Below are 67,384 nucleotides of genomic sequence, written 5' to 3' on the forward strand. Positions count from 1 at the left end.
ATTTTATGAGGTATTGATATCAAATTTGAAATTGGGTTTGGTAAGGCTTCAGACTGTGATCCCATTGTGTTTTCCAGCCAATAGCTACCAGCTATAGTTATCTGCAGGCATCTTACAAAAAAAAAGTAGGCAGAATATTTTTTTTTACATTTTTCAGTGAGTTCAAAATTATATTACTCAATACCAGTAAGACTTAGTGATTTTGACAGTTTAGGAACAAACCTCAGTGTCACCTTTTAAAAGAGACCAAATCCATGCATATCCTCCATATGGTTCTAGCACAGCATGCAATTCGTTTTAGGCAAAATTGACAGGAATGCTAAGGGGTTAAGTCAATATTTATTAATTCTTTATTTTGATACCCTTGGCAGGTCTCCACTTCTTCCGGTGGCTGACCTCACAGGGTGAAACATGTAGCTGTCACTGGCATCCCCTCCTTTGCACCCCTCATCCTGTGTAAGAGAAATGTATTACTCGGCTTTTGCCCTCACACATAAACTCACAAACATCTAGAGCCAAGCTTGCCAGGTTTATTCACCAGCTCACCGCAGTTGACAAAGCAAATATACTCCTTGCCAGAGCAGCCCATGAGAGGTAACAAATGGTTCCTGGCTTCCCCGTAGAGCCCCACTTCTCACTGTCCACATCGCCTCAGCATATTTTCTTTGTATTGTGACAACTCAGCACCCAATAAAACACGAATGTAATTCTGTTGCCTGCAGCTCAGGCGGCTCCTTATAGAGTTAATGGTGCACAGTAAGTGCAAAACTAAACTAAACAAACTAAAACAAATTGGACAAGTTTTGTATACTATGACCAATTCATTATACAAGGGGTTTTCAAACTTTTTGATGCCAAAATATGATGATCCCCTAGTAAGAGACTGAAAATATACTTTAACGAAGTAAACGTAATTCATTACTACCCACCTCTACATAAGTTTCTCTGACTTCAGGCCCTGAAGAACTCCCTGCTGAGACGTTGCTGAGACGCCGATGCCTTATCATCTCCATCTCAATCACAGCGTCCATTTCCGCATCTTCTTCAGGCCCTGAAGAACTCCCTGCTGAGACGTTGCTGAGACGCCGATCCCTTATCATCTCCATCTCAATCACAGCGTCCATTTCCGCATCTTCTTCAGGCCCTGAAGAACTCCCTGCTGAGACGTTGCTGAGACGCCGATCCCTTATCATCTCCATCTCAATCACAGCGTCCATTTCCGCATCTTCTTCAGGCCCTGAAGAACTCCCTGCTGAGACGTTGCTGAGACGCCGATCCCTTATCATCTCCATCTCAATCACAGCGTCCATTTCCGCATCTTCTTCAGGCCCTGAAGCACTCCTTGCTGAGACGTTGCTGAGACGCCGATCCCTTATCATCTCCATCTCAATCACAGCGTCCATTTCCGCATCTTCTTCAGGCCCTGAAGAACTCCCTGCTGAGACGTTGCTGAGACGCCGATCCCTTATCATCTCCATCTCAATCACAGCGTCCATTTCCGCATCTTCTTCAGGCCCTGAAGAACTCCCTGCTGAGACGTTGCTGAGACGCCGATCCCTTATCATCTCCATCTCAATCACAGCGTCCATTTCCGCATCTTCTTCAGGCCCTGAAGAACTCCCTGCTGAGACGTTGCTGAGACGCAGATCCCTTATCATCTCCATCTCAATCACAGCGTCCATTTCCGCATCTTCTTCAGGCCCTGAAGAACTCCCTGCTGAGACGTTGCTGAGACGCCGATCCCTTATCATCTCCATCTCAATCACAGCGTCCTTTTCCGCATCTTCTTCAGGCCCTGAAGCACTCCTTGCTGAGACGTTGCTGAGACGCCGATCCCTTATCATCTCCATCTCAATCACAGCGTCCTTTTCCGCATCTTCTTCAGGCCCTGAAGCACTCCTTGCTGAGACGTTGCTGAGATGCCGATCCCTTATCATCTCCATCTCAATCTCAGCGTCCATTTCCGCATCTTTAGCCTCCTTATTGCTCTTCTCCAGGTGTTTCATCAATACGGCCACCACCACATTAACCAACACAAACTGAGCCATCAGCACAAAGGTGACAAAGTAGATGGGGGAGATCACAGCGAAGCATTCCTCAGATGAAGGGCAATCTCGCAGAGTGTCCTGTACATATGCAACATGTTAATGACAAACCTGCACCTGAAGGTGAAACCCATTGAAAAACCTCTACTGCACTGTAGTACCTTCATTATGCCACTCCAGTTATCCCCCGTCGACACTCTGAATAATGTTAAAAAGGCCATCCCAAAGTTCTCAAATGTGGCGTGTCGACTAAGTCCTTCACATGGATAGCGGTCAGAGCATTCTAGATAAAAATATTGGTAGACATAGTATAACAAGAGTCAAACATTTTTAAACATCTCACAAAAAGCATCATCACTCAATGTGTTGCTAAAAATGAAGGTAACCTGACAGGGTCCTCTGTATTATCATTAAAGAAGCAAATGAGCTGCAGACACGCCCCCAGACACGTCTGACACAATAATTAGCATTGATTTTAATGTTGAAGGCTAATGAAAGTAATTAGAGTGCTTGCCCTTTAAAAGAAAGAATAATCCTGTCATTTGTGTTCCAGAGGCTTCTCGCAGGGATATAAGTAGCATAGGAATTTCTCTTTGAGCCTAGAGGCTATCTCACAAAAATGCTACCATTGCAGAAGCAAACTCTAAAGATCAGCGCTAATTTAGCTTCTTCCATTATGACAGTACAGTTTAAGGAGAGCTAATTTAGAGCCCTAAAACTGATAGAAACATTCCCATGGGGGCCAAATTGAAGTATTTCTGACCTAAAAATAAGAGTGGCAGAGCTCAGTTTGAACAGTGGGCAGGGTTGCAGCACTGACCTAGTTTTCCAAAAAGCTCCACGCCAAGTGCCGCATAAATAAAGTAGAAGAGAATAAACAGCAAGCCCAGATCTCCCACCTAAAGAGAGGAAGTGCATTATCACAGTATGTTATTAAACAATCAATCATGGGGAGTAGAATTGTGTTAGAGATACTTTATCTCCAACTTATCTCTGTCCTCCCTTATGTTTTACATCTACACACAAAGCCAAACAAATGCAATTGTGCAGTACCTATACATCTTTCTAAAACAAAATCACATACACACAACACGACAACAGCATACTTTATATAGTACAAATATTCTGTCTCTGATATAAACTATATATATATAATGATAAGACAATATAATGATAAACATATTTACATAAATAAATCAATAGAATATAAATGTATAATAAAATACATATTTTAAAATAAAAAAAATATTTTGATTAATTAATAGATTAATAAATGATGAATTAACAATGAATGAATATAAAACCCCCACAAAATTAGGTACCTGTGGTAAAGCTTGCTTTAATGTGTCCAACAGGGCTCTCATGCCTGTAGCCACCTTCAAAAGCTTCAATACTGTTGGGCAAAAGCGCAGAAAAACACATCCATTTATATAACAGACCATACAAATACATTTTGTATGGTTTGTGAAAAAAATACGAAGCTAAAAGACTTCCGTACCTCTAGCTATCCTTAGCACCCTTACGCCCGTTTCACACATACTCCGTCTGCAGTGCGTGTGCGTTGCGTATTTTTTTCCGTACCCATGTTAACGGATGACAGCGTTCACACTGCACGCGGATGCAGTCCGTCAGTCCGTTCCAGGAGCGTTGCGTCTGCAGCAGTACACGGATCGTTTTCGTACCGAGTCTATTTTTTGCTGCGCTGCGCTGCGTTGCGTTGCTGCATTAAAGTGATAGAACATTTTTCGCATTAAAATAAACATGTACTGACGCGAAAATCTAGTAATTTCAAAGCGGATGCATATCATTTAAAATATACTCTTGTTTCAAAGTCAACACATGGCTTTTTTTCTCAAGTAAAGCAACAAAACGACACCTTACCTGGCATTGAGGTAAAAAAATGTGCCATAATGGATAGCACTCGTACTTTCTTGGAGGTGAAAAGCAAAGTTCTTTTTGACCTGCAGGATTTCTTTTAAAAGGGTGTAAAAACGAAAGAAAAGACGAGAGTCGGCTGTTTTTGAATAGACTATTCTAAGTTTCTAATTTAAAATGTTTATGATTTTAGGCTATAACCTATGTTTAAATGTTTTGCCTTTTGTGTGAGCTAAATCTAAAGTATATTTATATATAAATATGAATTAATGAATTGAAAAAATGTTGTTTAAATGTAGTAGGCTATGTAACCTGACTTCTGTTAAAGAGTAAACAAAGAGGATTGGAATTCTGACGAGGCATGTTCAGTAAAAACTTTTGGATTTAAAAAAATAATGAATAAATGCTGTGTTTGTGGTGTGCAACAGCGGATCAGTTGCGGACTGCAAACGCAGCATATGTGAAAACACTACAGGGTGTGGGGCTCCTGCAACGCATACGCAACGCAACACGCACTGCACACGCACTGCAGACGGAGTATGTGTGAAACGGGCGTTATAATGCGGATGATGGTGGGGTTGATTGGCAGCGCTGAATTCATCTTGATCTCCTCCAGTGTGATGCCCATGATGGAGAGCAGGACTATGGCTAGATCCAGCTGGTTCCATCTGCCAACACATTAAAACATCATACAGTTAAAATACAACATCCAGCAACGAGTGTCATTTATCTAATCGGCGTCTGAACATTAAGCAAGCTGAGCAAACAAACCGTACAGATTCATAAGCATATTGCAAATACAACAACATACGGATGATTGCACCTGTACAAGTGCTAATGTGGGATTAATGACAAACAACAGGGATCATAACCCCTTTTAATTTAGCAACTGAATTGGAGTTGTATACAATGTATATATATATATATATATATATATATATATATATATATATATATATATATATATATATATATATATATATATATATATATATATATATTATTTATATGATTTATATAGCGCTTTTCAAGGCACTCAAAGCGCTTTACATTGACGGGGGGAATCTCCTCAACCACCACCAATGTGCAGCATCCACCTGGATGATGCGACGGCAGCCATATTGCGCCAGAACGCTTACCACACACCAGCTGATTGGTGAGAGGAGACAGAGTGATGAAGCCAATCAGGAGAGGGGGATGATTAGAAGGCCATGAAGGACAGAGGCCAATGGGCAAATTTGGCCAGGTTCAACTATACCCCCAACTATATGGGGGTATAGTTCCCCATATTCTTCAAAATATATTATTTTATGTTCAACAGAAGACAGAAATTCATACATGTTTGGAACACCTTTTTTTTTTTTAAATTTCCTTTTTTAGGTGAAATATCCCTTTAACTGTTTTGGGTTAAGCACTTGCAAATTACTGCATGACTAGTTATCTAAGTAAACAAGTTTATCCACTGCACAAAGAGAGTCTATGGTGAGGGGACACGATTCCTCATAGACCTCCTTAAATGTACTTTAGTATCAGGATTAGAATAAGATGGCTTAGTAAAAAAATAAAATGGTAATGAGAATATAATGTGCAGTATAGCCAGTATAATACTGTAATACCATAAAGTGCACCCTATAAGCACTCGTGAATACTGATTTTACATCTAGAAACTTATTCTTCTATCCATACATGCCTCCATTTTTAAAATTATTTACAGGGTATTTACATTAGAGCCATAAAGGCAACAATACCTGTCCTTGAAGAATCTCTGAAAACCGAATGCCACAAGTTTGAGCAAAGCCTCAATAACAAAGACAACGGTGAAGGCATTGTTGCAGTATTTCAATGCCTCTTCAAGGTACTGTGAGAGATAGGAGCAAAGATTTCATTAGTTTTAATGTAGTATAATAAAGTAGCATATTGACACTTAAAACACATTTAATAATGCACAAAAATATTTTTTTTATAAATTGCAGGTGTCATTTATTTTAAAGATGAGCACAAACACTTTCCAAGCAAAATATTTGACAAAAATACGTTTGCCACTTTAGGTCCCAAATGATTAAATGCAACTTTATGCAACGGTTAAGATATGCAACATTAGATAAAAAAATAATCAAGATGTGATCCCAGACTCACCAGGGGCTGATTGAAATGCTCAACAGACATAGTGACCATGTTGATGCCGATGATGCAGGTGATGAAGACATCCAGGTAGTGGTTGGTACACAGTTTGTGGATGTAGAGCCGGGCTGGAGAGTAATCTGTATAGTACGGTCTCTCCTGGGCCTCTGTTGATACAGTCACACAGACAGACAGCACAGAACAGTCATTGCAGGGTAAATACAGATAAACCAAATCACTGATGCAAAAGGCACTGGGTGTGAGGGGACGACTGCTGCAGAGAGGACCAGAACTTTATCTTGCCATCACTGTGCTCTCCGTTTACAGTCCTCTCATGCAGCACTTGTGCCTTCATGGATTTCAAGCATGCTGCTTTGGTGAACATGCCGTTGTAAATATGGCAGTGTGTGGGAGAACATATGAAAGGACTAGCACCAGTGACTGGGTCATATTGAGTGTTTACCAAGGAGAGCTCAGAGGTGACTGTTTATCGATTAGTAGTACTGTGTGTGATATATTGGACATGACAGCAACCGTAAAATTGATTTGAGTTTGAATCCATCTTTCTGAGTCTGCCATAAAAGCATGTTTAAAGGTAAATACCATATGCCAAGAGAGAAGCCTTTTGAGCTACTGAATATCTGAGTTAAACATGCAGGTAGAGCATAACATTAACATGAAACATCTCTCCCTAGCAGATACTACACTCATGGCCACCTTAAAAGTCTTTTATAGTTGCACACAGAAACAGCCTGTCTTTGAATATGATGGGATAATGGCAAGCCAAGATGGAATCTGTGAATGTCTTCCACATTTTCAGCTCTGAATTTGAGGAAAATCTGATGAATTCTGCAGAATATAAAATGAGTTAAGCTGAACATACTGTTCTTTTAATGATAGTTAAATGCTTTATTAGCAAATTATCCAAAATATTTCGTAAATGAGCGCAAAAGTGGTATATTTTCATTTTGAGGCAATCCACTGAGCTTTCTGTGGGAGCAGATTCCATGTGAGGCTGGATAATGGACAGATCTACAGATGTTATTTGGATATGTTGTATATAGGGATGTTTCTTCAACTTATTTGTGTCCCATACTGAGTACTGTAATTAACTGTAATTACTGTAATTAATAATACTGAGTATATAATTAACATTTAGGCATATCTCACATTTAGGTATATGAGCATAATATTTTTCAATTAAATTATTCATTTAATTGTATTTAGGATGCATTCAATGCTAGCCATTTAATTAGCCTAAACAAAGTTAAATGAATATGCCATTTTAATTAAAATGTTATTTACATTACAGTTTAAAACTGAATACATAACTTGAGATATGGTAAGGATTTTCAATACTTGATTAAAAAAGCATAATATGACAAATGTGTTCTCCAAGATGTGTTCTTTTGTTCCACATGGCCAAAGTTGAAGAAACACCATGTATTCAAATATTTGCCACCTTTTCTTTCCTACCCTGCCCACTCTGTGTTGTGAGGACTGTTTTATGAGATGTCCTTTAATCTATCCCAGATGAATGCATTGAGGGGCTCTTTGAATAGATCCAGGGAAATAAAACTCAACTGCTATGGACTCAGCTATGAGTACTATAAGTCAAACTCACATGCACGATTAATCCCCTGACTGCAGAAAAGGCTAGAGAAGCCAAGTGTGACAAAAATAGATAAAATGTCAGCTTTTATGCTAAAGATCATTTATCAGCAAGCTTTATCCTGGCGGGTATGGTGCTTAAACAAAGAAAGCACTTCTTCACATTTATCTGTTTAGTCACGTAAAATCATGGCCTGCATTCTCAGAGTCCTTAATGCTTGCAGAAGTGAACCAGACAGCCCTAATAGTCCCTTCAGTGTGCCAAACTGATTAAGACAGACAGCCAGACCATAGCCAACTAACCATTTCTGATCTCTCGACTGTTTACATATGTCTGAGTTCAGTGCACACATCCCCCCACCCCATGTCGATTTGTCAATCTGTCTGATATACACTACTGTTTAAAGGTTTGGGGTCAGTAGTAGAAGAAATACTTTTATTCATCAAGGATGCACTAAACTGAATAGAAGTGACAGTTCAAAGGAATTTGTAACATTATAAAAGTTTTACTTTCTATTCATCAAATAATCCTGAATTTTCTTTCATGGTTTCTACAAAAATATTTTTCAACATTGATAACAATCAGTAATGTTTCTTTATAATGATTTCTGAAGGATCATGTGACAATGAAGAAGGAATACATTATATTTTCCAACAGAAAGTGTAATAGTATTTCCCAGTATTACCATTTCTAATCAAATAAATGTAGCCTTGGTGAGCATAAAAGACTTCTTTTCAAAAACATCAAATCTTACCGACCCCAAACAGTTTTAAACAGTGACACGGGGCCATTCAAACAGGATGCACTCTTGGTCTAAGTTCACATAGAGACTGACATCTTTGGCCATTGTGTTACATATTGTGCTATGATTCCATTGTATTAAAAGCAATTTTTCAAGTTTCAAATGTGCAATCTTTGAAAACTGCTTTTGCATGCACAAATGTGCAAATGGCTTCTTGCTCACTTTGTGCTGCCTGTTCTCAGTAAGTTTGGTTTATTGAGGTGTGATGACTCTACACACTCAAGATTGATATTACAATTTTGAATTGTTCTGATGGTACACTGTAAACATTTTGTGTTGGTTTTTGTTGGTTTAACTTAAAGCTACACTGTGTGATATTTCCCCCCCATCTAGCGGTGTAAAGGTATATGAGCATCCAGTGAATATTAGTTTCTGTTCCTCTCAATTCCGATTTCGTTTTAACTCCTACGGTGGCCAATTTAGTCCAAGATTAACATGGCTTCCAGTTCGACCTCGTTCATGACTGCCATCGAGTGTTAAAATGTGGAAAAAGCGAAGCTTGAATTTACGGGTATGTCCCTCTTTGGCTAATGTACTTTCAAGATGGAGGAGCAACATGGTGACCAGCATTCGAACCCCTCACCCGTATGTATTTTCAATGGCATATTATAAACTTAAGAAAATACTTTATTATTTGAAAGAAGTAAATATACTTTAATGAGCACACATATTTTTGAAAGAACTAAGTGTTTTTAGCTAAGAATAAACTAAAAAAGTTACACAGTGTAGCTTTAAAAAAGTAAGTAACCTGGTTGCCTTTAAATGTTGAGTTTATTCAAATAAAAAAATTGAGTTGATAAAATGAAGGAAATGTGTTTAATAAATAGAAACTCAAAATATTAATGTATCTGAACCACATAAAAAATGTGATAAATCATGAAAATAGCACTATTTGGCATGTTTCACTGCGTCATCAGAAATGAAACACACAATTACCCAATATGCTTACAACATCTTTTAATAATATTTTAATAAAGGTTGTCGAATCTCAAAAAATGTTCACTGTATTAACTCAAAATTTTAATTTCAATGAACTCAAAATTTTAAGGCAACCAGGTAACTTTTTCTAAATAATTTGTTTACAGTGTAGGAAAATGAACACGTTAAATAAACAGTCCTAATTAGTTCTGGTTTGGTCTTCTATTTAAACTAAAATGGTCTTCTATTATCTGACCACACTATATTATCATAGCAGGATACGATCTTGACGCTGACCCCATATGCACTGTGCAAACTTCCTCTGTTGGCTTGTCATGCAGGAGCATGCTGCAGTCCATCACAATCCAAGGCTGACTTTAGATTGGTGCCAAAATGTGCACGTTTTTTTAATTTAATTTAATTTATTAACTCAGCCTTATGACTGCTTCTGCCTTTAAAAAAATTCTCTAGCTTTCTCTCTCAGGCTCTGGAAGCAGGCAGTGCTCAGAAAAATAGACTACCGACCAGACCCGCAATTCTCCTTACTCCTGCGCTTTTTCTCCAGCAGTTTCTGCCTCTTCTCCTCACGCAGACGTGCCTCCTCTTCCTTCTGGTCCTGACGACACTTGTGGAAGTTCTCCCCCAAAACTCCCACAAACATGTTCAGCACAAAAAAGCTGACGAGCAGCATGAAAGAGAGGAAGTAGAGGAGCATCCAGGGGTTGTGATTTCGTTGAGGCTGCAGGAGTGAAGGGCGGGAAGATGGAGGACACATCCATCATATGACAAATTAGAAAAGTCATGTGAATTTAAAAATACTGAAACAGCACCAGCTAAAATGAGCAAAGCAGATCCAAACCTGCTGGTCCACCCCGACAGCATCCAACCCATCATACATTATATCGACCCATCCATCCTTACAGGAGAGGATGAACAGTGACATGAGAGCCTGTGGAAGAGAGACAGTAACCAGAAAAATCTTTATTTGTTCATAGTGACAGTCTCAGGATAATTTCAAACAAATTACGTTTATATAATATTAAATAAACGTTTTCTGACTGGAGGTCCTATAAAAACAAAAAGGCAATATGACCTCACTTTTTCACTCAGCCAGTTGCTTTCCCTGTTGAAAAAACAGCATATGCTGGTTAGGTATGTTTTGAAGCATGACAGCTGAAACCAGCTCAAACATGCTGCCATACTTCAAAACATAAGAAGAGTTAATATGCAAAAAAATGATAAATAGTATGTATAAAAAAAAAAAAAACTGAACTGACTGCCATGTGTTATTCTCCACTTATTACACGGCTCTGTGAAATACTTGATTCTGATTGGTCAATCGCTCATTCCAGCGGTATGTTATTTCCAGATAACACCCGATCATACAGGTACTACGAGTTATCTTGACCGGTACTATTTCTATGCTTAACGCTGGCACCATCTTGTGGCTGTTAAATGCTTAAACAGCCATGGCTACAATGGAAGACTTCAAGGCGGGTTTCTTTTATAAAGTTTTAAATATGGATCTTTTTCTTACACAAACGCATCAATTTGAATCAGAAGGCTCTATTAACCCATCAGAGCCGTGTTGAGCACGTTATTTGACGGACAGCTGCATTTTTTTTTTTGCATTTTTCAGCTACAACTACTGCTTGGATTAACGTTAGCCTGGACTTTTTTAAATATAACTCCGATTGTATTTGTCTGAAAGAAGAATGTCATATACACCTACGATAACTTGAGGGTGAGTAAATCATAGGCTTGGTTACATTTTTGCATGAACTAACCCTTTCAGCATTCATTTTCAACATTTAGCAGCAATAGATAAAGGCTTAAAGCAGGTTGGAACTGTTTTTCTTCGCGGAAGCTTTGCGTAAGAGCTAATAAAATATTTAATCTCAAGAAAATATTTTTTATTTGAGACTAGTAGCCATGTAATAAGCGGGATAATGTACACCCAGCCGGTTGTTATCGCAGAATAAACCCCTTCAGAGTGATGCAAGATCCTGATCACTCTGTCTGGGTTTATTCTGCGATAACAACCGGCTGGGTGTACATTATCCCTTACATATATAGCACGTTCTGACCCCTAAATGCGTTTTGTAACAAAATCCAGTATTGTCCACAATCAAGGCATGACAAGTTCACGTTCTACAGCAGAATCCGACAAGCACCCTTGTTTTTTGTGAACACAACTCGTTAAGTCTGTCAATCAGTGAATCAGCGTGCAGTATTCCACTCAGTTACAGGCTGTGCTTGCTGAAAGAAGTTTCGTCTGAGTTTCTTCAAAGATGACTAAAAGTGATCGAGGATGGATAATTTTGACGAACTCAACGAAGATATCTTCTTTGGGGCGTAAAAGGAACATAAAAGCTGAAACTTTTTTCATGGAACCTTGCTAAAGCAGCTTGTTATATATATATATTTTGATATATATATATAGGTTAGTTGTTATTACTTAATCAAAACAACCCAATGGGAATTATTTAAGAAAATAGTTCTGTTTTTGCAAATGGTCTCTTCCCTAACCAGCATATCCATTTTTTCCCCCCAATAGGGTTATTATGCTTCAGTATGTCAAACCAATGAATAATTGTAGTGAATAACAATTACCTGTCCCAAGTCATCGAAGTTGTACTTTCTTCGAGTCCATTTGTATCCTGCATTTTTACAATCAACCTTATTGGTGATGTTGTTGGTGTCGGAACCGTCGCAATGGAAAAATTTTCCTTTGAAGAGCTGTGATAGATAATATCAATACTGTTATCAAAAAAACAAACAAACTCATATTTCTGTTGAAAAGCACGTAGTGTGTTGCAACTGAAGCAATTACCTGAACTCCAAGAATGCCAAAGATAATAAAGAAGGCGCAGCAGATCAGAATAATGTTCCCAATGGGCTTCAGGGATCTTATTTGTGTTTCCACCACCAGCTTCAGTCCAGGAGCACGATTAATCACACTATTTAAGTGAAAAGTAAAGATACAACCTATTTCAACCTGTTTGGATTGCAGTGACATTTTTGTAATGGTACAATAGACTGGGTGACCTTTAAGATCAATAAACCACCGCTTGGTCTTACCTCTAAAATAAATTGAAATAGACTTAAGGCCTTTGCACACTGAATCCGAAATTCGCATGCAAAATTTACGCACGTCAAAAAATAAATTTGACCTCACGTTATGTCAATCACGCTTGCACACTGCCTCCGAAAGTTTCGTCAAAAAAAATTCAGAACAGGTTCGATTTTACATCCGTAAAAACGCATTTTGAGAGACGTTTTGACAACTCAGAGCCACCACACATATTATTCTAGCAAAAATACCACAAATTTTATTATATCACAGCTATAATTATAGCACAGTCTCTATAAAGCTGTGTGTGTGTGTGTGTGTGTGTGTGTGTGTGTGTGTGTGTGTGTGTGTGTGTGTGTGTGTGTGTGTGTGTGTGTGTGTTCGGATCCATAGACGTACTGCCAGGTGTTCGGGATCAATTGATTCACGGAAATTAGTGGTCTTCTTTTTAATGTGACTCCAGTATCGCTAGCAAAGCATCAAACTGAGCCACTGACACTGAAACTTTGAATCGGTCGGTCTGGATAATCCCGCTGGATAGAAACTTCTCTACGTGATCGCAGGAGTGGATGAACCCAATCTCCTCAGGACAAACAAATCATCCTCACTAGACATCACTGTCTTGTTTTGAATTTTTTTTTCCATAACGCATTTATTAATCCCCATCGGACTCAGTGTGCAAGGTCTCTGTGCGTGACAAATTTTTCGTATCACGAATACAAAAAAACGCATGCAAAAACATCGGACTCGATATTCGGTGCAAAGACCTTTAATTTTGTCAAGCTTTAGTTGAATCAGTAAGTGAGAAGGGGCTTTTAGAGTATACACATAATGCAACCACATGACTAACCTTCAGTTTATTTCCTAACTGGAGCAATGACTGTGTATCGGATTTCATTGATTGATTGCGCCTTAGACAGGCACGTTGTGACCTTTCACTGACTCACCTCAGCGGCCGAAGAGATCTCAGCAGGCGAAGAACCCTCAGGATACCAAAGATTTGGTGTCCACCTTGAGCCAGAGAGACCAGAATATCAACGAGCGAGACTAAGACCAGGATCCCATCCAGAACATTCCAGTTGCTCTTCATATAACTCTCCTTCCCGGAGAAGAAGCCAAGGGCCACCACCTTTAACACAAGCCATATCACATCTGTACAATTGTTTTGTGGAATGAGCACTCTTTATATATAAGAAAATCAAAAATCATACCTTTACAGTCATTTCAGCAAGAAAGATCCCAGTGAAAATATAATTGGAGACACTGAGAAACAGTCGCTCCTGAAATGAAAAAAAAAAAACATCATTATATACTGTATCATACATCCAGTAGGCATAGATACAAATGGACTATTAAAGATAAGCAAACTTACAGATGGCTGGATAGTGGGTCTTTCCATAGCAATGGTTATGCAGTTTAAGAAGATAAATACCAAGACTATATGATCAAACATCTTGTAAGAAATTAACCTTTGGCACATCATCCGAGACCTAGGAAAGAATTATACAAGTTACAGGCATGAACGTGAACCTTTGTTCAGCAGATGCTAGGAGATGGCAAATACTTACTTGCTCTGAGGAGAGAACAGATAAAGGGACCAGTCCTCATGATTTTTACACCACTTAGGTTTATATGTTTCCAATCTCCTCTTGAGACGAAGGCAGAAACTCTGTAACACGAGAGAGAGGTGTCAGCAAATTGAACAAGAACTACAGCTAATTACAACAGCTCTAAACTGCCAGGAGTTTTAAGTGTTTAAAGTAGATAAGAACCTCCTTAAAAGCATTAGTAGATTGGGTAAACCCAGCCTGATCTACCGGCGATTTGATTTTGCCCAGCAACTCAGTCTGGAAACCTGTACATTAATTTCTACTGCTTCTGTTACACTTTTGCAGGAACCAATTACAGACTGGCTTATCCACCTGGCTACTGGCGGGTTTAACACGATGACGGATAGAGAATCGATGGGTCGTTGCCCATTGATCACGCCTCTTGTGGACTGATTGTTTAAAGAACTATCCAATCGCATACAGAGTCATTTGAATAATGCTAGTTTATCACGCCTTTTTTGGTCTAATTGGTTGAAGGACTAACCAATTGTGTACAGAGTCATTTGAATAATGCTCATTGATCGCTTCTTTTGTGCAGTAGAAAATACTAAGCAGACTCCCCAGACCAATGTTCAATCTTAAATTGAGCTTGGTCTGGTGATAGCCATACACATAAACCTGCACATCTAACACAGAAATACAGAACTGGTCAAAGTTTGGGCACAATTGTTTCTTATCATCTTAAACTTTTTTATCTAAAGTCAAGTGTATAAAAATAAATGGTTAAGCTAGACCAGATAGTAAATAAAAAAGGAAACAAGTGCCCAATGTTGGAGAACATTTTCTAAATGTATAGTAATGCAATATTTTACTTTTAAAAGTAAAATAGGGGTGTGATAATAGGGATAATATTTGTATTGTTATAATATTTTAATTATTATTACAATAAAAGGATCGATCACCCTAAAATTATAATTAATTTATCACTTACTCACCCTGGTGTTGTTCTAATTAAATTCTTCTTTCTTTTTCGAAACCAAAAATTGAGAATTATTTTTTTTAAATGTCCCACACGTGGTTGTCCATACAGTATAATGGCAGTGAATAGCGACCAGAATCAAGCTTTTTATAAAAGACGCAAAAGTGTCACATAATGGTTCCATGCAACACGTGCCATATATTCCAACCCTTCTGGGGGTATACAATAGGAGTTGGTGAAAAAACAAACCACTTTTTTTTTTTATCTTCTGTGATCGACCGCACATTCATTAGACTATTAAAGCTCCAATTCACTTTGACATGATACTTCCTGACAAACACAGCGGATTAGAAGTACATGGGTTATATTTCATGTCACATTCTTCTTAATGTTGATTTCACATACCTTGAGAGTCTCACAAATGAGTGAGAATCATTAAAAACATAACATTTCTAATTGTTTTCACCAAGCGCTATTGTATACCACCAGAACACTTGGAAAATATGGCATGTGTTGCATGGAATCATTCTGTAATTCTTGTGCATTTTTATAAAAAGGCTTGTTGCTGGTCACTATTCTCTGAAATTATATGGAAGAGCATTAGTGGTACTTAAAAAAAAAAAATCCTTCTCCTTTTGTGGTCTGCAAAAGCAAGTACACCTACGGCATTAGATAAACACCAGGGTGAGTAAATAATTACTTAATTTTTATTTTAGGGCGGACTATCCCTTTAAAATAACAGCTTTCTATTTGATTATATTTTATTGTAATTTATTTCTGTGATGGCAAATTAGATTAGATCATTACTACAGTCTTTAGTGTCGCATGGTTCATCAGAAATCATTCCAAAATGATGCTCAAGAAACATTCCTTATTATCAATGTTGAAAACAATGGTGCAGCTTAATATTTGTGTGGTAACATTATACATTTTTGTTCAGGATTCTTTGATGAATAAAAAGTTCATAAGAATATCTATTTCATTTTTTGTCTTAAAAAGGGGCATTAACTAATGTTAACAAATATAACATTTGATTTCCATAATGTATTAGTAAATGTTGAAATTAACATTAACTAAGATTAATAAATACTGTGTAAAAGTATTGTTCATTCTTAGTTCATGTTAACTACAGTAGTTAACTAATGTTAAAAAATGAAACCTTATTGTAAAGTGTTCAGAATGTTTAGGTGTGTCCAGACGTTCGACCAGTTGTGTATGTTGTTTGTATGTACGTGGGCCTTTATTGTAGCTCTATTGGTTCAGCTAATTTCACAGCACATGAAAAACTCAATTTTAAGACAAGACTCTTGAGAGAACAGATATCATCACACAGACACTAATAAAGGTCACTTTCCACAAACAAAGAAAAATAATTACTGTCTTCAAACTACCACGCTGAATCAATTACAGCATGCCAATTAATCTCCTCACAAGACACAAACTCCTGGGAAGACATCTTTGAAAAACAAGTCATAAGCACTGCCTGACTGTAATAAACAGCACAGGACAGGTGTGATTATCCAGCGTAAAGCCGTGACTTACATCATCCATGTGCTCTTCTGCCATGGAGTCGTCTTCGCTCAGGTTGCTGGACAGGTCAGTATGTAAGTACAGGCTTCTTCTATTCCAGTCGAGGTGTTTTTCCCAAAAGCTGCAGACGGGGAACTGGGGATCTAGAGAGCTGGGATCCTGCAGTAAGCCCCCACTGATATTGTCCCGTTTATCACCCTCCAAGTCCTCATCCTCAAAACTCCCCCTGCCCTTCCCGGACAGCAGAGATTCCCTGTCTCCAGCCGTGTCCTTCCTTCTCAAACTCGGCTCCTGTCCTGTCCAGCTGGATCTACGGCTGCCCGAGTTACTGCCTGAGTCACTGGAGTGGCACGGAGAACTTCTTGGGCTAGTCTGAGATAGTAAAAGAATATGTTATCCTTGTAAGATGTTACATTATAGTGCCTATGTTACACATACTGCTTGTTACAGCCCGTATTATCAGGGCCCTGATACTCTGTTCGAAATATTTTGGTTAGGGTTGTTTGTTTTAGCCTTTCGAGGTTTACACCTAATAATAACAAGTTCAAACAATTCACACAGTCCCCAGCATGACAGATGGGCCACTGCAGCACTGTATCAAGCAATGCAGTTTAACTCCCCAGACTATCTGGAGAAAGCATCTACTTATTTTGTGGAAAAATCTGCATCCTTAAGAATTCAAATTCTGGAGAAGGGTATAGCCGCAGCCTGAAGATATCCAAATCGGGGTAGGAGCTCCAAAATAAGGTGTGGCTTCCTCCCAGTTCAGTGCAAACTCCGCTTCACAGCAGATTCTAAAGATTGAATTGTTTGTTTGACTTTATTGTCTGTTCTGTTCCTTTAACACTAGTCATGTCAATCACAGTGCTGATTTCCTAAACGACAAAATTGCTGTGTCTCCTTTCGAGTGTCCTTAAAGTTTTAGTTCACCCAAAAATTAAATTGATGTTATTAATGACTCACCCTAATGTCGTTCCACACCTGTAAGACCTCCGTTCATCTTCAGAACACAGTTTAAGATATGTTATTTTTAGTCCCAAGCGTATCCAAGTGTATGCACACTATCCTGATTCATGATTCGGATCGCCAGTGTCACGTATTTTGAGTAGTTTGGCAGTTTGATATGCGATCAGAATCATGAATCAATCTGCTGATTCATAACCATTTGAATCTTTATTTTATGTTTGAAAACAAACAGGGAAGAGAAGACAATGCTGAATAAAGTCATAGTTTTTTTTATTTTTGGACCAAAATGTATTTTTGATGCTTTAAGAGATTCTAATGAACTAACTGATGTCACATATGGACTACTGTGATGATGTTTTTATTCCCTTTCTGGACATGGACAGTATAGTGTGCATACACTTAGATACGCTCTTGGATTAAATATAAAATATCTTAAACTGTGTTCCGAAGATGAACGGAGGTCTTACGGGTGTGGAGCGTACATTAGGGTGAGTCATTAATGACATTTCATTTTTGGGTGAACTAACCCTTTAATTTTTAGATGACTTTGTATTGATGTAGTAGTCATTTTACTGAAATAAAGCAGCCCCAGTGACATATTCGACTGACAAATGTGCCCTCTAATAAGATCATGAAATGAATTCCCATGCATTCAAAATAATGTTTAATGTAAATGTTTCTATTCTGAAACGCAAGTTGTACGTAGACAATTGGCTGAAGCCAGAGCCAATGCCGCAAGTCTCTGTGCCTGTGGCACTTTTGTATCCCCGAGTGGCCTTGGACAGCAACATGCCCAGTGCATTATGGGTGGTGAAGTTTTCCTACTTATTTGGCAAAAGGAAGGATCAAGGATGTCAGCCTTCTTTAGGTTTTCTCTAAAGAGTCTAATTTCTTTTGGATTCATCTTTCTACTGCATAGACAGCCATTTTGCTACTAAACCTTTTAATGCTTGTTAAGGTAAATCTGAAGTAATGCATATAAAGACTTTCGACTATAAATCAAAGCTTCATATAAGCGACGTATTTAGCAGTAGATTTAGACGTGGAGTTGATATATTGGTTTATAAGATGTACATTTAGATTTTTTTTGTAATGTAGAGCATAAAAAGGCTTATGTTGACTGCAGTATTGAAGTTTAACTCCCCAGAATATCTGCATTAAGAAATATAAACAAAACACTGTAACTGAGCAAGCTGTAATTATATATATACCTCAGCTTGAAACCCCTCCAATAAGATGGCCACAAGGATGTTAAAGAGAACGTAATTCCCAAACGTTATCAGAGCCACAAAGTAAAGAGCTGCCCATGGTGAGGTGGAAGCCATTCCATTATACAGGACCACATTCCAGTCTTCCTGGGTCAGAATCTGAAATACATACACAAACAGTTTGTCTGATAAACACCAAAGAACAGAGAATGGCGGATGAAAGAAAGTAATAATAATAATTTGTTATATTTATATAGTGCTTTTCTGGGTATTCGAAGCACTTTGCATATAGAAAGGAGGGGAAAAAAACGTTGATGTTTTAATTAAATGTGCAATAGAGCAATGTTTTTTCTGTATGTGTTTTCTTGTATCTGAATTACGGTGGGGAAAATAATACAAAATTTGATGCTATAGCTCCAATTTGAATAATGTTTTGTGATGATACAGTACAAACTATTCAGACTCAGAGTTCAGCTCCTTACTGAAGTGAAAGAAATTGGCTTTCCCAGTCTAGAAATTAAGTATTTTTTAACCACAAAATGGTGTTGCGATAATCTATTGAGAATAGCTGTAAATATGTGTGGTAGGAAGATACAATGCAGGTTCAGCAATTCAGAAAATTGTGCTGATGTAAACACTTTCCATTGTAGTGAACTGCATAGTAGCAACTATTTTAGCTCAATATATAGATATGGAGTTAAGAAATTGGTTTATGGGATATGCAAATATTTCTAAAATCATAAATAACCCTAACCTGACAAGAATAAGTAATTATTTACAACACACTTTACATTTTGATAAGTCAATATTTCACAGTATGAAAAAATGTCTACTCTATTCATTGTAAGGAAGACAGATCTATGTACAGCTAGCACCGTTTCTGTTCTGACCTGAAACACAGTGACAATGGCCCACAGCAGGGAATCAAAGTTTTTCCTGTCAGGAACGGTGTCTCCATTCTCCATCTTCAGGCTGAATTTGCATCCAAACAGATGCATTCCAAGAATGCTGCATTGACAGTCAAATAAAAATGAAAAATATAAATGTTTAAGAGAATTGCTGCAGAATTACATTCCATAAAAAAAATGCATTAATGTAGCACAGTGTTTTCTAAATAATTCTTTTAGGATTAGCTATAGTGTTGGGGACATTGTGCAACAAGCCTGGTTCTAACTGGTTGAATGAGGGTGTGGGTGTGGTCTGCACCTGAACGTGAAGATGAAAAGCATGAGCAGCATGCAGAATGTTGCCACATTTTCCATGGACTTCATCAGCACCATCAGCTGTCTGTGCAGTGAAGGGAGGAAGCCCACCAGTTTGAGAACACGGAGGAGACGAAATGTCCTCAGCACTGAAAGGCCACCATCCATCTGCCCTAGGATCTCCCACACACTGCCATCGAAACACATGGTTATATTTAGTAATTAGAGTTTATATATTTAATAGTTCAGATGAAAAAACCACAACCTCCACATTGCTTATGCATGTATGCTTACAAGAACAATATGCATTTTAACAAGAAGCCCTGCTAAAATGCCTACTATCTTTCACAACAGCATCTGGGTAGCTTTTTTAAATGAGTAAAATGATCATTATGTTTCATTTCATCATCACAAAATCTTTAATATTTATTGTATAATTTTATTAAAATATTTAATTATCTATTATCGTTCAAAAGTTTGGGGTCAATACAAATTTTTGCTGCTGTTGTTGTAAGAAATATACTAATATTAATACTTTTATTCAGGAAGGATGCAGCCAACTGATAAAAAATTACAGTAAAGACTTTTATAATGTTACAAAATTTCTATTTCAAATAAATCAATTTTTTTTGAACTTTCTATTCATCAAAGAATACTAAAAATATATATATATATATATATATATATATATATATATATATATATATATATATATATATATATATATAAAGCAGAACAACTGTTTTTGATATTGATAAGAATTAGAAAATTATTGATCAATATATGCAGTTTTGATGAGCATAAAATATTTCTTTCAAAAACATTGAAAAAAAGTAGTGAGTTATTGAATGTTACAATATAAAATATATATAATATATAATATAATTCCCTGCTGAAAAATCCAGCATTGTCGGTGACCAGCATAAGGTATATTTTGCATGCTGGGACTGGTTGTTGGTCACCAACATAGAAAGTGGAAGGACTAGCTACACCAGATCAGTTTTGCTTGAGAACAGACCTACACTATAGACCAACACTATACCAGCTCTGGCCAGCCTGGACCAGCATGGAATTCATGCTGGATTATTCAACAGGGGTATAGATATAGATATAGATCTTACCTTATGACTACAATAATTCCATCAAATACGTTGTAGGGGTTCATGATGTATTTGAAGACACCAAAGGCCAGCAGTTTGGAAAAAACCTCAAGGACAAACATGCAAGTGAAGATGATGTTGCTGATCTCCAGAATAGTTGTCAACACCTCGGGCTGTGAGAGGAAACAGAGCCACACCTCATTACCTTCTGCAAACCAAAGTCATGCCAAGATACTGCTGGGAATACAACATGTGAGTGACCTTAATCACTGACCCTCATAATGGAACCTTCACCTTCAACATCACATAAACAAACAGGAAACCGGGACTCATCGGCTGTACAAACTGACGGCGATCTCTATAGACTTTTAAGGTAATCAGCTGACCTAACTTTTATTGTTGTCATTTTATTCAAATTAAATACCTTAATGTTAGTGAGAAGAAGAAAACAATGGTCATTGGTTATGCTCACCTTTGCTTGCTTCTTTGAAGGTGTCTAGAGTAAAATATCTATATTAAATGAAGCACATACAAAACACCTAACCCGGAAGTAATCCAATCTGTTTTATAGAATGTGGAAGTTTGTTGCACACCACCCTCATTTTGACATTTTTTTTGTGTTAGAAAGCTAGTAATAAGCTAGTAAACTAAATCATATTTAAATAAACCAAAATTACAGCAACATTTAGTACAGCACACTTTGCAAGGCATAACAAATTGTATCTTAGCACTTGAGTCAACTAACCAAAACCTTGGCAGTAGGCCATTGTGCTATGCTATCTATATTGTTAATCCAACATTATTACTATTACAACAATGTCAGTAAATGTTTAATTCCACTGCATAACATTATTCTGTTTTATACACAAGAAGACTCAATTCTTCAGTATTGTCCTCAAAACCAGCTGCAGAAAATGTCAGTATTGCTTCCACATACATTGCTTTCTGTGAGACCTCTATCAGATTGGCTAAATGTCAAGCCACAGAATTTGGTGCGAAACCATGAGTAGTAACATCCCAATAACATGGTGAGGAGAGATAGAGGTGCTGTCAGAGGCATTGCAGCACAACACAGTTATGTAACCAGGAGATCTGTTTGCCCAATAAGACTACAAATCCTCATCATTGTTTATAGATGAAAAATAAATAGATAGCTAACCTCTGTGCATGTCACAAAGACATTTAGTTTAATTGCAAATGACTACTTTTTTTTCCTTTGATCGTCTTTAACAATCATTATATAAACCATTATATTTTTCCTTTACAACAATTGATATGAAGCACTACAGTTATGACATTTTATAGGCCAACCTAGAAAAGCTAAAATGATTTTTTCACAGTGGATTCTGAATTATTGTAGAAAATAACAATGTATTATATTATACTACACCACATACACGACTTCGTCACCACCAGTAAGCTTTTTAAAAACTCTGGATTTAAAAAAAACATTTCCCCTGAAACTTTGAGCAAAAGTGCAATAAAAACACAGCAAAGCTGTAAAAGCTGACTAGTGAGAAAAGGAGTTTGCCTGTTCCTAGCCCTCATTTAGCCATCTGTTAGCAGCTGCCTTTTTAAAGACTTTTTTAAAGTAAAAGCTTTAATCAAATTACAAGGGGGGTACATTAATACTGATGTATTTTACATCACAGAATAGAATGTGAAAATGTCTTGAGCTTGTGTTAGTCAAAGACTGTATTGCAAGCATTTAACGAAAAACCTATTAAAAACCAATTGTCTTCATGCCAATAAAAACGAAAGTGCTTAAAATTTTTATGTTTTTGGGTCTCGGCCAACAAAAATACATCATCCCCGCACACTCTATTAAAGCAATGGAAGCATTCAGAATATTCATGAAGGAACCCACACTTGCACTCACCTGATCATGGTGTTCAATCCCCATACTGAGTGTGTTGACAAGGATAGCAAACATGATCCCTTGATTAAAATATTTGCTATCCACTATTTGGGTCAGTTTGTCCCGGAAGTTCTCCCAGTACTGAGGCAGGCGGATCCCAAGGGTGTTTGCTCGGCTGGGCTCTGCTCCATTGGAGACCATCTCCCTTTCTGAATCAGTCAGCTCCAGATCGATGGTCTCTAGGGCCCTTGCACAAAATGGGCAACTCAGGAGCTCAAGGAGCATCTGAGTGGGCACCACACCTGCTATTTGCAACAGCACACGACTGTGGCCTACAGGGGGGGAAAGCACAGTCAGTCAACAGTTGCTACCTTTCAATACATTAAGGAAACATGAATGAACCATTACATTTGCTTTAGGAAGCAAACATGCATTTTATATATAAGGGTACAATTAAAATGTTAATGAAGTGTTTTACATTACTTCACATAAAAAGACCATATCATAATTAGTTATGTTTAATACTGCAGTTTGTAATGCAATACTGTAATCATGTTACTTTTAAAAGTAACATTCCCAGACACCAATAGCTGATTTGTCTGACTCATGATTTATCATTCACATGATTTATTCAACCTGGAATTTAACTCAAACTTTAATAGATCTTACAATTAACCTAATGTGTATTGTAAGGTCATGTACTTCAATGATTACACATAGTATCTAGACCTAATTTGTTCCGCTTTACCAGTTACTTTAACTAGTAAGTCTATTGGTTTATATTCTAGTCACAGTCAGGACAGTGCTCAATATATTCGGATACAGAAATCCACAAATAGTCATTCTGCAACAGACTGATGTAGAAATGAAAACTTAAAGATATGCCTTGGTTCTCTGGGGCTGAACAAATGATATAATGCAAAACCAAATGTACTAAATTCTACTTATTTATTCCAAACAGTAATGTAGTACTGGGACAAAATGTACTGCTCCTGCTGTAAATGTATCACTGAAACTCATTTACATGTTATAGATTTAAAGGAACAATCAACCAAAAAAAACAATAAAGTGTGCTAAATTTCCATGTCTTTCAAACCTGTATGATTTTAACTTATGTTGGAAACCAAACCTTTTTTTGTTATCTTTGACTTCTTAGGACAAAGAAATGTTAAAAAACACAGAAGAACCAGATACTGCATTTCCATCCAAATCTTTCACCATTTCCAAATCTTTCATATTTCTGAAAATTTGCCTAAAGGAGTGTAACAGCTTGTACAAAGAACTTCTGATATTATTTTTTGGTTAATACTGTAGTAAGAAAACGGTCTACTCGTCTTTCGTTCATGCTAAGTGTTTTGCCTCTTATTCTGTATCAGACAGACAAAACTCAACATTTAATGTCAATTTTGACTTACATTAAACAGAAAATTCAACTCAGCCTTTAGTGCATTTTGACTTTATGCATTTACTCCCAGTTTTATCAAGCTAGTGGCATTTCTGATCACTGATGTCTTACAGACATACATGAATATGTGAATTTGGATTAAATGAGAGCTGTGGTAAATATTAAGTTGAGTTTGGAAAGACATGAGATGATGAGAATTTTTTATTTATTTGGGTAAACTAAATCTTTAATGCTACTCAGCTAGAACCCCCAGCAGCCTGAACCCTTGAAAACTAACTGATCTTTTCCCTCCAATGACAAAAAAAGTCAGCTGCCTCTGTCTAACAAAAGGAATCAACGGTTAACATAGGATTTCAAAGGGCTTGATGGCCGCAATCGCTGGAGTGCTGGCTATTGCCTCACTCCTTAAAAGATGGTGTTAATGACTTTAACATTTGAAGTGTCGATTTTCTGTCGCATTCGTAAAGGGCTGCCTGACAATTATTTCTCAGAATGCCTTTCTTTAACCTGAAACAGGCTGCATAGGGCGAATACAAATGGACCTGACTGGAAGTGGAAATGAAGTCTATGAAAAACTTACTATGTTCTCCTATGAGCTGGTGTAGCTTCTCAAAAGGATCCATGGTTGGCAAGATGGTTGGGTAGTTAATAGTTCCCCCATAATAGTTCCCATTCGACACCATTTCCAGAGCCTCGCCGGGTCCAGTAGAGGCCACAGGACTGGGGTTGCCATTGCTGAGGTGCTGTTGGTGCTGTTCGAATAGGTTGTGAATGGACATGCTGTGACTGTTGACCCCGTCGCCACTGCCTCCTCCTCCTCCTCCTCCTCCTCCTCCTCCTCCTCCTCCTCCTCCTCCTCCTCCTCCTCCTCCTCCTCCTCCTCCTCCTCCTCCTCCTCCACTCAGCACGCTGATGGGCTGTACTTCATTTCTGTTCTTCCAGACTTTCCGGTACAGGTGGCTTATGTACTCGAGCATCTCCTTGTAGCAGCTCCGCAGCACAGAGTATCTGGCAAAGGAGTAGCTTGGTCGCTGCTTTTGCATCTGCTGGCTCTTAAACAGCTTAGTTTCAGCAAACTGGGTTGCTATTACCACCAGGCACAGGTTTATCATGAAGAAGGAACCGACCTGAGGGACACAAAGGTCACTTTAGTTTACCATTATGAACATGTGGAGTCTCTTTAATGCCTATTTAATGCTTGTTTTACACCTCACATGTAAGTAGTGCACACACTATAATTCAAATGTTTGTCTAATGCTCACAGAGGCTGCATTTAAAAAAATCTAATATCCAGTAAAACCGCAGTATTGTAAAATATTATTATTTTGCATTAAAGAATTAATTATTAATAATATTTTTAATATATTTTAAAATGTAATTATTCCTGTGATGACAAAGCTGAATTTTCAGCATCATTACATTAGTCTTCAGTGTCACATGATTCTTCATAAGTTATTCTAAAATGCTGATTTGATTTCTTATTATTATCAATGTTGTGTGTATATTTTACCATTCATATTAACCAGGGTTCTGCTCAGTTCAAACTCAGGAACTGAGCTGTAATTTTAAAGTCATTCTCAAGTAAAATTCCTGCATTTGAATTCAAATTTAGGACAGATTCTAAATAAGGTTCATTTAAGCTGAGTATCAGATCTATTTGTAATGTCACCTGTACATTTGTAAATACTACTTAATACTTCACAAATGTATAGACCAGTTAAATTTGTCTGAATTGTAATTTAATAAATTCCACTTCCTGTCATTGTGCTCTACTCATGTATATGGCATGAAACAGGCTGAAAATATGAAACGTGTTACAGTATACTTACTATAATAAGAAATATAAAATATATAAAATTGTAAAAGGAGTGCGCATCCATGACATAATACATTATGTCCGCCCATCCTTCCAAAGTAATAACCTGCAAAAAACAGAAGAGAAATTAAGAAGAAATGCTGTGAGATGGAAGATTTAAGTGATCATTATCTTGAGTTTGGCCCTAAAGAATAGCAGTCTCAGGGGATCACATTTCCAACTGTGCAGATTGCTGGTGGCTCAAACACTGAGTTTTGAGAGTTTGCTTGTGGAATGGAAAGCCTGCAAAACTGTATTTTTTCACAATCTAACTGGTTTTGACTTACCTGCTAACTATGTTCAACAATAAACACACATCACTGGAGAATATTTGTGAATTATACCATGGTCTGTTTTAATACTCGATTCTGATTGGCTGGAAGGTGTGCAGTAAAACCGTTTAATGCACAGGTAGTTCCAGTCAGTTTGATTACAGTTCGAAATTAATCCGCCACTATAAACACTGGCAGTATCAGCCACAGATATGTATACATATCAATGGCAACATTAAGTGACATGAGACATGACGTGACACACAGAAGCCAATAAAGCGCAGATATGTATACGTATACATATCTATAACTTTGCGCGTGTTGGCACATCCGTGGCACATGCGGTCTTCATTGTCATGTCACTGACATTATCGCGACCAACACTGACACTGACATGACACCTCCATACACCGAGTTGCGGAACATGTCGGTGTGTGTCGTGCGTTTTTTTACATTCTATGATGGTCGTGACACCTACATTGACAGACTCGAGCACCTATATTATTTAATTTAATGCATTAAATGTAATGTGTCTTTATAGGTTGATGCGGGGTTCACACTAGGCTACATAATGATGATTCGTTCAAATAAAGATTGCCTTGTCACTGCAGTGTTGCCTGTCATTCATAAATAATTTTAATAAATCCATTAAATAATCATTAATTTATGTTCGATATGCTCAAGCAACGACGGGATCTTCAGACTGACATGAAGAGATCGCAAACGCATCTCTCTCTCTCTCTCTCTCTCTCTCTCTCTCTCTCTCTCTCTCTCTCTCTCTCTCTCTCTCTCTCTCTCTCTCTCTAATGATTTTAAATAAATGTGGTAATTTGTTCATATAAAAACATTTCGATGGCTCTACTTTATTTAAAGCGACAGTGTGCTAGAACTAACGAGACGTAAGAAAACAACCGTCATTTTAACCCGTCTCTCAAAAAACATCAGTACAGCTTTAACTTGTTTTTAACTTGGCAAATAACCATGGCATAAGCGGGATAATCCACGGCTAGCCATGCATTAAATGATTTTAATGCACGACCTAGAAGCAACCACCCTTCGCGTCGGGGGGTTCTTCGCCCCTACGCCGTGCATTAAAATCCTTTAATGCATGGCTAGCCGTGGATTATCCCTTACATGTTTCTGTTTTCTGAAAGCAAAATTTCCAACAGACCTCAAACGACACATTGTTTAATAGCATTCTCTGATGGAAATAGGTTATGGAAAGTTTTTGTTGTTGTTAATAAATAAATGTATTTGTGGCTTAAATTTAATAGACAGCAAAACTTAACAGTTAACTAATACTTTCAACATTTAAAATAATGTAGGAAAATATCTGACAAATTACAAATATCTGAAATGATGGACAATAAAAAAAAAAATCAAAAATAAATTATTGCAGTTTAATTTTACAGTAACTATTATTTAGGAAGGTCTAAAAAAAAAAAAACCTTCTCCACGAGGTGTCATCTTATGAGTACAATCTAGGTCCTATTAATATCTTATGTCAACACAGGTGAAAACCCTTCAGGCCTTCTTTTATAATTGCATACCCCGTACAATCTTTATCCACTTGTTAAATCGTGACGTAAGGAAAGCCATTTCTGGGTCCAAGCCTCAACTCGTTTCACTTGAGAATGCCATTGACGCCCGTTTCTGAGCGCGATTTATTCATATTAAACATCAAACGTTTAAAAAAGTTGAACATTTTAAATACTTACAGTCTACACAACAGTCTCTGTGCTCACAGCCTCACATACATTAATATTTTAACGATTTAAAAAAGATGAATCACTGTCTGGCCATCTGGAATTTTGGTATGGAGAAAAAGGTTATGATTATAGCTTTTTTGTAGTATCACACCACATTGTGTGTGTATATTAGCACGGTTTGTAGTTTTTATTGTGGTATAAGATAGAGCGTTTGGACCCGGAAGCGCTGCCGCATGACGTCAGCCTTAACAACCTGATAGCCCAGCAAAAAGGAACACCATGTGACTGACCCACTTGGACAAATGAGACCGAGAATTATTACAGGTCTCATTGTGCTCCATTGTCCAGGTCTCATTGTCCTTACAGTGGGCCTAATGCACCCCTCCACCAAGGGCATGACAGTGCATATTAAATAGTCTTAAACAGGGGTCTGTGCCATCAGTGTGGTGATTCAACTCTTCTGATGAGGATGGATTGAAAGTACTAATGAGTTAATATGCAGCGGGACAGTTTTTCTTTTCTTATTTAATTTCCACACCCATCTAAAAATCTCATCACATCTCCTTCCAGGAAAGGGGCAGAAATGACTAAAACAGACATTTGCTCAGAGGAGATTCAATTATCTGGTGTGGTTGGAGCGTGCTTAACAAGACTTTGTTCTTTCAAGAAGAAAATCAAGCAATAAAAAGTTGTAAAAAGCCTCATCTATCTTTGGAATAACTAGGGCCTTTGACTTCAGGAAATAGAACACTTACTAATGCATTCACACTCCCAGAGTGTCCAACAATAAGACCATTGGTGACATGTGGAAAAGGGATAAAAAATAGGATTCCAAGAGGAATGTACCTGAAATATAGCTATCCAGGCATATCCAATGTGGTCAAAGTTCACTCCCCCTTTGTGCGGGTTGAGCTCCCCGGCCTCACACACATTGTAATATAAATTCCAATTAATGCAGCTGTTGTTGGTCCCATTCAGCCCAGTGTAGGCATGCCCAAGTGGAGGTGGATTTAATGTGCACTCCACACCCTCGTTGAGGTGGGGCACGTCACTGCACCGCAGCATGCCGTTTGCCCTGATGGTGGAGCAGATGAAGGGGTTGTCCTCACCTTCTTCACCCATATAGTATGGACTCATGGATAGATTATGAAGGCTGTGGAAACAGATAAAAAACAAAGTGAAATATATGGCATTTGCTTACCGATTTAAAAAAAGTTGGGACACTGTACAAATTGTGAATAAAAAAGGAATGCAATCATTTATAAATCTTATAAATTTATATTTTATTCACAATAGAATATAGAAGAAATGTTGAAAGATAGACATTTTGAAATGACATGCCAAATATTGGCTCATTTTGGATTTCATGAGAGCTACATATTCCCAAAAAGTTGGGACAGGTAGCAATAAGAGGCTGGAAAAGCTAAATGTACATTTACAAATGTAAAGGAACAGGAGGATCAATTTGCAAATTTTTAGCTCAGTTGGCAACATGATTGGGTATAAAAAGAGTCTCTCAGAGTTGCAGTGTCTCTCAGAATTCAAGATGGGCAGAGGATCACCAATTCCCCCAATGCTGGGGCGAAAAATAGTGGAGCAATATCAGAAAGGAGTTTCTCTAAAAAATTGCAAAGATTTTGAAGTTCTACAGTGCATAATATCATCCAAAGAGTCAGAGAATCTGGAACAATCTCTGTGCTCTGGTAAAGGCCAGAAAACCATACTGGATGCCCAGGATCTTCAGGCCCTTAGACAGCACTGCATCACATACAGGAATGCTACTGTAATGGAAATCACAACATGGGCTCAGGAATACTTCCAGGAAGTATTGTCGGTGAACACAATCCACCGTGCCATTCGCCGTTGCCGGCTGAAACTCTATAGGTCAAAAAAGAAGCCTTATCTAAACATGATCCAGAAGCGCAGGCGTTTTCTCTGGGCCAAGGCTCATTTAAAATGGACTGTGGCAAAGTGGAAAACTGATCTGTGGTCAGACAAATCAAAATGTGAAGTTCTTTTTGGAAAACTAGGACGCAATGTCATCCAGACTGAAGAGGACAAAGACAACCCAAGTTGTTATCAGCGCTCAATTCAGAAGCCTGCATCTCTGATGTTATGGGGTTGCATGAGTGCGTGTGGCATGGGCAGCTTACACATCTGGAAAGGCACCATCAATGCTGAAAGTAGAGGTTAGATCGGGCTCAAAAAAAATCAAGCCTGACCCTACCCGAGCACGTTGTGTCCGAGCCCGGCCAGGTCCGACACATTAACTGTAATTATGAGCCCGAGCCCGATTTAAACCCGACCATTGTTCAATACGTGGGCGTTTTGATGAGAACGAGCCTGTAATGAGCAAAGCGCAGCGAAGCGGACTGGTGAGGCTCATGATAAAACTACATTGATAAACTTAAATGAGTTGATAACATCGCTGTTTTCTCCACAGCGACTGTACAGCTGAATACAATTTTGTTGCAATATTTTCATGTTTAACACTTTGAAGATGCTTTGTGAAGGGGGGATTTTGAAATCCACTGCCGCTTCAATATACCTGTATATATTTATATCCTAATTAACTTTATAATCAAAACTTTAATCAATATTTATCCTGCATTATTATAATGATTCTATCCAGTTATGATTTTGTTTTAGTTTCTTGTTTTCTAAAGTGTGTATTTGGTCTCTGAGGAGTGACTGAGGGTCTGGCCTAGAGATGTGTGATGTGTCACTAAACACTGGCAACAAGGTCGTGTGTTTGGATTTTGGAGGTATCACACACCCCTAACATGTCAGGAGTGGAGTAACAGCGTTTGCTCACTTAGCCCGGCTTCCAGATATGAAATATGGATTTGTCTTTCATTTAATTTATTATGTTTTATTCCTTTTATATTTCCTTTTACTGAAACACTGAAGACTCAAGATGAATATTGCCTGTACTAGTGTGTGTTCCTCTCACTAAATGAAAGCACATGTTATCAGTATGTTTTGGTAAGAACTAGTTAAAACTGGAGCTTAATCAGCTCCAACCTTGGAGAGACTGTGTATCTGTGTATGTGCGCAATATTCTATGCTACAGATCAGAATGGTGTACAATGGGCACCCTAAGAGATGGGTGGACTTGTTGTTCTGGGCAAGCTGGCGCCTGCTCCAGATCTGGAAGGTCACTACGGGCCTAATTCTGGGTGAAAGCATCAACAAGTGACACGTCAGTGGAAACGTGCATCAGATTAACTGACTCGAGTGGAAATTTACCATGACTATGCATTGTCTCTGAGCCAATCAGAACCATCCACATCGCAGTAATGACGTGGATAAGACCTTGAAAACGGTATAACTGTTGGGACAATTGTATGTACGATAGGGCGAGGCAACCAGACGGTGAGAGAGGGAGCGCGGCCTACGAACTCCTTGTGAGACTTGAAGCTGGCTTCTGCTTTTGAAACTGCAAACTATTCTTAAGTAAATTTTTCTTTTATTTAATTGGAATCCTGACTCTGTCTTCATTTCTTCACTACTGGTCCTGGGTCATAAGCTGTTAACCCCTAACATTTGAAACAATCATCATTGTAAAAGCGCTATAGACTATAAATAAAGTTGACTTGACTCCGCTCAAAAATCCGCAGGCGCGTGCTCATCATGATCCGCTCACCGGTAAACTGATGTTTGCTCAAATCCAGCTCATTTATCTGTAGCTTACTTTGTTGTAGCCATTAAACAATGTGTTTTTTCCTTCATATTTATGTTTAAATATTATATTATTTTTACATTTCATCTGATTATGATAAGTGAATAGATGCGAGTGGGTCAGAAATTATTTTGATGGTTATTTTGTTTAATATTAAGTTTTGTAGAAAGCATTTATTTCGTTTTCTTTAAACTGTATCTTAATTAAAAAAAAGGTTTCTTAGGCCAATTGCCTGGATTTAATAAATAAAAAGCAAATAGCAGACTATAATCGTGAGGTGAAGTCGTGGGGAGTGATCGCTTTCATTGCTCATGAACTGGAGCGCGCGTCTCATAAATAAACCGAAACTCATTGGAGGTGTGTGTACCTTCAGTGCTCGGGGACCAATGCCCAGCACTGATTTGACGCCAGGGTGCAATGCTCAGTTTACAAGACTGTCAGTGGCTGAAATGCCATTGCTGCTGGCAACAGTTTGCTGCCACTTTGGATCATACTGGTAGCGTTCATATGCTCCCAGCGGAGATAGGGTAAAAGAGGAGAAGAGGGGAAGAAGGCTGTCCATTAAATAAGAGCAGGACAGTACTTACGTTTTCACGTCATCTGGCATGAAACACCGATTCCTCAAAATTCCAGCCCACAGCTGCACCCCAACAATTCCAAATATATATAAAACAAATAAGCACAGCAGGAGGATGTTGCCTAATGCAGGCAGAGTTTCAAGAAGCAGAGTCACCAGTATCCTCATACCTGAAACACAAAGGCATAAGAAAACACAGACGCATTTTAATTATCCTGTGCAAATATACTGCTTTTAAAGTTTGCATAACATTCTATTAACCATTAAAGGGATACTTCAACACTTTTTCATATTAAACTATGTTATTCCCTTAACTAAGACGAGTTGATACATACCTCTCTCGTCTCAGTGCGTGCACTTAATCTCTCTGACGGGCAGTGACGATCTGATAGCATTTAGCTTAGCCCACTAAGCCCAGTTCATTCACTATGGTACCAAACAGAGATCAAGTGCGACCAAGCACCTCCACGTTTTCCCTATATAAATACAGTTACACCAATAGTTGAACACAAACTCCCTCACATCTCCCCCTCCCTCTCTCATTTCTGTCAATAGGGGGGATTGGGGATATGTGAGGGAGAATGTTTCAGCCGAGACTTTTTACTGTGCCGAGTCAAAGTACTCTCAGAAGTGCTATTCCGCCTTACATTATAGTTCTCCTTTTTAATCCGCTTAGAAAAGCTCCACGTTTTATTTTATGTCATCATACTTGATCATTCAATTATTCGTATAACTGTATTTAAATAGGGAAAATGTGGAGGTGTTTGGTGGCTTCTAACTTGATCTCTGTTTGGTACCATAGTGAATGAACTGGGCTTAGTGGGCTAAGCTAAATGCTATCAGATGGTTACCACGCATCAGAGATTAAGTGCACGCACTGAGACGAGAGACGTATTTATCAACTCGTCTTAGTTAAGGGAATAACATAGTTTAATATGAAAAAGCTGTGAAGTATCCCTTTAACTGTTTCAAAATCTACCAAATGGACATTTTTTAAACAAATTGAGGGAAATTTAATTAAATACTTTGAGAAATAAATGGGAATTAGATTTCAGCTATGTTGTAATTAAAATATATCATATTGCAAATGGACACATTATTATGAGGTGAGTTTTTATACGTTCTTTTAACTAGAGGAGCACTAGATATACACAGTAAAAAAGCAAGCACATTTCCTACAATACTAAGAAATGTGATTATCTTCAAAATACATTAAGACCAACAGAATCCTCCTATATGTTGCCCTATCTAGGGAAACAGTTGTTGGAAGAAAGAATTTAAAATTGTGTGAAATGTTCAGGGTTTGTGAGTTCCCCACATGCATTGCAGAATGAAGAATGTATGCAGTTACTGTTATATGACTGTTGATTCGCTGTTACAATAGCTGTTTTTTTTTAAACTTTTGTAGTTGTTTTTTTCTCCCCATTATTGTTAGTTTAAAAATATGTCAGGATTTACTAAAGACAGTGAACATTTTGCAGTAAAGAGACATGGACAAAGTTATTTTTGCAGCTGAACTTATTACATATGCATTTGTAGGATTTTTGCTTTCAGACGCAACATGTATGGGAGGAGAGTATTTCACACAAGGAATCACACAACATGGAAAGAAATCACACAACATGATTTAACAAGGTTTGAGCTCATCAATTAATTTGTATTTGCGCCAATATTTACAGCCCAAAAAAAGCATGTCTTAAACCTGACGCTAATTTGCGCTGCTCTTGTTAGATTGCATTGGTCATGATCTGGCTGTAATCTGTGTTCTTTAATTTGCATGTCGTCAGTAGATCGCATGCAGAACTTTCCACTCCCATTAACGCTTTTATGGGATTGCACACTCATGCTAATTTGCCCTGTTTAGTAAATCTAGCGCCACCGAACACACATTTATCAACGCCTTCAGTGGTGCAATCTAAAGCTCAAGGATCTTGGTTTTGACGTGATCAACCGAGTTTGAATCCGCCTTTTGCAGAGCTCGCTCTCTTATCACTTTTTCCATCACATATCAAATTGGAAAGGCATTTACTTAAAATAAAATAAAAAAATAAGAAAATGTTCTAAAAGTGGAAATAAAGTGCCTAACGAAACATTTAATAATAATAAAAGCATTTATTTTGTAGGGTTAGGGGTCGGTGTGTGTGTGTGTATGGGTGGTGGTGGGGCTTTTATTAAGGCGGGGCTTTTATGAAGGTCCCATTAATAATGGCGGAATCCATTTAATAATTTTAACAAAAATAATATTTTACACTGTTATTATTGCATCCTATTAATTTACAACAATACTGAGATGCAAATAGTATGTATCTGTCAAAATTAAATATAAACTGCATATAATTACTGTTTACAAATATTGCAAATAACTGCTACTTTTAAATGGTGTAAATAGAATATATCACTATTTTCACTTAGTATGCTATTTCCCTTAGTAAATAGCATCTATATATATATTTGCACTTAGTGAAAATATGATCTATAGCTCAGAAAAATGTTATTTTCACTTATTGTAAAAAAATCAATCAATGACCATAAATACATCACTTTATCAGGATTTATCAGCATGAAAGACACTTACCAGGTACTCTGTTGATGGCTCGCAGGGGCCTGAGCACTCGCACAGTGCGGATGGCTGACAGGCTGGCGTTATGACCATCAAGCGAATACTCCAACATCCTAGAGGAAGCAGAATAGAGTAAACTACTGCAAGCGTCAGATACTAAAGGTCAATCTCTATAACCTTTCTTTTTGTCGATCTTATGTGAGGATAATGAAAGAAAAGTTGTTTAAAAAGAGAAGTCTTGATGCATTCATCACTTGTGTTAATTTAAAGGTCATTTTTAACAACAAAGAAAAAGGCTTTTTTATATGGTTAATGAATCGGTGCCCCGGGAAATCTCACAGTAATTCTATTTCCCAACTGACAGCCTGTAAATCGAGTGGCGGGTCCCTTAGCATTCCCGTAGTGATAATGGCTGAATGCATGAGTGAGAAGTGAGAAGAGAGACAGGATTCCTCACCCTGCCATGACAATCGAGAAATCGAGGCGGTTCCATGTGTCACCAAGGTATGAATCGGTTCCAAAAATGCCCAGGGCTATCATTTTGATGACCATCTCCATCGCAAAGAAAGCGAAGATGCAGTCATCAAATGCCTGTGGACAAAAAACACATTAATATCAAACATATAGAAGGACAGACATTTTACATTCTGTAGGAGGCAGAACATAAAATGGGAGAAACTATTTACATGAACTAATTATATTTCAATGCTTTTGCATTTGCTTAGAAAATGTTATTATATTGCAAAAGTATTGCAATCTTTGTGAAAGGGAAATGTCCCTTTACGGGCTGTATACAGGAAATGCTGTATGGTGATGAAAACCAAAAAGTCCAAGGTTCCAATGAATTATCAATAAAACTCAGGTAATCCATATGCAAGGTAATGTAACAGCATGTTTCACACAATACCTAACAATGACCTAAACATAAGGAGGAACTTCAAAGTGATAAAGGACTAGGTAACGGAAGAAAAATTAACTGAAAGTCCATGAAAATGAAACACCAACTCTCGGGAAAGTCGCGCCATGATGACTTGATTGAGGGTAGAATGGAGGAGGTTCTGGAGGTGGACAAGGGACCGGCGAGGTGGTGTGAACCGGTAGGGGAGCAGATAGGATGAACCAGACAGTGAAAGAAGCCATGGAGGAGTGGATGGTGGAAGGACCTAGATGACAACCCAAGGTGGAGTTGATGGAGGAAGGAGCCATGGTGGGGTCTTGACTGAAGACAGCCCTTAGAAGTGGAGCTCAGGGCACAGATTGAAAACAGATAGGACCAAGCGACACCAATGGCACTGGAGACTGAGCATCTGAGGTAGAATCACAGCACCAGAGGACTGGGGCGAAGCCGGTGCGTCCGAGTTCCGGCGGAGCCCACTAAAAGCTGAAGGGGTTATGTGTAGCTGAAGGCCTGAAGGACCGTTGTGGGACGGGGGGACTTCATAGGATCTACTACCTTATGGATGGTGCTGGAGCACAGAAGACCCAAGGCTTTCCAGACAGTATTGAATTAGAGAAGACGAGGGGCTGAAGAGAACCAGCAGAAGCGAGGCTGACGGACTAACTGAATTTTGTAGTGGAATTGAGAGAGAGGCTGGGCGGTGTCAGTGACAGTAACACAGATCTGACACAGGGTGATAAAACAAGCTTAGTGCTGGCCAGGACCAGCGGCAATGAACACACATTATTGCATGAAGTGGTGAGGATGGTTCGTGGGTGGGTAGGGTGGGAAGCACTACCTCAGTATCTCAGTCAATCAGCCATCCCTCTTTATCCAGCTTCACTAATAATCTCACTGGCACAGATGTTATGGGCGGCTCACACACCTGGTCAGTCCAGTCCTTAGACATTTACTCCGGGATGGATGAGGTTGCTTGCTCTGGCTCCATAGTGAGCATCAGTCCAGGCATGATCTTTGTGACGGGAAACAGCTGTGTATCATTGGTGGTCTGGGGTCTGGCTCTGGGGAGGTGACGGATGTAGAGTGCGTGTCAGCAGAATCCTCTTCTTCATCACAGGCAGGAGGTTTCTCTGGGCATCGCAAGCCAGATCTCCTCATCAAGTCCAACCCAGAACCCCTCCATCAGTGTGATGTCATCGCTTGTGGCGAGGTGTCTAATGCCGATGAACTCCTCCACATACTTCTCAAGGTCTCTTCTGCCATGAAAAATAAAAATGACAGCTCCATTGGGCTTGTGAATGCTCCTCAATGGAGCTGTCATTTTTATTTTTTATGCACAATTTGAGCATTTTACAGGGAGAGAGAGAGCAAGAAGATCAGCTATGATTCATGTTGTGTAGTATATTCAGCTCTGGCCTCAGCCGACCCAATCTTCTAAATCCTGCTGATGCTAATGTCAGGCTCTTCTGGACATACAAATTTCCCACAGTACCATACATACAACCCAGCTTACTTTGGTGGGAGCGTGGGCTAGATTACAGAGAATCACAAAACTAAAGAAGCAAAATGCTTCAGTCTCTGATATCTGGCAAAGGTTCCAGTGACCCCTAAATCTGTGCGTGCCACAAAACATGGGCTAAACGCCAACTCTCTACGGTGGGACAGTCCTTAAACAGACATTGGGCACAAACATAATAAAATAAAGGTTACCAAATCATTTAAGACTAAAATGGAAATGTTGATGTATAGCAGCCCCAAAAAGTATTTTGGACATATAATCAACACCAGTGTTTAATATCAATTAGATATTATTATAGTGTTATTAATATTTTGTCAACATTTTTATCCATATATTTTTTTTATTTCAGTATTAGTAATCTTGTTTTGTCATTTTGTTATTTTAATATTTTTTAAAAAACATTTATATAGTTTTTCATAATTTTCATTTTTATACATGTTAATGCTGCCTTACCAACTAGCTGAAATAAAATTATATATATATATATATATCTTTCATTTTATTTATTGTTTTAGTATTAGTTTATTAACTATACCATGATGCACACATCAAACCCATAAATATCATGCAGACAAGGAAAGTTTGTTAGGTTTAAAATTGAGAAAAATATGGATAAACTGACACAGCAAGCAATTTTGTGTTTAAAAAGATGTCTAAAAGCTATCCAGCTAAAGTCTAGACTAAAACAAGGCAAAAAAAAAAATAGCCTCTGCCACTTTAATCGTGAAAGTGAAAGGGTCCTTTTTGGTCATAGGCCTACTGCAGTGCACCCGGGATTTCAATCGAGGGGGACCCACCAACCAAACCGTGTTTGGCCAACTCCCATGTTGTTAAAAACACACTTGCTTTCAAATCCTTAGATTAGGTGTAATGGTTTATATACTGAGCTACTCATATTTTCAATCCGCACTCAGGCTCTCCCTAAACATAACTCACAGAAAACCTTGTGCATTTTTATATGGTTGTATAGTCTTTCCATATAAACCATGTATGTTTTTATATGGTTTATATGGAAAGACTAAATAATTCCTGAATCCCAATAAGAGGTTTTTGTAACAGTGTTTTGAATTGACCTCACTAGTATTCACAATAAAAAAAAAAACTGTAATATATCCACAACTTTCCCGAACTGGCAACGTAGAACGAGCCGGTAACGAACTTCCGGTTTACGTTAGTCTGTACTGTTATTTGCTAATCGTTGGTTGTATTATCAGGATTCAGGAGTAGACTTTTATAAAAACGCTTTAGGCAAAATGATCACATGTCCCAGATGGTCGCATGGATCTGACTATCTTACATGAACTTACTAATATCTGTAGCACTAAGCGGTTCACCTGAGTTATTGCCACGGTGTAGGCTTGGCTGTTCCTATGAACCACGCGAGAGTTTCCTTCCGTCCATGCGCCTGTAAAACGATTTTATTTTATTATAAATAAAGGTTTATTTATTTCTAGTTATTTATTTTGTTCACCCGCATCCGCATTCACCCATCAAATATTATCCCGCGCCGCACTCTGTTGTGCCTGGTCCCGCGGGAGTACAAGTGTTGTGCCGAATTTTGACCCCCTGCCAAATTATTACCCCCCTCATTAAAGTCACTACCTGATTGCCTAATCCTAACCCCACCCCTAATCCTAACCCCTCCCCCACAATTAACCCTAAACCTACCAATAGTAGGGGGGTAATAATCTGGCAGGGTCAGCATTCGGCACTACACCGGTCTCTATTTGGATAGTAAAGTTAGGCTGTTAGAGCAGTCTTGCTATACATTGAATCTGTAAATTATTGAAAACAATAAACATACCCCTTGCAAAAAATTATACAGTTTTACTGCAGTATTTTAAATAGGTTAAACTAATATATAAACTCAATAATTACATTAACAGCAATGAAATGTAAATTTTTATTACAATGCATTTAAATTCATTGAAGTTCATGCATCTCTTCATGTTGATTAAAAAAAAGTCTACTGACAATGTCTGACATGATTTCAACAATTACAAATATTAAAATACAAATATTACTTCTACATCACAATTCTGAGTTTATTTGAAGCTCGTTGGCCATTGAATGGAGTGCGTAGGGTGCTAGCAACATGTCAAACGTGCCCGTTTATGTTGCATGGTTTATGGAAGCAAGGTTTCGGAGGTGAGAGACCGGCGCTCAGCGGCGCTCAGTGCTCATTAACCCCGGCGAGAGCAGCCTTAACTCGACTAGTCCTTCTGACGACTGCCGCTGCCTGGCAGAAGCCCCTCCCATGACGCAAATTCGCGTCTGTTGTGTAGTGAATGATGCGAATGGATTCAAAATGTTTACGCGTCCAACTTCGCACGAATTGCACTATTTATTCGCATCACTCGCATCTGGTGTGAACGCAGCATAACTGTTAAGTGTGCTAAACCGGAACTGAGATACCGTTGTCATGACAAATCCTGTCCCCCTGTGAAATCGTGTCCGCTGGTAGCGGTTTTAAATGCCTGATCAAAAGTTGTTATACATGGTTCTGGACAACTAATTGTTTAAAAATAACTAAATAATAAACTAATAAACTATGAATTAATTGACGTAATAAGTACACACGCAAAACATTTATTTAAAATATTTAATTGATTGCTATAATGGGAGCAAAAACATGTTCTGAATTATATACTTATATAAGCCCTTATAGCTTCAGCTATATTCTACTAATATATGAAACATATGCTTTGTAAGACATTAAAGACTATTTTAACACAATTTAAACAGCAAAAATCAAAACGTGATTGTGTAAGAATTGTAATCAGGCTCTAAACAGATTACCTATTAAAATTTCTTTCAGCCAATAGAATCGCTCTTGGGGTCCTTGCGGACACGATTTCACAGGGGGACAGGATGTCATGACACCGTCAACCGGAAGTATCGAGTGTCATATCAACGCCCACTAAGACTTGCAGGAAAGTTGTGGATAGGATTGGAAAAGCTCCCGAGTTGTACTTGGGTCTGCCGAAGATGCTTAGAGCCTAGTATTTTTTATCAATATCATTAATTTTTTGTTGCTGTGTTTATTTTATTTAAAAAAAATATATATTTATTTTTAAGCAATAAGCCCTGTGAAGCAGTGGTTTCCAGTTAGAACAACAGGGGGTTTACCGCACTGCGTCCAGCCTGTTCTAAACACAACATTATATATATATATATAATGATTTTTTTTTTTACTTTTTCAGTGCTCCAAAGCTCTAAAAATGGAAGGTAAAGATGAAAATGAATGAGTGCAAACTTACTCTCTCTCTCTCTAACACCAATTGCTGTTATTTAAATTTTGTAGAACATTTTTATATTTAACCTTCATGATAAGTTTTACATAATAAACATTATTAATGTAAGGGAGATTTACAGGTTGTTTTACAGAGGGGATGCTTTTTGTCAAATCGAGCCCTGCTTATATATACACACAACTTAATATCTACTATCTACCCATAACCTTTACGGAATACTATATATATTTTATTTACTAATAATACTATATATTTTTGATATATCTTCGAATTATGTTTGAAGACACTTTTTCATATTATCTCTCATAGAATAATGGAGTGAGACTTACCTGTAAGCTGTCACACCTCTGAGACTGGCAATTGAGGTCCTCACATGGCTGGTACATGCCCAGAGTCACACAATTCAACAGAGTCAACAGCATGCTCACACGTTCAAACCATGTGCACGAGAGTCAAGGGAAAACATCACAGAGATCATAATAGTCATGTTTTTTCTGGATTGTGTTCAGTCAATTGCAAATAAATATTTCTCTATGGAACAAAGATACATAGATAGTAAAACCAATATTGATTTTGTTATCCTTTACTGAGAGCAAATTAGTTTAACAAACAGGGGGAGCAAACAACACTATGGAATTGCACATTCAAGGACATTATTGCAAAACCTTCCTTCCCTAAAGTATGATTAAGGAGTGCAAAGCCTATTATTTACAGATTAAATAAAGTTTAACATTTTTCTCTTTTCATTTTAGTTTCCTCAATGCCAAAACATAAGCAAAGATCTTTAAATGAAAATAAAGTCAAATTAGTTAAAGGTCTGGAGCATGGGCGTTGCTAGGCCCTTTCTAGGGGGGGCTTCAGCCCCCCTAAACTTATGCCTCAGCCCCCCTTAAAACCGTTAATTTTTAAGTCTGTCTCCAATCCGCAGGTGTGTGTGTGTGTGTGTGTGTGTGTGTGTGCGCGCGCGCGCGCGTGTGTAAATCTGAGCGTCATTGGTCTGTCACCGCTCGTCAATGTCAAAATATTTGATAAAAACAATCAAATCAGAGTAGGCAGGCTTTATGGTCACACAGAAACTGCTGAGGCTGAGCGTAAATTTTAGCAGCAACTCAACGTCAAGTAAGATAAATGTAAGCAGCTAAACTAAAAATTAATGTTTGACAGCTGCTGCTTTAAGTCAGAAATGTTAAACAAAAGGAAAAAAAATAGGCAAATGAATAAACTTTTGTCTAATTTTGCAATTTTTAACTGGAAATATCCCTATGTGATTCATAATGTTGGCTTTAACGAACAAGAAATATTAACAAAGCCATTTTCATCAGATTAGGCATAAGATTAATAATGAATGTGTAGGCCTATATATTGTAAATTAATATAATAATATAATTCTATTTGGATTAAACCATTGTGTATTAATGCCACAACCACCGGTGTAAACCTGACTGCTAAATAGTAGTTGCACATAAAAACATTAATTAAAGGATATGGGTTGGAAACCATCCTCAGACACCAGCTCCGTGGACGAGTGGTCTGCTTCATACAGAACACCACGGGTGCAAGAAATGGGTAGGGGGGTTGCTCCTCCTCATCCGGGACCAAATCCGGAGTGGGGTCCTGAGCCCCGGACCCCCGTGCCTGAGAGCTCTCTTTCACTTGTCCCTCGTCATCAGTCATGATACGCTTCTGACAATGGAATCCTACAGGTAAAAGAAATAAATATGTCAAACGAACAATGACTTTATGGCAAGCCGATTTAACAATTATTCCTTTATACTAACTAACTAACTAGTATCTATTTTTATGTTACTAATGCTTTATAATACTAGTAATCAGGGCTTGACATTCACTTTTTTGCATTCACAAAATTTAACATTCACATTACGTTTAGGACTGTGTAAAAATATCAATTCATCAATGCATTGCAATTACTTGTTTCTCAATTCAGTATCAATTCATCAAATCCTATGAATCAATTCAGCCCACCGGCCAGTGGCGGCGCTGTGGGCAACACTCTAGTGATAGTGAGAGCGTTCTGCATTGTACATGACGCGCTGTACCAAAACAGATGGCAATAGGGATGCGCGGTATCCACCTTATTTTTAACGGAAATACGTACAAGGCCATTTGACAGTTTTTTTGTGCGAGACTTCCGGTCTGGCACTTCCGGTCTGGCATTTCCTAGCGAAACAACTTTTCAAGTGTTCGTTCGTAACAACTAACTCGTCGTTATGGCTTCGAGGAAGACCGGGATTGTTTGTGCAGTTAGAGGGTGTCATAATAACTGGTACAAAAGAAAGATTTACTTGGAGCAGGAGTGTTTTGTTCATCAAACGCGTACGAGAGCTGAATGTGGATGCGAGGCGCCCTACGACCTTTACCCCCCGCCGAAGAATGAGGAATCCCTTCGCCTGTGGTTAAAAGCTTTAAATTTGAAGAAACCACCGAAGCGACCGTATGTTTGTTCTTTTCATTTCGTGCACTCGAGACCTACAGAAGACCATCCGATACCAGAAAAGTGGCTGGGCTACGAAGTCCCGATAAAAAATCCAAGGAGACGTGTTAAGAGGTTAGCAGAGACAGGTAAGATAACGGATTTTTAATTGCTACACAGGGCAATGTTAAAGGAACTATGTATATCACTGACAACAGTATATTGTAATTTAATATATTTTTATTTTTTTCATCCCTGCTAGTAAAAATTGGAAGCAATAAATGCAATATAATTATTTGAATTAGCACTAATACAGGTGTTGCTATATTAGCTTGGTGCTAACGTAGTTTAAAGTAGTCTAGGTATGTTTTATGTTGTTTGCTAAACTGGTTGTGGGCTTATGTGGTCTTGTGTTTGGCAGATGACTGCCACTGTGATGAGGAGGCTGACCCGACCGTTCCAGAGTCCGAGTCACCTATGCATAAAGATGCTGACACCCAGTGGGAGGTTCAGGCACTGATGGATCACACCTACACATTAGGAGAAAAGTTGAAAGACGTATGCGACAGAGAAACACAATGTGGTGGAGAAGAACCCCTTGCCCATGCCATCCTGAAAAATGAAACTAGCTGTGTGTTGTACACAGGCCTGTCTCTCATTGCCTTTTTTGATCATGTTAAATTTCTGGAACAGTTCTATAAAGCAAACTTTAAGATGTACGTAATGGATCAAATATTGATGACCATGATGAAACTAAAGTTGAATCTGCTCCAGGGTGATCTTGCAGAACGCTTTGCTGTGTCCCAGGGGTTAGTGAGCAGGATCCTCTCCTACTGGATAGACACAATGGAGGAGCACATGAGAATCTACATTCCATGGCTGCCACGGGAGACAATCCGGAGCACAATGCCTCAGTGCTTCAGGGAGAAGTTCCCCAGCACCACCTGCATCATTGACTGCACTGAGACCATCCTGCAGAAACCACACAACCTTGACTCCAGAGGCGAGTCATACAGCCATTATTATTCTAGCAATACTATAAAGTATTTAGTTGCTATTGCCCCATGTGGGCTTGTTATGTTCATTTCTCCTGCTTATGGAGGCAGGTGTAGTGACAAGTTCATCACTCAGGAGTCTGGCTTCCTGGAGTATCTTCGTCCTGGTGATGAAGTGATGGCAGACAGAGGCTTTACCATCAGAGATCTGCTGTTTGAGAGAAGGGTTAACCTTGTTCTACCAGCGTTCACTCATAAAGGAGAGCAGTTGTCTGATGAGGATGTAACTGCCACAAGAAGGATTGCGAATGTGCGCATACATGTGGAAAGAGTTATCAGGAGGCTCAAAGTGTTTAAAATAATCTCCCAGACTGTACCTATCAACTTGGCACACAAAATGGACAAAATCCTCAGAATCTGTGCAGCCCTGGTAAACATGCAGGGGGAAATCATCCATGAGGATGCTGAATGAGCCTGGACATTTACATGTCAAAAAGATCCGGATTTCCACTGTAGCTTAATATTTGTAAATAATTATTTTTCAGGTATCTCTATTCTCTATCTCTATTCTGCACTGCTGATTATTTACTGTAAACCAATGTAATTATAATGCACAAGCAGGTGTTTTTGATCTCAGGTTTTATACTAAATAGTCTGTGTTTGGCACCTTGATGTTTTTTAATTTTTTTAAATAATTTTTCAAGTGTTGTATAATAGCAACTTATTTTTAAGACTATTTAAATGTTTATAGATACAAAAACATGCTATTTACCTTGTGTCCAACTAAAATGTGTATTATTACATTTTTCAATCGGTTTTAATTTTAATTGCTATTTAATTGCTAATGTAATTTGTTATTTAGTCGTATTTTGATTGAGTGGATGTTGTCCTAACCACATGTAAATAACAAAGTGTCATGACTCATGTATATAAAATGGCAAGAAAATACAGTATTTCACTAATGGAATTTATTAACTCATGTCATTTGTTTACATTGAATGTAATTACAATAATTCACTTTTAAAATAGAAAAACATCACTCAATTTAAACATTTCACACATGTATGGCATTATTTCTAGGCCATTTAATTTATTATACATATTAATTATAATCACAATTACTATTAAAATGGCAAAACATCACCTTAATGTGTAAAACTGAGCACAAACTATAAAAAGAAAAACACCAAGGAACTAGCCTAACAAAGGGTCAGCGGAACAACTATTAAAAATTAGGTATCTGCACACATCACAGACACAGGGAAGCTGGTGTCTGGCATGCCCGTACAGCAGGTTAAAGACTACAACATGAGTCTATTTACACATATGGACATATTTATGGGACAGTACGAGTCTGCCTGACAGAAACTCATCTACAATCCTTGGTAGCATGTGACTAAAATAGAAGGACTTGAGTTTAGGTAGAACTTGTGAACAATACTCCAAATCAAATGGCACATCAATGACAACTTTTTCAGATGGAGCCCAGACTAGCAGCTTGCATCTCTCTAGTCTTGTACAAAACATACCTAGTTGGACTTGAAGGTAGTAACCACGGGATCCATTTGGTTGCAGCTGTGGAGCCCCATCCACCATCTTCACATCTGTGAGCTTGCTGGAAAACACTTCAGCCAGAGATGCACAGTTCTTGGTAAGAACAGGACATTTAATCTCCAGCAGCTCTGTGGAGTTAACCACACCATCTGGGCTGGCAGAAAGCCATGGTTCTGTGACACTAACTACAGTGCCTCTCTTCTCAACACTAAACCCACAGCTCTCCATCCATGCATAGGCCACCTCCTCATTCTCCTTGCCATACCTGGTGGCAGTGTTCCCATGGAACCTAGGAAATAGGTGATCCCTAAGAAAATTATCTGGCTTAGTAGATGCACGCATGGGGACCTTTTTTGCAGAGCTAGCAGTTACTCTTAATTTACGTGCATCAAACCACAAGTGGGAGGCACTCTGCATTTTAGTGAACGCCTCCAAACTGGCACATTTATCCCCATCTAATTTAATGTACGTATCATAAAATGACATGCATTTCTGGCACTGTATGTCCGTGCCATGTTCACTATGAGGCTGCTGGAGCTGTGTGGAAGCTGCTGGAATTTGATCTGGTTCAGCAGAGATGCATTTGTGCAGAAGGCTGCCCACTGGAACATTGGCGACTTCTAAGCTCATCTTCAGTGCTTCATGTGAACTGTAGGCAGGGGTTGGCGGTAGAGGTGGAGAGATGGGCAGGATGTTCTCAGAGACATCAGAACTTTCTTTGTGGTGCCTGAAACATATATTTGCCAACCTTTTTGGGACTAAATTGCGCTGTGTCCCTGAGTTCCAGTGGCGCTGTTCATCTGTGCAGGACAATCCAGTCAGATCTTTGGACACTGCAAACTGCACCTTTAACAAATTTTAAATAGAACAGTTACATATTATGAATGTGTTACAGTCCTTGGTGTCACAACACTTATATAGAAAATATGGACAGTTTATGGTGACAACTGTCCATATTTTTTAAATTCACCTTGATGATGTACTTACCAAAATTGCCATTCGAGATTAGACTGGTATGAATTAGAATTAGTGAAAATAAAAACTTACTTACCTACACAGAAAGGAAGTGGTGGTTCACCAAAATGTGGTGTGCTGACAGAATTTTACATTTAGTCAAACTTGAATGACCTTACCTTAACCCAAGCAGCATCAATGAACAAGATATTATACTTTTACTTATCTGGAAAAGGTGCGCCATCTGTTGATTAAAAAATAAAAACAATAGTCATACACTAAATATTATTTTACAAATGCCTTAGCAGCCAATGTTTTCATCAGCGCTGATACCCAAACAGTACAAATACAATAGAAATAAACTTGAAGCTTCAATGTAAATCTAGCTTAAATTTTAATGTGACAAACTTGCATCAAGAGCTCTGTGGGTACACATCAGATTGGTACAATGTGTCAAACTTCAAACCTAAATATTATGAGGTAGACAACAGTTCAGTTACAGTTTTGATATCAAATTGTAACGTTAGTCAATCCCAAACATTTAGCATGGCTATCTATATAAAATAAACTGACTAGCAATCTAATCACAACGAGGCAACAGCTAGTATGTTATGGCATTGAACCATATACTGTATATAAAACAGACAACTGAACAGACAATTAATTAGCCTACCTTCCATAAGATCGCCGCTGCGTGACTGCAGGATTTCCCCTGACCCGCGACACAGGAGCACCCGGCTGTCTCAATAGTGCCGGCTGATGTAGTCAGAATCCACGCAGAGTGAACGTCAGACTTGCTTTGGCTTGGTTGGACATCAGCCTTCATGAAAATCAGGTCATCGATGTTGTTATTGATTAACACCTTGCCAACTTTTCCACTGTGGAGGTATTGATACGCCTCAGTACTTTTGTAATTGCGCATTGTAGACCCATCCGCACCAAGTGACAACACAAAATAATTAAATATGTCCTCGTAAGTTATATGAGGCCACTTCTTCATGTCATCCTCCCACTCGTGAATAGTTTGAGGGTGAGGCACTGACCTGCCATTTCGATTATGCAGCGATTTTTGGAAATGTTCCCACGACATAGTCACCTAATTTAGTTCGGATAACGTTAGTTAGCGCAGGGAAGCGAGGGAACGGAAGTTCCGCACAAAAACCGGAAGTTGGACCCATGTTTACTTCCGCGTTCGAAAATAAGGCGGATACAGGTACTGGGAAAATACCGGTATATATTTTATTTCAAACGGTACAATATCATGATTTTGCACATTTTGGTATATGCTGCTGTTCCGAAGTTCACCGCTAGGTGGCAGTGCACTACACAAAGTGAGGTGAAACTGGCAAACGTGACAACAACACAGACAAACAAAATGGATAAATTAGTGGAATTTTACTCAAGATGTCAAAAACAAATGAATAAAGAGGGGAGTAAAAGTGAAATTTGTAATTTCTTTGCTAATAAAACTGATGAAGAACCTTCAAACCTAGGCAAGTATCTGTCACTATCCTGAATTTAAGACTTCTTAAGACATGGATAGGTGAGTGCATCATTCAAACCATCTAATTTAGACATTTATTTTCTTTTAACACTGATCAACGCACGTAACGTTACATAACATAAGATCAAATATCACAAAATCCCCAGCGTTCGTTTCAACCAATGACATTTATATCTGATAATATTTGCATTATTTACATTTGCGTTAGACATAACCGACTGTGTTTATGTGAATACTCACTAAAGATGGACATTTTTACATAATTTTGTGTATTTGACTGTTTAAGGAAACTTAAAGGACAACTCCCGTGAATTTTTAAGTTTATCTTGATCGTTATATCTTTGTAAACAATCTATAGAAGAAAAAAAACGAACCAAATTGGTGCTTGCAACATGGAGCTGTTACAATTAATGCCCAGAGCCCTCACTCAGTTAAAACGGCAGTTATGGGGGCATAAACGTAAAGGGTGTCTTTGTGCCTATTAACAGACAGAAAATGCAAATAAAATGTATATCCAACAAGAACAGGTCCCTTACATGACAACAAGATGCGTTTAGCCACTAAGCCATTGTTTAAATTCACCTGTTTTCGACGGCTAGCTGTAGTCTCGCGCTGAAGTCCCGTGGGAACTCCGTTGTAGACAGAAAAAAGGCAAATAGTCCAGTCGAGAAGAGCATTGTGTGTATGAAGAGGCTCTGGTCACCGGCTCGCCGATTCTCAGTATCGAACGCGTCCGAAAGAAACAGTTTTCGATTCTGTAGTGCTGATCCAAGAACCACTGCACGTACAGTTACATGCGCATGCTCAGTATCAGCTGCTCGTAAGTTCACCGGTTCTCTCAGCAAAATATGAGTAACAAAATATAATTCAAGACATTCGTTTATTTCTATTCTGAGGGATGGTCATGTCAGAAAGTGAGCAACTAAAGTAACTTGTGTGATCAGCGCTGATTTGAGACGCGATCCGTTTAGAACGATTTGGTGAACTGGTTCGCCGGGTTCATTTAAAAGAACCGGTTAAAAAAAACTATTAGTTTGTGAACCGGACAGGACCGAGTGTTGTGGAGCTGAGCACGGCTGCTGGAGCGATTGTTACACAAATACCCGCCTCACGAGCACCGGGGCTTTTATTGTGATGGGACAGGGCACAGTTGCCGGGCGCCCGCACTTCCCCGTTTCCGGTCATGATTATAAGGTAAAGCAGCTCTGTTTATCATATTAGATACATTTAAGTGTGTTTAAAATGATGTTATAACGTTACTCTGTGCGTTCGCTCTGCGCTGCTGTGACATGTTCACACTGCTAAGAGAAAAGGGCTTCTGCCAAATAAATCCGAGGGTAACGCAGATATGACGCAATTGACAGGCGACTCCCTCAAACGCTATGCTGAAACGTCCAGGTTCATTGGTCAAAATAGCAATTTTCTCACAATTTACAAATAGTCGGAAACATTTGGGATATTGTAAGTACTCAACTGAACAAAATATATAACACTGGCCTAGTGGTTTTTGGATATTTTACTGCAAAAATACTTTAAGTGGAGGGGTGACCAGGCCTTTTCTGTTGTTGGCTGGCCCGAAATTGTGAAATAGTCTTCCTCCATCCCTAAAATGAGTCTCCACAGAGTCTGAATTTTAAGCCAAATTATAAACCTATCTTTTTTCTTTCTTTTTCTGTACAGCACAAGTCGTTTTTATAGTTATATAAATACAATTTGACTTGATTTGATACTAGTCATCCCTCTACATACGCCTCGGCAATAGAATCGCCATTGGCTAGTATTTTTTTTTTAATTTAGTCACCAGACTAATATACTTTATTATATATATATATATATATATATGTCCTTCTAAAAAAAAGGCACCTCAGTGGGAAGTCTGTGGGAAGGAAAAAGTGTGGCAAAAAACGCTTTGTGTGATTGTTCATGTGATTTCGGCTATTTTATATCAATAATGGATGTTTACATTATGACTGCTAACAGGTGTAGCGAGCTCCATATAAAATGATTAATATAACATATTTTATATTTATTATTATGATGACTACTGCTACTAAAACTCTATTATTACTATTTTCTTCCCCCCCCCCCCTTTTTTTCTTTCTTTTTTTTCTCCTCCCTTTCTCCTCTTCTGTAAGTGCATGTATATCATTAATCCCCTACCTTGTAAAAGTTATTATTTTGTAAATTTGCAATTTTGCTCAATAAAAAAATAAAATAAATAAATAAATAAATAATATAACATATTTTAACATCGGGAGTTCGTGAGATTCGTATTGCAGACGCTACGAGTCATTTAATTTGATCATCGCATCAAATCAGCTGGTACACGGCACGACTTTTTGCACCGCGAGCCGGCCGCGATCACACAAGCTTTCGTGTTAAACACAGACACCGGAGCTTTCAATGTTGCTGCTATAGCTTCAGATACAAAAAATAAAGAACAAATGTGTGCAAATGATTTGTTGAAAAGCAAAAAAACAGGTAAATAGTTAGATAACAGGGAAATAGACCATCTACGATAGCCTAACATATTGTAATTCAAACAGCAACAGTCACTAAAATAACTAACGTTACTCAATGGTAGGCTGAAGCTCATTTAAAAATTGGGGTATTAAAGTAGCGCTACATCTACTGGAGCAAGGTTAGGCATTTCATGCATTGCTATCTCCTGAATTAATTAATTAATCAGTCCCTCAATAATCATGTTAACTATGTCTGAATAGCAAGCAATTTACTAGCGTTGCCATAGGAACGCTTCGGCATGGTGAATTGAATGCGAGTATCCAGAGACGCTCTTCATTGGTTGTGTTTTTTTTTAAATCATTTTGTCGTAAATCTGGTTTGAACAAACATCTTGTGGTGGTGGGATTAAACCAAAGTGTTTCTTTCACGCGGTTGGTTGTCGTATAAAATCCAGCTAAATACAACAAAGACCAACCGTCCCATTCTGCTTGTGCAAAGTCAACAGTTGAAAGCAAGCAGCATAATAACGAAACAAACTAATTTAAAACAAGAGCTATGCCAAATACTTTACATCGTATCAGCATTTTTATACAGAATCAATACAAAAACAAACTATCTGTGAAATGAGATAGGCCTACTAACGTTAGTAGCCTAACGCTGCGCTACCAAAACCCTCTCAAGCGCTCAGCGAGGCGTATTTAGCAGAGCACCTAACAGTTAGCGTTTTCAGATGGATAAAAACGCTTTGGTGGAAATGCGGCATAGGCTGTTTAAATGCGCTATCAAATGCCAACTCAAGCAAGAGAACTAATGAACAGCATCACGAGCTGTTTAATGTTACTTCCCCTGTTTTGTCCTAAATGTCAGGGTATGGCAACTGCCAAACTCTGAATACCGCCCCTGCGGTCTACGGGACACACATTAAAACATTTAAATAGAAGGGTTATTGAGTTTACACGGTCATAGCCTATACAATAAAAGAGCCTGCACAGCGACAGGAAATAACAATAAAACACATAAAAAACTGCCTACCTTACAACGCGCTTACAACAACAAGACGTAGGGTAGACCGAGTACAGTTGGTACAGGGGTACATTTGAGACACCTCAAATAACTTGCGTGCGCAACAAGTCTGATCTGTCATATTTGCTTCGCACATGCGTATTAGCGTCCTCTTTGATCGTGGGAAATTTGAAGTCCGTGCGCTTCTCCAGTCCGAAGATATCTGTGAAAGTTTTTTTTCTAAGGTAAGTTTTTCATTTCACCACATCCCTTCCACATTGAATAGCTTCTCATCCTTACATGACTGTTAAAGTTAACTTACATTTTCGTAAATCTTAATCTGTGCTCTGAAAACTGGCATATTGCATGACTGTGTGTCATGCAAGGCCATCGTAAAATCAGGAGAAATGCGCGCGGTGGTCAGCGGGGTACAGTTGAGACGCAGCGTATCAATTGTACCCGCACTAGAATCCTATTGCGGCACATGCAGTTTAGTTGCACGATGTAAGATCGCATTCATAATAGTCATATTTAGACAATGTACAAACCAAATTAAAACAGATTTTGATGTTTGTGATATTTGAACTGTGTAGTCCTAATTGACATATTTTCTGACATGAAGGACATAAGGATATAAGGGCATGTTGTAAGATATGCAAGGTGGTAAATGGGTACAGTTGATACACTGCAAAAAAATGCTTTTCTTATTATTTTTGTCTTGTTTCAAGTCCAAACATAAAAAGATAAAAATAATATTAATAATTAAAGTAAGAAGTAAAAAGTAAAAATCATTGTCTTTTTTGTTATTTATTTATTTTATTAGTTTTTGCTTAAAATAAGCAAAATAATCTGCCAATTATCTTAATAATTTTTTTCCAAAAACAAGACAATTTGTACTTGTCTAGTAAATATTTCTTGATTTAAGAACTGCTATATTTTTGGACTAGAAACAAGACAAAATATATCTGTAGAGTTTTGTTTATGTGTGTGCTATGCCTGTTGCAGGATGCCCCGCTTCAGAGTTAGGAGTACGGATAGGGGAGTTGCTGCAGATCTTTTAGAGAGGGCCTCAAAAAGTGTCGAGGAAGGGAGGTCAATTAGGAGTGCAGCACAGGAGTTAAGCATTCCTGTTGCTTCCCTGGCCCGATATGTGAAGAAAAGAAGAGATCTTATTGAGCAGGGCTCAAGTTTGATGCCCTCAGTCGGGTTTAAGGGCTGCAATGCAGTTTTTACTGCTGATCAAGAAATCAAACTAGTTTCTTACGTGAGGAAAGCAGCAGCTTTATACTTTGGGCTCCCCCCAAAAGAGGTAGGAATACACTGGAGAGTAAAAGTTAAACCATCAATAGGAAAAGTTCAGGTTAAGCACAATGTTAATACTGAAATGAGCCAGCAAGACACATAACATACACATACAAAGACACAAAGAGAAATTATGCATTTAAATGCACTGTTAAATAAACTATTACTGTCTTAAACTTCTAGGTCAAATATGAAATTATTAAATCATAAAATGAAACTACTTTAATTATACTAGTGCAACTGCATTTTTCATTTATTTTTTATTGTTTCAGATATGCAAATTGGCTTTTGAATTAGCCAGTTTTTATGGGTTGTCCTTTCCAGCAATGTGGGCTAAAAATGGCATGGCAAGTGAGAGCTGGTTCTCAAATTTCATGAGAAGGCACCAACACCTTTCCATTAGGAGGCCTCAGGCCACAAGTTTAAGCAGGGCCACCAGTTTCAATCCCACAAATGTGGCAACATTCTTCGATAAGCTAGCCACAGTTCTGTCGAGGGATGGATTCACAGCCAAAGACATTTGGAATATGGATGAGACCGGCCTAACAACAGTCCAGAATCCTGCACGAATTGTTGCAACTAAGGGAGAGAGAAGAGTTGGGAGTGTAACATCTGCAGAGAGGGGGGTCCTTGTTACCATGGCCTTGGCAGGAAATGCCCTGGGTAACATAACCCCCCCCCATTTCGTATTTCCAAGGAAAAAGTATCTCCCACATTTCATCAGAGGTGGTCCAGAGGGCTCAATTGGCACAGCCAATGGTAGTGGCTGGATGCAGGAGCAGGACTTTGTTGTCTTCCTCCAGCATTTTGTTCAGTATACCAGGGCAACAGAAGACAACAAAGTTTTGCTCCTGTTGGACAACCACTCCTCTCACGTATCAATTGCAGCTGTCAATTTCTGTCGAGCAAATGGCGTGGTTCTATTGTCTTTCCCTCCACACTGCACCCACCAACTGCAACCACTGGATAGAACTGTTTATGGGCCACTAAAGAAACACCTAAACAGTGAGATGGACAAGTGGCACCGGAGGCATCCTGGAACAACAATCACCATCTATGACCTACCAGAGATGGTCGAAAAAATCTTGCTCCTGGCAGCATCACCTCAGAATGTCAAGAAAGGATTTCAGTGCACTGGGATCTGGCCATACAACAAGAACATCTTCAGTGAAGTCAACTTTCTCCCAGCATCAGTGACTGACAGACCCCCTCCGGTTCCATCTCTCCCTGGGCCATCCACTGCTGCACCTCCATCTCTCCCTGGGCCATCCACTGCTGCACCTCCATCTCTCCCTGGGCCATCCACTGCTGCACCTCCATCTCTCCCTGGGCCATCCACTGCTGCACCTCCATCTCTCCCTGGGCCATCCACTGCTGCACCTCCATCTCTCCCTGGGCCATCCACTGCTGCACCTCCATCTCTCCCTGGGCCATCCACTGCTGCACCTCCATCTCTCCCTGGGCCATCCACTGCTGCACCTCCATCTCTCCCTGGGCCATCCACTGCTGCACCTCCATCTCTCCCTGGGCCATCCACTGCTACACAGTATCCTGTCCCATCCCTGGATATTCCTATGCCAATAGTGACCCTTAACTCAGAGGGTTTAGAGGAATTTACTCTCACTTTAGTTTCTCTTTCTTTACAAGAGGAGGAAATCACCACTGAAGTAAGATAAATTAATTAATTTAACTTCTAGTTTGTGCCAAACAAATTTAGAAAATAAAATATTCATACATGTATGTCTGTTTGATGTTCAGCAGGAGCAAGTTCCAGAATTCTTGCCTGAGACTGTAAGGCCATTCCCCAAAGCTGGTCCCCGAAAGGCCAGTGGCCAACGGCGGAGGACAAGGGCCAGTGACATACTCACTGACACACCCATAAAGAATCTCCTTGAAGAGGAAAAAAAAAGTGTGCCCAAGCAGTCAAAAGAAAAATTGTATTGCAACAAAAAGAGGGTGGGAAAAAGCAAAAAAAGCAAAACACAGAGGACACTCAATGTCTTGTCTGTGGGGAATGGTTTTCCAAATCCCGGCCAGGGGAGCATTGGATATCTTGCTCCATCTGTGGCATGTGGTCGCATGTTGAATGCGTTGATGACAGCCAACATTACATTTGCCACCACTGTAAGTGACAGGTGACCATGAGTGATTGCATAGCCTAGGTGACTGAAATACCTTTGTTTTGGTTTTGGTTTTGGTTTTGGTTTATTGGGCTATCTTTATTATGTTTTATTTATTATGTTTATTGTTATTATGTTTAATATGTTATTGTTTGCATTTGATTGTTTGCAATTGTTCAATGTGTTTTACTGTCACTCAAACAAACTGTTAGCCTGCTATTAAATGCTAAACTGAAATTAAATATTGTTGAATACTATTGTTAAATACTGTTCAATGTTTTACTAATTAACTACTTTTAACTAAACAAATAATGAAATAAAATACTGAATGGAAATAAAAACTGTTGAATTCTCATTTTTAAAGGTATTTTACAAATTCAATGAATTGGTTAGGCAGTTTTACTGCATTACGGATGGATGTCTCAACTGTACTCGGGTACTGTTTCAACTGTACCCGACATGGGTACAGTTGGAACGAAAAAGCTGCTTGTGTTTATGAGCTAATTGTGGGAAATATGACCTACTTATGGATATTAATAATTATTAATATTTAAGTAGACAATTAAAGGAATGTCATATGAAGAAATCACTTCTTTTCAGCCCTTAGTTTTGGTGTGGTAACTGAAAAAGCAAAAAGTGTACCAACTGTACTCGGTCTACCCTAACGTTATGGGAGTAAAGTCAACGTTAGAATGGACATTGCAACGGCAAAAAATGATGATGTCACACTCTTTATTTACAAAAAATTGTAAATAAACAAAAATGTTGTTGCCTTTACAATCCTCTGAACACACTCAATATACTTTAAATGTCAACACATTCTCCACTCGTCACATATGGACGCGGACCCCTTGTCGTCACCCTCGCCAACAGTTACCTTTATCGTCAATTTTCGGCGCGTTGGATACTCCATTCATTTCAATGAGAAACATTTGGCGACATACACAGACGCACTGGGTAATAAATGGTAATGGTAATGAATGGTAATATTATCGTCATGGTGAAATTTATTTTTTGAAATTATTTATTGGTTTATAATTTTGCCATTATGACATGTTGGAGTGTGCTTCTCAATTAAATCAGCAAGCATAATTTCATTTGCATTTATTTTATTTACGCTATTTAGACACATTTTAACATGATTTAATTTACATGTATTTTATTTACACTATTTAGACACATTTTAACATGTAACCCAACCCCACCCCATCCCTAAACCCATTTGTGTGAATATGATATAAAACACAGGATATAACACTGCATCCACGAGTTATTCAAAAAAGTTAATTAAGCCAAGTTTTCCGATGCCAAACGATTGATTTGCATGAAGAAAATCCCCAAAAGCGATCAGCATCTCCATCCGCCGAAGATCATGAACAAACACATCAAATTTCAAATATTAGGCTTGTTTGAGATGAGCAAAATCTGCGCAGAACCGATCACCGGTGATCAGCGCGAGATGCATGCCGGTTAGAAATGTGTCCGAGGGCGGTCCGCCTTGCTCTGATGTCATGCCGACGTATGTCAAAAATCTCTCGCGATGGCGAGGCGGACGTGTCGGATTCTGCAGTCGAGCGCAGTTGCTCTTCACCGACTGCGCTGAACAATAGGCTTGTTCGACTTCACCTAGCGATGCGCAGACCGATCGGCGGCTGACTTAAAGCAGTGCATGCCGGTTAGAAATTTTGTCCGACTTGAGACAGCGCCAACGGCACGTGACTGTTACGTATGTCAACAAAGTACCGCGAGAGCGATTCGAGAGCAGGCGGCTGATGCAGCCGCTGCAGATTCTCAAGGGTGGCTGCAGGAGGATGCACAAGCTCTGATGACGACACAGCTGATCCACGATTGGCCGATTCGCCGTATGACAGCGATCACGTGCGTTTCGTGTTTATTCTGAAAACTTATGTCACGCTAATGCTCACAAATCATTTATTTATAACAGTAAAACCTCTTTTCATGTAGTCGCGATGTTATATTGTCATGTTTATCAAACTAAAACTGATAAAAACCGTTGACAACACTTCATTGATAGTGTGGTTTATATGTTGAACTTTAATCTTGTCCAAACAGACGCTTTATTAAGCAGTATATAAAGTATTGGATGAAAATATCATTTGAAACATCTGTGTATTTGAGAAATATTGCATTTATTTAACTTCAGCTGTGATAAAGTTTGCAAACACAGTGCAAGCGTCACCACGGGAAGCAGAAAGTGTCCGACTTCACGTCTCCGTTTGCAGCTCCTCCCCGCCTGCACTCGGCTACTCTCGCCGATCGCATGCATCCAGCCGCAGCCGATGTCGAACACACCTAAAATCATGATGGGAAACGACTTGCTGACGACACAGCTTAATGCTCATTGGCTTAAATAACCGTGATGCAAGGTTGCTTTTTAAAATATTTGGTTTTAAAACTCTGATATCATGTTTTAATGTGTATAAATTATGTGTGAATATTCCCAAACATTCGGACAGTGCGGTCTTTCTGTGGGTTATTTGATTGTTGTCATATTAATAAAAATATATAAAAACATGTGTAATTAAAATAAAAATGCTTGATAAACAGGCCTTTCGAAAGGAAATAAATAACAAAAACTTTGGATGTCTTGTTCATAATATTTATTTTCATTTAAAAGCAACAGAACTTAAATTGCATCCAGTTTATCAGCAACAGAGCGCACGAGTGTGAATCCCGCGATATCTGCAACTGATCTCGCAGGTGTCTGATCCACTACGAGAGAAGAGAACTGTCCGGCTTGCCTGCTCTTTTTTCACTCCTCCCCTCACTGCAGCCGCCTAGTCTCGCCTTTATTTCAGGCGAGGCGCATCTCAAACAAGCCTATTGCCGCCCGTACTTCAGATTTCATAGTGAAATTGCATTGGCTCTCGTATGTCTTGTGACCAATTGCGTCATTACGTCAGCATTGATTGTAAAATGTAATTGGCTCTCCTGTGTCTTGTGACCGATTGCGTCATGTTAGAGAATTATTTGACTGAGATATGAATAGTTCTTTTAGTAAACAAGTTAAAAATAACCAATTGGATAAAGAAAAGGAACTAATGACAGAATTAGACTTACTGTTGAAAAAATATAAACTTACAGATGATGAAAAAGTTAATCTGGAGACATTAAAAACTCAAATTGATCAGATATATATTAATGCAGCAAAAGGAGCATTCTTTCGTTCTAGAGCTAAGTGGTTAGAAAAGGGGGAAAGGAACACTAGTTTTTTTTTCATTAGAAAAACGTAATAATAAAAGACAAATAATTTCTTCTCTTAAAATTGATGATGTAGGCTACCCACTTCGAATCCAAAATTGATTACAAATTATGTGGAATCATTTTACTCTCAGTTATATTAATCTGTATTTGAAATGGATAAATGTTCGAACTTTGAGTCAGTTAAGCATTCAGTTACTTCTATTTCTACTCAATTTAGAGACCTTTGTGACGAAGAACTAAGGAAGCAAGAGATGGTTAATGCTATTCGCTCAATGAAAAAAAATAAATCGCCAGGCACAGATGGTCTTTCAGTCGAATTTTATCTCTGCTTTTGGGATATCATCGAAAACCCTTTACTGGAAATGTATAAAGAATGTATTAAATTAAATGAATTATCGACCTCTATGAAACAGGGATTGATAACCCTACTCCCAAAACCAGATAAAGATATTTTGATTTTGGATAACTGGCGTCCTATAACCTTATTAAACGTAGATTATAAATTATTATCTCTTATTTATGCAGTTCGTCTAAAAAAAGGTCTAAACGAAATTATAAATGAGTGTCAAACAGGGTTAATGGCTGGCCGACATATAAGCTGGAACATTAGACTAATTATGGATTTATTAGACTATTCAAATTTGGTAGATTCAGAAGCTTTAATTGTTTTCCTTGATTTCCATAAAGCTTTTGACACTATAGAGCATCAGTTTATGTATAGGGCACTAAAATCTTTTGGTTTTGGGGAAAGATTTGTTTCTATAATTGAAATGTTTCATAGATGAATTAATAGTTCTATTAATTTATATCCAAATACTTCTAAAAGATTTCCCATTTGAGGAGTGCGTCAAGGATGCCCTATATCACCTTTCTTGTTTCTTATTGTTGTAGAATTTCTTTCCATAAAAGTCTTGAATTCTTCTTCTATTCAAGGAATTACCATCTTCAACAAACAAATCAGATTAACGCAGCTAGCGGATGATACGGTACTTTTCCTGAAAGATAAAGAACACGTAGCTGCAGCTTTGCAATTAGTAAATTCTTTTTCTGTTGCTTCTGGTCTGAAGTTAAATGTAACAAAATGTGAAATAATGTGCCTTTACGAATCAAATGAAGAAAATATATGTAACATTCCAGTAAAAAATAAGATTAAATATTTAGGAATAAATGTTACAAAAGATATAGTGGAGAGACAAGAATTAAATTTTTTCCCTAAACTTAAAAAAGCTCAAAATATATTTAATAACTGGCTTCAAAGAGACTTGACTATTATAGGTAGAGTCCTTCTAACTAAAGTAGAAGGGGTATCTAGGTTTGTTTATCCAGCATTGTCCCTTTTTGTTCAAGATTCAAATTGTAAGAAAATTAATGATTTATTTACTAATTTTGTTTGGAGGAATAAACATCATCATTTAAGAAAAGAAATTCTTCAAGGTTCAAGAAATGAAGGAGGATATGGGCTGCATTTCCCGATAACGTTGTCTCTTAGCGCGCTACGAAGACTCTTGAGGTATAACTTAACTGAAGGTATACCATTTCTAGGTGTGTTCCCCGAACTATACCTTAGTAGGTTGCTTAAGGTAAACCTTCTTAAGTGTGACGTTAGCGGGTGCTGTCCGTGGCGGCGGTGCTGAATTGGCTTATATTGATAGCTCAAGAATCGATTATTTACTCCATGCAGAGGCTGTTTCACTGCATTATGCGAAAAAATCATGTTCTTTATAAAAGAAGCACTTCAGAAATAGTTGAACTTTCATTTATCATACAAAATTGCACCTAAATTTGACATAATTCTGAAATGAGTGCACGAACCAGCAATCTCATGCTCAACCGCATCATGAGCATCACGCGTCATTTAAATTATTACAATATATTTTCCATAGTGTCTTGATTTACTCCATAACCAGGGATGATTGCCCACGCAGCATCTGCATCACATTATTGAGTAAATAACTAATTTATATAATTAGATGGCCTAGTCAATAAAAACACAACACGCAAAACATATAATCAGCTGCTACTAGAAAAAAGAAAGAAAGAGGAGTGCCGCCAGCAGCTGATTTCAGGGCTGAGGGGGTAGCTGAGCTCCGTCCAGTTAGTTTCGACAAAGTTGGTCCAACAAGATCTAAAAGCTGCTGAATTTGCTGTTGTGGTATAGGCAACATTTATTTTTAACAGCAGCTTCTGACATGGTAGCAAGGGGACAAAAGTTTTCACGTATGAAATATAGTGAACATATACTAAACATCTTTTATTTAGCACAATTCTATTTGCTGCCTCGCTGCCAAAGTTTGACTAAACTCCCCTCCACAATCATTCCCTTTAAATAGGCAAGCTTTTCCTGTCTAATGGTTTGCCAGCTGATGTACCTTTGAATATCATTAAAAAGCTAACAACCATTAGTGTTTGTAATGACAATTTTAATCCTTGCATAAAAAACAAAAACACAATTCAACTAGCCTAATTGAACACTGGGTGTATATTACACAACACGATCTCATGGTCATGCGTATAAATAGTAAGAGTGTGAAATCTCATGGAATGCATACGCCTAAATGAGTTTTGGAGTGCAAATGCTATGCAGTTTTTTGCGTGCATATGATACACACTTTATGGCGTGCATATGTCACGCTCTTGGGTAGGTTTAGGGTGGTGGGGTGGGGGTTCGTATGTATAATACGCCATAAAGTGCGTATATGCACACGAAAAACCGCGTACCATATGCATGCCAAAACTCATTTTGGCGTATACATTCCACGAGATTGCAAACTCGTACTATGTATACGCATTTTCGTGAGATCGGGCTCATATTACAACTTCGGAATTATATTCGTATAGACTGACATATAAAGAAGCTTTTTACACAGTGGTGGCCACTAGTGGAATGAACTGTCAATAGTGATAAGGTATAGTGGTCCAGACCAACCTTACGAAAGTATGACTTACAGAAGGTATTCTTAACTAAGTTCGTTTCGGGAAACACATATTAACGTTAAGGGATACCTTAAGGTATAACTTAAGAATGACGTAGTGTTAAGAAGGTTTCGGGAAATGCAGCCATGAGCTGTTAGACTTTTTTGATTTAAACTATACTTTCAAAGTAAAATGGTTTAGAAATTGTCTACTTAAATCAGACTCAATATGGTTTTTTATACCATACAATGTTTTTTAAAAGGTTGGAGGTTTACGTTTTTTGTTAATGTGTGATTATTCTATTAACAAACTCCCTGTGGCATTATCCAATCAACAAGCTCTCAAGGCGTGGAAGATATGTTATGTGCATAACTTTTCTCCACATAAAGCAATCTTGTGGAATAATTCTTATATTACAGTTAACCGAAAATCTCTTTATTTAAAGAATTGGATGGATAAAAGAATTTATTTTGTATCTGATCTCTTTGACCAAACAGCTCAGTTACTTTCTTATAAAAATTTTATGAATAAATGGGCATTTCCTATCAAATATAGAGAATATTATTCTGTTATAAAAGCCATTCCCGAAGGTTTACTGTTGTTAATGAAAAGTCATATGTCATCCCTTAACATTTGTAGAATTGAACCCTCTCTTCATTTAAATGGGGTGGACATTAACAGTAAAAAATGCACAAATAAGTTTATTAGGAATTTATTTTATGAAAAGAGATCTATTAAGCCTAGAGGGAAGTTTTTCTGGAACAGTTGTTTTCCAGAGGCTATTTGGAAAAAGGCTTGGTTGCTACCCTTTCGGTTTTGTATATCGAACAAACTTCGGGAAATTCACCTGAAAGTACTCCATAATATTTATGTTAATAATTATACTTTATCAAAATTTATGGATATTAATGAAAAATGTTCTTTTTGTTCAGACCAACCAGAAAAAAATATACATCTTTTTTTTAATGTGTCCATTCCAAAAAATTCTGGGAAGCGTTATCAATACATATTCTACAGAAGTCTGGTTATAGTTGCAATTTAACATCTAAAGATGTTATACTATATTTTGATTCACAAAAGCCTTCTGTCAATTTTATGATGAATCTTTTGATTCTATTTGGTAAATTTCATATCCATAAGAGTAAATGGAATAATTCTAAACCCTGTTTGAAGATTTTTATGGCTGATTTTCATTTGTATATTGAGTCTCTTCACTCCATTGATAACAAAAAATGTAGAGATACTCTTTTATTTGCTAAAGAGCTGAAGTTAATTGAAAATTGAACTATATGCTGTCATCTTTTTGTTTATTTATTTTATTATTAGTATGTTTACTTTATACTATGTTTGTATCTTTTTATTTATCTGATCTTTTTGGATGTCTTGTTAAATATCTCGTTGTTATGTTATATGTTCTAATAATAAAAAAAAAATGTCATAAAAAAATAAATAAAAAAAAAAAAGATATGAATAGTTCGTTCACGGCAGTGGCGCCACCAGGGGGAAGCCCCGGCCACCCCGCTGGTCATGGCGTAGTTTTGGGGGGGACGCTAGGTACTAGTCCAATCACTTTTAGCGGCGCTTTGCTGCCATAGCGACGGAGTCTCTAGAACATGCGCTGGAAACTTGCGCAGTTTTTTAAAAACACGTCGAGCTCGCGTCCACAGTTTGAACGCAAGAGGATTTCCAGATATAGGGCTGAATAGAAAAAAAGGTATCATGAGTGGGTCTGTCCAGTAACTTAAGATGAACCTAAGACAAACTGCACCCTTTGCAGAGAAGCATTTCAGTGTCTCCGACTGTCTGACTTAAAGCATGCGATGACAGACACATCCGTGAACTAAAGGTAGTTTTTTTAATGGATAATATAATATAATATTCCATACATTATCAGAGCTTGGCAGACTTAATTGTCTAGACATTAGAACGGTTAATTAATAGATTATAGCCTATTAATGTTATCAATTTATCATTTAGCAGTTTGATATTTAAAAAAATATTTAGATTAAAATGAGACAAATAATTACATAACAATATAGTCATAATAGTAAATTAATAAAGAGGATTAAATATTTTTGAATTTCAGAATTGTCAGTAAAGTGGTTACTGGTTCTGAATGACTGCTTTAAGAGACAGTTCACCCAAAAATGAAAAATCTGTCATACCTCACCCTCAAGTTGTTCCAAACCTGTATGCATTTCTTTATGTAGAATACATATGAAGACACATTCCTAGCATGGAAGTCAATGTTGCCCCCAAAGCAAACATTTGGTTACAAACGTTCTTCAAAATGATGACAGAAATTTCATTTTTGGGTGAACTATTCCTTTAAAGTACACCAATAACAGGCTTCTAAAGAGTTCTTCAGAAATAAATAAAATAATCAAAAGTAAAATAATTTAAAATGTGTTCTGTTGCAAGTTTACATCCTTGATTCCATGTTTGTTGTTGAGCTGCTGTCATTGTTTCATTGTCTTATCACTCTTTAATTGCCAAGTTCATACATTATTTTCAAAAACGGATTCAAAACTGATTTGGGGAAAAAAACATACACACAAAATAACTTATTTTCAATATAAAAAGTGATTGGATAAAAGCGTTTGCTAAATGATTAAATGTAAATGTAAATGATTGTGGACTGGATTTTTTTTTTACCTTTTATCACAGTCTTGGACATGTCAAAGATTAGTAACAACACTGGCTCTGATGCATTGTTAGTTTGTGTGCAGCATCAGATTTATATTTTTTTAATCCCTCATTTATATGCAGTTATTATACTATACTCTATAAATTCCAGAAACTAAGCTTCTTTTTCCCTCTTCTTCAGCACAGGCCTATCTAAAGGGTTAATGGTGCCACCTGGTTATCAACTGTAAAAATTACACATTTTACCTCTTCCCAACTGGGAAAACCACCAACAATCAAGAATGCATGATTATATGGTGTCATTGCTTTCCAATCAAAAAATGTGGCTATAATAGAAGTCAATGGGGCAAAAACAGCCACGAACTGTAAATGAGGGAGGAAAAATCTGATGCTGCACAAAAACTAACAATGCATCAAAGCTAAAGTTGTTACTAATCTTTGACATGCCCAAGACTTTTATATATGTATTTTATATTTAAAATAAGTCATTTTGTTTGTATGTTTTTTTTTTTTCCAAATCCGTTTGAAAATCATTTATGAACTTGGAAAATAAAGAGTATTATTATTTTGGTACTGGATAATTTGAACTGAAGAGCCTCATAAATTAATAGACTTATTAATAATCTTTGCGCACTCAGACAGCAACAGGTCAGCGCATGCCCGTCAGTCAACAATTTCAAAAGAAGTTAACGTTAGAAGACGAAGACTACTGGTAAGTAAATAGACCCTTTTACTGTTTGTATACAATGATGACGTAGCAACGTATGCGCGCGCATTTTGGCAACAAACTGTGGCGAGAATCAGCAGCATGTCAAGCTACGTGAGCGGATTAAGCAACACAAACCGAGAAAGTTATTTTAAAAAGTTGACTTTATCAAATGGTATTCGGCTACCAGATCCGTGTACTATAGTGGAGTGGATAGAAGACGTTAGCAGATGGCCAGATATAACTTAGTAGTCGGATATATACGTATTTAGTTGAGAAACCGAGTGTGTATACACCCGAGACAAGCATATAAATCACTGGATGCTTATGAATACGTTGTCTGTGGGCATGTACAGAATGTCCAATACAATTTTCTACATTTATTCTTATTCTTCACACAGACATACATTTATCCTTTTCCTTACATTTTATGTTATTGATTCGTAGACACACTTGTTTAAAGTTTAATTTTGTAATGCTATAGTACTTTAATCGCAACTATGTTGCTTGCATACATTTCTCAGATGGTTATTTTGCAATTAAACTATTAATAAAATCATTACAAATGAAATTGATAAGTACTGTGATTATTGATAGGATAATCTGTGGATGGGGGGTACATTAGCCTATACACACCAGTGGCAGCCAATGTTGGGAGGTTTATTATAAATAATTAAGTTTCAAGTGCAGTAAATGTTTTACAAATGAATTTTTTTTATGCGAGCATTTTTATGTCCTCCTTCCAATCAATGCATTTAATCGCCTGCAGCCACAGGTACCGCCGGTTCTTCTGAAACGGCCGTAACCCTGTCAGAATCCTATAAAACTTAAGCCCATTGGTGGAATAGCGATTAGTGCAACCGAAAACGCAACAGCCAGACATTTTGATGCCGGGAAACCGTTTTGATAAACTTTCGGAGTTGCTCACACGTTAGAACCACTAGGGAACAACACCACTTCCGTTGCCAAAATGCGCGCGACTCTTTGATCACGTGGGCTGTAAAAGGGTCTATACGTCAAAAAAAATTTTTTAGTAAAAGATGATGTGGAATTATCATAGACAGTAAAAGAAATGGACCGAGCGATCCCATTGACGTCAACGGCGAAATAATGAAGTCAACCTAGGGGCACTCACTTCCTGATGGCTGAGCGAACTGCGCAGGCTCAGACTGAGCTTGACGACGTAGATGTGACGTGAGCCTCCTGTCTGACAGCTGTAGGTCTTCTAGTAGTTGTGGAAAGTGAAATCTGAATCACGTTGTTTAAATATTTTCTCCCGTTGCTTTTGGCTCACTATGGGCTTCTCCCCATTCTTCCCCCTTGACTTTATCAGACTTTATGTCTCCACGTCCCCCCGACTGTCTCATAGACAGTAAAAGATTGCCTGCGAGCGTCTCCTCAGGTCTATACGGTAATTTCTCAACTGTGCGACAGGGTCGCGTTGGTTATGACGCAATCGTTAGCCTATTTTTACAAAAACAGCTTCTGCGGGGCGATAGTGTAAGATACAAGGTAATGGAGCCTTTTATACATTGTCGTGTTTCTTTAGAAATAAACAATGGACAAATGGAGTCTTTAAACATCTCAGATGTAAAGTTATTCACTGTCAAAGTGACTCAAAAATGAATGGGAGTCAATGGGATGCTAACAGCAGGTGATGGCTTGGTTAGCAATGGCAGCCCCTATGGGTGGAACGCTTTCCGAGCGCTAGATTACCCCCTTGGGTGGAACGCTTTCCGAGCGCTAGATTACCCCCTTGGGAATTATGTGTCGTGACGTGCTACAGGCCGGTTTACTACACCAGTAGAATGCAATTCTGAAATTATGGTTTCTAGTTTTGGTGCCACCCCAAGATTTTAAGTGGCCCCATCTGGCCACCCCTATGAAAAATTTCTGGAGGCGCCACTGCTACATGATCTCATTTCATTACAGCAGTGCCACTATCACCATGGCAACTTAACTTGCCTATGCCTAGAAACGGCACTAGCCTATATATATATATATATATATATATATATATATATATATATATATATATATATATATATATATATATATATATATATATATATTTGGCATTTTTTAATATTTATGCAATAATTATTGTCTATTTATGCCATTTAAAATTATAAAATATATATTTTTTAAAAACATTTTATTTAAAAAAACATTTAATTGCAGTATTTTAGGTTAAAATAGAGACTAGGCCTTCAAAAAAAATAATAACTCAAGGCAGATTAGCGCCCTCTTTTGGAATTATTTAAGAAATTATGCAACCATGGGTGTAATCCACTAGAGGTCTCTATGGAGGGGCTTGTGAATTCCCAAGTTCACTTTTCAACACATTTAATCATTTTTTTTAGCTGGATTTGAATAATAATATAAAAATAATCAAATACTATTTTTATATTATTACTTTTTTTTAGAAATGGTGATTTTTTTTCTGTGAATTTGTGTTTTTGCAGATTTCCCATTCATTTCCTATGGCAAGTGGGAGTATTTTTTTTACAACCACTTAGCATGCTCGAATCATGCCCTCAATTTTTTTGTGTGTTTACATACCTAATGTTAGAAAAGTCACCAAGTTTCATGTCATTCTGACGAAGATGTGATTTTTAATAATTCAAAATGTGGTTCATAGGTTCAGTTTTTCATGGGTGTGTGTGTGTATAAGTGTGTGCGTGTGTATGTGAGTGGATGTGTCAATATCACACTCCTGATGTTTTAGAGTGTCATCCCTATACTGCTGTGTACTTTTTTTCAGCATTGTGGCCGATTTGTAGATTGTACACACAAATATCCTGCAAATATTTGTGTTTTTGCAGATTTCCCATTAATTTCCTATGGGGGTCATTTTTGACCGAAGAGCACAAGTGGAAGTAATTTTTTTATGACCACTTAGCATGCCCGAATAATGTCCTAATTTTTTTGTGTGTGTTTACATACCTAATGCTAGAAAAGTAACCAAGTTTTATAATTTGTGTGTGTGCGTGTGTATG

At 38.0% G+C, this 67,384-nt stretch overlaps 2 protein-coding genes and 1 long non-coding RNA gene across 3 annotated transcripts; 1 reads left to right on the forward strand and 2 right to left on the reverse strand.

The window, feature by feature from the left end:
- Positions 1-325: 325 nt before the first annotated feature.
- Positions 326-42,124, reverse strand: LOC137043799 (voltage-dependent T-type calcium channel subunit alpha-1H-like). The gene is made up of 32 exons (XM_067420238.1): positions 42,057-42,124; positions 40,900-41,011; positions 35,357-35,490; positions 34,915-35,012; positions 32,350-32,509; positions 28,927-29,233; positions 26,074-26,166; positions 25,146-25,371; positions 24,825-25,091; positions 22,861-23,171; positions 21,003-21,154; positions 19,886-20,071; positions 19,570-19,687; positions 18,683-18,838; positions 16,518-16,877; positions 14,015-14,115; positions 13,819-13,936; positions 13,658-13,726; positions 13,394-13,575; positions 12,207-12,333; positions 11,987-12,112; positions 10,233-10,322; positions 9,899-10,112; positions 6,057-6,208; positions 5,669-5,778; positions 4,475-4,588; positions 3,544-3,563; positions 3,368-3,438; positions 2,866-2,944; positions 2,207-2,328; positions 930-2,126; positions 326-452 (listed from the first exon to the last, which is right to left on the reverse strand). Exons 1-32 carry the CDS (start codon positions 42,107-42,109, stop codon positions 351-353), a joined length of 5,727 nt encoding a protein of 1,908 aa, XP_067276339.1. The 5' UTR covers positions 42,110-42,124; the 3' UTR covers positions 326-350.
- Positions 42,125-42,661: 537 nt separating this feature from the next.
- Positions 42,662-44,963, forward strand: LOC137043792 (uncharacterized). Its single transcript, XM_067420226.1, has 2 exons — positions 42,662-43,150; positions 43,423-44,963. Exons 1-2 carry the CDS (start codon positions 42,799-42,801, stop codon positions 44,466-44,468), a joined length of 1,398 nt encoding a protein of 465 aa, XP_067276327.1. The 5' UTR covers positions 42,662-42,798; the 3' UTR covers positions 44,469-44,963.
- Positions 44,943-47,379, reverse strand: LOC137043808 (uncharacterized). The gene is made up of 2 exons (XR_010898571.1): positions 47,178-47,379; positions 44,943-46,748 (listed from the first exon to the last, which is right to left on the reverse strand). It is a non-coding gene; the product is annotated as an uncharacterized lncRNA (long non-coding RNA).
- Positions 47,380-67,384: the final 20,005 nt, after the last annotated feature.

This window comes from Pseudorasbora parva, chromosome 2 (genome assembly GCF_024679245.1).
Source record: "Pseudorasbora parva isolate DD20220531a chromosome 2, ASM2467924v1, whole genome shotgun sequence".
Classification (NCBI taxonomy): domain Eukaryota; kingdom Metazoa; phylum Chordata; class Actinopteri; order Cypriniformes; family Gobionidae; genus Pseudorasbora; species Pseudorasbora parva.

What these genes read in the sequence shown, in the direction of transcription:
- LOC137043799 (XM_067420238.1), bottom strand. Translation starts at nt 42,109, where the DNA reads ATGAAGCAGACCACTCGTCCACGGAGCTGGTGTCTGAGGATGGTTTCC. An exon ending in ACTTCGATGACTTGGGACAG is followed by an intron (nt 10,323 to 11,986) that starts GTAATTGTTATT and finishes TCTCTTCCACAG; the next exon opens with GCTCTCATGTCACTGTTCAT. An exon ending in AGCATTTCAATCAGCCCCTG is followed by an intron (nt 5,779 to 6,056) that starts GTGAGTCTGGGA and finishes TATCTCTCACAG; the next exon opens with TACCTTGAAGAGGCATTGAA.
- LOC137043792 (XM_067420226.1), top strand. Translation starts at nt 42,799, where the DNA reads ATGGCTTCGAGGAAGACCGGGATTGTTTGTGCAGTTAGAGGGTGTCAT. An exon ending in TAAGAGGTTAGCAGAGACAG is followed by an intron (nt 43,151 to 43,422) that starts GTAAGATAACGG and finishes TGTGTTTGGCAG; the next exon opens with ATGACTGCCACTGTGATGAG.